Below are 71184 nucleotides of genomic sequence, written 5' to 3' on the forward strand. Positions count from 1 at the left end.
AGATATAGCACTAATTCTCTCACCTGCATGACTTTGGGCAGAATGGTCTTATTGAAGTGGTCCTCCAGGGTCGGGGCGCTGAAGTCTCTCTTATAAACGTCTTCCTCTTCATCCTGAAAGACAAGATACAGATGAATGAAGTGCAACAAAACAACAGCAGCACGCGCACACACGCACACACACACACACACACAAAACAACAGCAGCACACACACACACACACGCATACACACACACACACACACAAAACAACAGCAGCACTCACACACACACACACAAAACAACAGCAGCACGCACGCGCACACACACACACACACACACACACACACAAAACAACAGCAGCACACACACACACACACACAAAACAGCAGCAGCACGCACACACACACACACGCACGCGCGCTGTCCGTTTGTCTGACGTGAGCGGTAAAAAACTGACCATGAAGAAGGCTCCTCTGTGGTAGTATTTCTGAAGGAACTTGTATTTGCCCTTAGTCGCTTTGTTTGTGACGACTTTGCCGTTGTTGCGGAGCTCGGCTCTGCGTTCTTCCTCTGTGAGGTTACGGAATCTGTCGATTTCAGATTTCTCTTTCTCCAGCCTACAGACAGGGGGAAAAAAAGCCATTAGGTCAGTCACACACTCTACCTGTACCAGGTACACCTCCCCCTCACCTCTCTTATTCATGTTTTTATACACCACGTAATCCATCAGTGATTACTTCTGTCAAAGCGTTTACAGCGGTCACTAAGACAGGCCTAATGTTATGACTAGTATCCAATGTGTGCTGTAAATTTAAAGTACGGTTTTGACCCAGTTTGGACTGACTGAAGGCACAGGTCGCGTCAGTCCATCTTTAACACATCAGCCATTCGAGTCCAGCAGACTCAAGGCTTACGCTCACACTGCCTCAGAAAAGTCAGGTCAACCACTGCATCTCTTTACACTGTAAGCTGCACACAGCTGTCAAGCCATGGAGGCAGAAAGCTATTAAATTAAATGCCTTTGCAGCAGCATGGCTGCCTGATCGAACACAACTGCCACCTAGTGGTGAGGAGAGAAAGCCTTCCTGTCACACCTAAGGTAAAGTGCTCTCACAGGACTCCAAGTCTAAAACTTCACACACACACACACACCCCTCTCTCTCCCTCCCTCCTTCCTTCCTTCCTTCCCCCGCTCTCTCTCTCTCACACACACACACACACACACACACACACACGTGTATATGTACAACCATAACCATCAGTTCCTTCACACTACTATAAATGTGTATGGTGTAAATCAGAGGTGACCCCTGTCCGCTCCTTCGTGAAAAGCGAAACAGACCAAACAGACACAGAGGAAACTGAAGTACTCACGCTTCCCGAGCCTCACGATCCCGTTTGATCCGCTTTAATTCCCGGACCTTCCAGGCCTCGTACTCCTCTTCCTCGTTTTCCCCGTCCGTGTCCAAGGCCTCGAGCGCGGCCAGGGTACGTCGATTCTCCTCAAACTCCTTCTTCGCCTCCTCCTCCACGATTTTGAGCGTGTAACGCCGTCTTTCCTCGGCCTGTTTTTTGGCCTCCGCCTCCAGCTCTTTCTGTTTCTGCTCCTCTGCCTCCCGCTCAGCCACAGTCACCCTGTCCTTCCTGTCAGAGACACGAGAGGGACAATCAGATGCCCGCGCTTTAATACAGAAAAAGAAAAACTCTTCACCCAAACTAAGTTACCAACAGCAGTTACCAACCCAAAAAACATAAATCTCCCAAGCTGTTTCCGAACCACGACTTCCCAACATTAAACTGTTAACCTATCACAGCCCCCTGCTGAGTGATGACACGGGGGGAGGCGTGGCCCAAATGCCTCATTATGACACCTGATCTGGAGCCTGTGCTGATGCAGCTCTGTGTGACTCACTGACATGCTTCTTTACCCCAGTGCACACAGACGGCCGGTGACAGGGCCGAAGGCCGTCACATCAGACCCTGACAGTAAGTGAGGGTTAGGGTTAGGGTTAGGGTTAGGCATTTAGGCGAAAGCCGGTCAGAAAGCGGAGGCCGTACTTGCGGATGAAGACGGGTTTGAGGCGCGGTTCCGTCTCGTCCTCGCTGTCCGTGTATTCCTCGTACTCCGACTCCGACTCCGACTCATCTCCTGACTTCCCCTCCTCCTCCACCGCCATCATCTCCATCTCCTCGTTCTTTCTCTCCTGCGCTCTCTGACGCATCAGCGCGCGACGCCTCTCGATTTCCTGCAAACAGTGTGTGTGTGTGTGAGTTTTTACCTCTGATATTCTCTGGAAAAAAAATATTCAACCAAAAATATCCACTTTTTGGTTAAATAATTTTTCAGATATGCCACATTTAGATCTCAACTTGTCACAGCATATGACATTTTTTCTAATCAACCTGTCCTAAACAAAAAACCCAAATAAATGAATACGTTCAGCAACAACAACTGAGACAGCTGCCGCCCCCTGCTGGTCACAGTATATTTCAACAAGACAGGCCCACAGCTAGCAATTTGATACACAAAACATATCTGTAACTATGATGACTGAACAAATCATCTCAGAGGGAAACGTCCTGTATGTGACCTGAACATGAAAGGGTCCTTGGCATTAACTGACCTGCTCCTGACTGGGTGTGGTTCTACTGTACACTCAAAATATAACCATCAACATTAAGAGGGCAACAGCGATTCATAATTAGGTTTGAATGACAGCAGCAATGTGAAGAGCACTGTCATGTGGTTTTCTGAAAAATGCACATGCAATAGTTTCCCTGACTGTAGAAATCACCATTTTAACAGTGTGCTCCGCTGTGGCCTGTAGAAAACGAATGTTGGCTGGCACTGACAGCAGAAATCTGGCATGTGTGTGAGTCAGACGTCAAACACACACACTGACAGCCGCACACAACTTCTATCTTTCTTTACAACTACAACCTTTAGTTCACAAAATCCCGACTCGCAAAAATGCACCGACAACTTTACTGGCCACTCGTAATGCTTCCAGACCAAAAATCTATTTTGCCAAAATAATGAAGGGGATAAACAGAGGTGTGAAAAGAAGAAGAGCTTTGAAGCCCACGTGCTCACGGCGCTTTCCCGCTCTCTAACAGGCCTGTGCCTGTGTTCTCATATATGTTTACAGCCTTGATCATTCTGACACTACAGAGGACGAGAAGTATGAATCCATTTATTTTCCAGTGGTCTGCACTGTGGCAATCGACACGGACCCTTCACCGTGTCATGCTCATTATTTTTTCTCCCGCTAAATAACTTGCTTTCTGTTTTCTATCGCGCTTTCCTTTCCTGTCACTTTACATCACCAAACTTTTTCTACTTTTTTTTCTTCTGTCTTTGATTGCCGTTACGTCATTGGCTTTTTGCCGTGACTGAAAGGGGCTGCCGTGGAATATAGGAAAGGGCGTGATTCCTGCTACGGTGAGGGAAAACTGGAAACGGCATTCTCGCGGTTTGTTTTTCTCTCCCAGTCCCCAAGGCGCTTCCTGTCCGTTTATTATTCATTGTCGACAGTTCAGTACGCGCAACTTTGTTTTCGTACGGCGTGGGAATTCTTTCTCTCCACTAAACGGAATTACAATCACGGATTTGTAGTGGATGGACTCCACCTTGGATTGCTGCTCTGCCCCTCACTCTTCCTGCCGGCTTTTCCCCTACTTTCCCAGGTGACTACCCTCGGTTTCACACTCACTATCTGCTGTTTTCGAAACACCGTTCGCATTGTTGGCAAACTTACCCTACTAACCGGACTCTCCGTGGGGAGGGACGAACTTTGCGGAGGTCGTTTTTTTGTTTGTTTGTTTGTTTTTTTGTTTGTTTGTGGTTGATTCTCCTCTCAGTTATCCCTAATGAGAAACGACCCTCAGTCGGTCGTCTGTATATATGTAAATATTTGTGACAAATTGTAAATTATGTATTGTATTCTGTGCTGGACGTGCGGCGTTTTGTGTTGAGTGTTGCCATTGAGTTTTTTTTTTTTTTTTATGTTGGTTATTATACACTTTACATTGTTTCTCTGGATGTTTAACACTGTAAATATATTCATGGTCCCTACTCTGTTTTCATCCTACTCTGAAATATCGATGGGAATTCTTTTTGTATGACTGCCCTGAGACAGAGCTAGCTGTGCCAGGCCGCAGGTGAATCTAGGCCCTACTAGACACCTATGCGGTCTGATAGGGGTAAAAAGGCTGTGAGTAGACTATACTATTCTTCTTTAATTTTTTTTACTTTCTTCTTCTTCTTCCCTCTCTGTGACGCTCTTAGCGGGCGTCTGGCGCCCAACTAAAAGTAACCCTCTTTCAGTCTGCTGTTTACCGCTATAGCACGTATGCACTTTCATGTTTAAAAATGCTGTATGTTTTAACAGTTCTTTTATTAACATATTTATTTTTTTTTATATATATATATATTTTGATTCCGATTGTTCAAAGGTGAGTGTCCAGTGTAAACTCTCTGGACTGCTTTTATTTACTTATGGGTAGCTATTACTCTAGCTATTCTTCTTTTTTTTTTTTAATCTATTTAAATTTTCCAAACTTCAGTGCCTCCTAAGACATCCATGCACTTCTTTTAGGTATAGTTCAAAATTTCTGTTTTTCTCCGTATGTTAACAAACATATGCTCCTTTAAAGGGCGCTTTGTGTTGGAGGTTGTGTTAATGTAAATTTTGACACTAGTATTGTTGTATTAGCTGCAAAAGAACATTTGGCCCCAAATATCAGTAATTGGCCCCACTGATTGATATCTACCTTGACAAAATAAAACCCTATTTGTTGACCCTATTCAGGTAGTATCAGTATTAGTCTTTTTTCTTTGCTTTAAGGAAAAGAAATCCTGACCTCAGCGTTTTTCAGAGGACACAGAAACACAGCATATGACAAAGTAAACGGATGTGCTTTTAAATGCACTGAAGAGCCGACCTCATCATCCACTTCCTCCTCTTCCTCAGTGCTCTCCTCACGCTCCGGGTGCCACGCCCCCTCATCGGAATCTTCACTGCTCTCCGCCACCAACTCAGGTTCAGCGATCTGTCTGTGTCGAGCCAGCCTGCAGGACGCACACACACGCACACACGGGTCACACTCAGGACCACCCCAGAGAAACAACGTGACATAGACCACAAAACGAAACAAACAAACGGTCAGACCTTTCTTCTGCGTCTTCAGACACGCGGTTTAACAGACGTCTGAGACGGGGATCTGACATCTCCTCCTCCTCCATCTCCACCTCGGGTTCCACCTCCTTTCCTTTCTTAACGAACTGGAAGTCTTCCTCCTCTTCATCAGACGACTCCATCGGAGCGTAGTCCGGACGCTTGCCCGAGACATATCGCTTCACCTTCACCTTCTCCATCGAAATTTCACCTTTAAGAGACAGAGAGAGAGAGAAAGATCAAAGTCCCATAAATTACCGTAGTAACCAAAACATTCTGTCACGGCAATACAAACATGTAAACCTCTCCTCAACACTTTCTCCACTGAAATTTCACCTTTAAGAGACAGAGAGAGAAAGACTAAAGTCCCCGAAAAAAACTTTAGTAAACTAAACATCTACACATGTAAACATGCAAATTTCTCCTAAACAGTGTGGGTCACGATAATACAAGAATTATAATTCTTTTTGGTTGTTGGAGTGTAAGTGTTCTGCCATGTTTCTGAGCTTTCTGATACAGTGTAAAGACAAAACAAGAGCAGTTTGGAATTGTATACGTATGCCTAAGCGTTTAGAATAATATGGTTACATACCATTCCATTATCATTTAAAGCAAATTACAAGTGACATATGCCATAAAGATACACATTATTAACGTTGAGGCTTTATTTATAAATGGTAAACATACCTTCACACACAGAGAACACAAGACATATACAATGGAAATAAGTTGCAACAGCTATGTTACATCCATGATTTTCACATGACAATGGCCGTATATGTAGGTTCCATATCGTAGATTGTAATATATGGGCTACTAGCTACAAGCGCTAACGGCTAGCAAAATGTTTAGCTAGCTAACAAGCGATGCAGCTGAATAACCAGCAGTCAGCATCATATCTACTGCAATACACACTAACTAATCCTGGAATTAATGGCTACTATGTGAAGTGTAATTAACTTGGATGTCCACGTGGATAAGTTCGAACTGCTAAAGTTATAAACATTGGTACGTTGCTGAAATAGCCTTTTATCTGCCGTACAGGCGGTACTTCTCACCTTTTTCATTTCGAACGGGCACGGCGCCAGCCGTCGACTGGATCGGCGGCTGCTTCGCGTTTAGGGCGTTTTGACCCGACATAATGAACCGTTGAACGGAATCGGAGCTTTTAAGAGAAATCTTTCTGTCAGTCCCCCAAGTTGGCTGCAAACTACTATCGTTTCTGTCCTCCGAGGAAAGGAAATACTAAACAGAAGGAAACGGATGCTGTTGTCTTCCTCCGGGGGGGAACAAGTAAAAAGTATTTTGGTTCCACATTTTCTTTATGTGCACATCAGTTTCCTGTCCGGGCAGGCAAGGAATCAAGGCTAACGAAATGGCAACACAGCTGGGTTGTCTAACTTTAATTTTGTATTACATAAATGATTATATGGCCTAAATAATTTAAGAGACCTGTAACAGCACTTCAGTCAAAAACTGACTTAAACTGGACGTTTGAAGGAGTCACAATCAGAATCAGCAATGTTTTAAATTTTACGTCATGAGAGCATAAAAACAGCAAAAGTATAATCAGTTTTTTCTTTTACTTAAAAAAACCCAAACAAATAAACACACTTGCAAACAGAACGTTTTTAATATTTTGCACCATAATTACATTCCCTTTTCACAATGATTCCAACACACACACACAAAAAACACAATTTAATTTTTCAATCATTTGCAGAATTCCACAGTCCAGAGTTAACATTAGAATGCAAAGGCGTGTAGAAGGAGATAGAAAAGCTCAGATTCAAAGGCCTGTCTGTGAAATCACTGACTGTCATTTCACCCCAGATTCACAGCGTTTCATAATAAACCCTCAGTGAAGGTCCAGACCAGCACTGGACGATGTCTGTCAGACTCCACAGCAACAAGACTAAAAACCACAGACTGAACTTGTGAGAGGGGAAAAATCAGTGGCTCTGACTTTCCGACTTTCAAAACTGAAATATTGATTAACATTACCAGCCCCTCTTAAATAAATAATATATCTATATATGTTTAAATCCCAAAATACAACACGGTCCATGTACACCTAAAACAAAATCATATTTCTATGCCCCTTTCACGGAAGAGTTCCTGCAGTTTTTCTTCAAGTGCCGGGTTGGTTCCGCGGAGTCCTTTAACCACTTGGGCTGCCCATGTAAAGTATTCCTGAACCCGATCTGCTGTCCAGCCTAATGATACAATAGAAAGAAGGCATTTTAAAAATAATAATAATAATAATGAGCTTCATTAGCGGATGAGTTTCATTCAACAACATGATCAGCTCAGGGCTCATCACGCTGTAGAGAAATACAACAGATAAAGCTAAATGATAACATCCCTAAAAGAAAGTTTAAAAAATGACAAACATCCCTCTTCAAACTGAAACTACGAACTGTGTCATGGAAACATAATCCAACAGGGAAACAGTCGTTGGTTTTCACCTGTTGGCGTGCAGCGGTTCAGGTCGCGGAGGTTGTACAGTTTATCTGCCAGTTTGACCAGTTTGGCCTGTTGGCTACAGTGTGGAGCATGCTCCACCTGCAGCCGTTTCCTCTCTTGTTTCGGCAGTGTCTTATCATCAGTCACCTCCTGAACTATTCTGGTCACTGTTGGTCCAAAGACAGATTCAAGTTCAGCAAAGGTTGTGTCTGTATCTTCCACAGTGTCATGAAGCAATGCAGCCTGTATTAAAGGGGCAAAAAGTAATCTTTGAGCACGCTCTGTAGACCAACCTAATTACTTAGCAGAAAGAACATATTTAAAAGCAATAACGTACTAGAAATAATGTACTAATGTACTAGTGAATTGCTTGAGATCACTTTTGACATTTTGTAAAGAACTGTCTTTTCTTTTTTCTGTCGACCAAAATTCACTGTAGTACATTTTTGTTGTGGTTTAAGACAGTTCTAACCCTCTGTCTAAACATTCGTCTATTGCCTCTGGTGTCATTAAAACAAATCTTTTATGACTCACTTGCAAAACTTCCGGATCTGTAATTCCACCTTCATGGCTTAGAATTCTCGCTACCCCTGTCAAAACAAAAATGATGTGCAAGTTTAATAATTTAAATATAAACCATACTTTGACGCATTGACACTGTAGTGTTGTCTGAGAACCGCCACATTTCACCCATCAAATTAACCGTTTTAAGATTAGCACCTATGGGGTGGTTGATGTACGGGGTTCCCTCTGGATCTCTGCGGCGTTGATTACGATGTTTCTCGGCAGCAAAGTTAACAGTTTCCAATAGGACTGACGATATTGAATTCATGATTACAGTGAGTCAAAAACGTCAAAACGCTCCGCTGTCGTCACTAGATGTCAATCAGATTCCTCGATAAACTAGAGAGATTATATTGGCAGTGTTGTTTATCCCAGATACTTTTAAACGAAATCAGTGTTTTCAATAATTAGTCTTTAAAAATGAATTAAGAACGTGGTGACTTTCAGAGATAATTTCTGAACAGTGTGACAAAACTTAACACAGAAAGTCTCACAGCAAAAGGCTCTTATACTCCGTGCACTTTGCTCGGAACGAAATATGGCAGACATAGTGTGCGTGCACGTTATCTGTCCGTACTGAAACAAGTATCATTTCTACCGTCTGTCATCGTTACTTCCGCAAACAAGAGCTTGAGGTATGTTGCTAACGATCTGTGATTATTGAATCTGTTACTGTATTTCTCTGCGGTTTTAATTGTATGTCTCTGACTTGGTCTGTGGTCTTCTTAAGTGACAGTTTGCAAAACGGTGTACCCCAGTCGTTGGCTACACGCTACAGCTAATTTTGTCATCGTTTGGATAGTCCTACGTGTCTTTCACCGACTACTATAGTAGAATCAAATCTATAATGATATATTAGTATCCTAACGTTTTCCCTCAAGGAAAAAATGGTAATGATGCTGGAGTGAAGATACGTGACATGGATATCTTAATTACTGTGGTCGTCATGGTTTACAAGCTTGCGATGTAGCAAACTGGCAGGAGATGAGTTGAATGAATGAATCTATGCAAAAGTCTTCTGTTTTCATGAGACGGATGGTTATCTTTAAAATCTTAAAATTTCAGTAATAGGGTTTGATATTAGCCGAAATACAATTATGCGTGGCAAACCCACAAGATAATCCCAACAGCTGTTTACATGACATCTGAAATGCTCTGTGCTTTTTAGGGTCAGTGTGTAGCAGTTCTGCTGTGCATTCAGCAGGAACATGGCAAATAGCGGGAGGAGAGATGCGCCTGAACTTCCCGACTTCTCTGTGCTTAAGAGAGTTGCCAGAGACCAATTGATCTACCTTTTGGAACAGGTATAATAGAACAGGCATCATTTGTGTGATCTTCGTAATTATATATCGTATGGTATTAAGACACAGTTATATGTTTTACTAGCTGCCAGGGAGGAAGGACCTGTTTATTGATGGAGATTTAATGAGCCCGCTGGATCGCATTGCCAATGTCACAACGCTTAAGGTAGGTGTGCCTCCGCGATCGCCACGTACTGTAACCAGGTTATCTTTAAGCACGAGCCTTTTCTGTGAATGTTCTCTGGGGGGGAAAAAAACGTTAAACAACCATTTGTTTTCAACTGTACTCTGTAGCAACATGAAGTGGACAAACTCTACAAAGTTGAATTCAAATCAATCTTCAGCACATCCGATCAGTAAGTAAATAACCGTGTCTCCGTCATATGATATTATTCAAATCAGAAAATTGTACAAGTTTCGTAACCGTTACTTTGTTCTTTGTCTCAAAGGTTGTGCTTCCTGGTTCGTCCCCGAATACAAACGGTCAAGTGGATCTCCGGTATGACGCTGATATCACCTTATCTCTAGCCTAAATATGTTATTTAACATTTGAAATAATGCAGACATTCTGTCTCATCTATTCACGTCTTTCTTTTTTTTTAGACGTTATTAATGCAGATAAGATAGCAGGAAGAGTTCGAAGATACAAGATTATATTTTGCCCTCAGAAGGTGAATATGCTTTTAAATATGAACCTGTGACCAATGAATTGAAACGATGAGAAACGCTGGGACATCTTATATCATCACTCTGAATCTTGTCTCATTCAATATCATCGCTTACAGTTTTATGCCTGTGAGACTGTGCTTGAAGAGCAGGGTGTTTATGGAGGTGAGTGCCCAGTGTCATTGTTTGTTTGTTTGTTTGTTTTTTAATTGTTGAGCTATACTGTTGTGAGAATACATAATGTTAAATCTTAGTGTTCTGATTTGTAGATGTGACCATTGATGAGTGGGCCTTCTATCTCCTCCCACTTGATAATGACATCATAAGTCTAGAGCTCCCAGAATTCTTCAGAGACAACTTTCTGGTAATGTTTTTGTGCTGGATTTTCTAGGGTTGAAATAACCACAAAAAAGCGCGAAAGGCCGGCTGTACAATTATATCGCAGTTTCACAAAAATGCACCTTACGGTTTGTTTAAATGATGTTAAAGTAGTGTTTCTCTCGGATTTGCGCTCATTATTTTTGGCCATACCCTCAGAGAAAGAGAATGGAAATGTTGTTTTTCCTTTTCCCTGTGTCCAAAGGAAGGGGACCAGCGCTGGGTGACTACTGCAGGGAGCGCTTTACACCTCCTGCACTCTCTCTACGGCCCCTTCACGAAGGTTTACGGGATCGGACGCTGTGCCAAAGTAAGACACGGACAGGCGGTGCATGAGCTTCGCCCACGTGGATGCGTCTGTGCTTCATCTGCTCTCGTGTTGTGTTGTAGATGGTGTACGAATCGTGGAGGGAGCAGGTGGAGGACGGGGAACAGAAAGCGCAGCAGCACCAGACTGAGATTGGCAATGTCTTTCTCATAGACAGAGGTTCTCATGCATTTCCCATGTCTTTCTCATAGACAGAGGTTCTCATGCATTTCCCATGTCTTTCTCATAGACAGAGGTTGTCATGCATTTCCCATGTCTTTCTCATAGACAGAGGTTGTCATGCATTTCCCATGTCTTTCTCATAGACAGAGGTTGTCATGCATTTCCCATGTCTTTCTCATAGACAGAGGTTCTCATGCATTTCCCATGTCTTTCTCATAGACAGAGGTTCTCATGCATTTCCCATGTCTTTCTCATAGACAGAGGTTCTCATGCATTTCCCATGTCTTTCTCATAGACAGAGGTTCTCATGCATTTCCCATGTCTTTCTCATAGACAGAGGTTCTCATGCATTTCCCATGTCTTTCTCATAGACAGAGGTTCTCATGCATTTCCCATGACAACCTCTGTCTATGAGAAAGTTTTTTTTTACAGTCTGTCTGATTGTGTTTAACATTTACAGTCAGTAGATCGTAGAGTCCTGTCTGATTGTGTTTGACATTTACAGTCAGTAGATTACAGAGTCCTGTCTGATTGTGTTTGACCTCAGAGTGAGGGTGTGAAATAACCTCTGCCTGTCAGAACTGATATGAATGTGGTATGGTTGGAGTGGTTTGGTGTAGTCAGGACCAGAGGCAGTCAGACGTCTTCACAGAGCTGTCTACACTGTAGGGCTCACTATGTCTGACCCCTGTGTGAATTAGCTCTCTGTGTCTGACTCCTGCTCCCTCTGCCTTCTGTAGATGTGGACTTTGTGACTCCTCTGTGCTCACAGGTGGTCTATGAGGGTCTAGTGGACGACATTTTCAGGATTAAATGTGGCAAGTGTTTTCACCTTTTCTTACGATGTTATTTTCAGTTAACAATTAGAAAAAAAGAATCATTTCATTTAATATCAGATGCAAACGTTATCTGCATTGTGATGTCACCAGCAACAAGAGTAGCTTTGTTGTAACTAATTCTTTTTAGTGATAAGCTGCCAGCATTGTGTGCCGACCTTAGCTTACTGTTTGCTACTCTGTGAAACCAAAGTTCTGAATGGAGAATTGCTATGTGCTATTCTGTAAATAATAGTTGACCTACACATTGACCTCCACACTTCCTGTTGTGATTGACAGGAAGTGTTGAGTTTGGCCCTGATGTCACTTCCTCAGACAAGAGCATTAAAGTCATGCTCAATTCTCAAGATAAGGTATGTTTAAGACACACACACACACACACACAAAATCAACTCCAGTTTGCTTTTATACCCATGACTGTCTCAGATGGTTTGACTGGTTTCCCTCTCTTTAGGTGTTTGACTGGTTTCCCTCTCTTTAGGTGTTTGACTGGTTTCCCTCTCTTTAGGTGTTTGACTGGTTTCTCTCTCTTTAGGTGTTTGACTGGTTTCTCTCTCTTTAGGTGTTTGATGAAATTAGAAATGAGCATTTTTCCAACGTCTTTGGCTTTCTGAGCCAAAAGGCCCGGAACCTGCAGACGGCGTATGATGTGAGTGTACCCGCATTTCTACACACACGCCCACGAGACGCAGTTCATTTACATTCACGTCTGCGCAGAGCAGTGAGGGTAGACGCCGCGTTTGACTTTTTTTCGCTGTCTGTTGTCGCCACAGAAACGGCGCGGGATGGACATCAGACAGATGAAAGCGTTTGTCTCAGAGGAGCTGAAGGGCCTGAAGCAGGAGCACCGTCTGCTCAGTCTGCGTGAGTTTTATACAGAGGATTATAGATGATGTGCAGGTGCAGGTGCACCGTCTGCGCAGTCTGTGTGAGTTTTATAGTCATGATTATAGATGATGCGCAGGCTGATTTTCTGCCCGTTCAGAGGTTGAACAGGCAGTGGCTTTGATGCACGATCAGGAGAGTTTGTCATCTATTCATTCCACTGTCTTCACCAGTTTGGTCTGTACTGGTTGATTGAAAAATACATTTTTTCCACCAGATATTGGTGCGAGTGAATCGATGATGAAGAAGAAAACCAAGCAGGACTTCCAGGAGCTGCTCAAGACTGAACACTGTAAGATTTGAATGAAATATGGGTCCAGCTCTGAGCCGCACTGCACACTAATGTTAAACGTAGTTTTATGTGTAGTTTTTGGTCTTTGATTTGCCGCTGGAATTGATCCCGGTGCTGATGGGCAAAGTGTTTCCAGAGCGATTTCCGTCCGCTACCTACAAGATCAGATTATACTGAATTTCATGGAGTTCAGTTTGAATTCTTAGAATTCCAGTCTTCATCTGAATGCATGGGTTAAACTCCATCTAAACCCTCCTCTGTTTCCCTTTAGCCTTACTGGAAGGCTTTGAAATTCGGGAATGTATCACCTTTATTGAGGAGCACATAAGTAGACAGGTAGGTTTATAAGAGACGTCATCCGCTGTGTTATTTAAAATGTTCGGACATTTCCTGCCAGTGGATTTATCTTTAATATTCTGTCCTCCAGGTGTCTATGGTGGAGAGTCTCAGACTGCTCTGTCTCCTGTCTCTGACAGAAAACGGTACAGCTTTTCAACTCCTACTGGAAAAATCAATCAAAATACAAACATTAGCTTTGATTAGGCTTGAGGGGTTTTTTGGTCTTGAGAAATTAAAAAATTCGCTTGATATTTTACAACAGGGCTTCTTCCCAAAGACTACCGGTCTCTGAAAGCTCAGTATCTGCAGGTGAGTTCTGCCCAGTGCGACACATCGCTCTCTCACCTGTTTGTGTGTTTTTTGCAGTAGTAGTAAAAGTGTTTGTACTGTTTTGTGCTGTGTGTGTTGTGCACTGATGGAATGAGTGACTATCCATTGTCTTACACTGTGTTTACAGTGACAATAAAGATGAAACTTAAGACTCAGCATAGCCCTCAGAGCAAAGGTGACAGATCAAACAAAGCTGAAGACATCATAACCATAAACCTGTCTTTGCTCCAGGGCAGCACAGTCATGCTGTCAGCTGTTTCTCAGAGCGATGGTAAAGTTAACTGTTTCTCCGTCCTCAGAGCTACGGTATCGAACACCTGTTGACATTTTCAAATCTGCGGCAGTTGGGTTTTCTTGTGGAGCAGCAGCCCGGCGAGACTCTCACAGTGATGGAGAGCAAAGTCGGGAAACTGGTCAACGACAAGACTGCAGGTGAGACATGTGTGTGTCAGGAAACTCGTCAACGACAAGACTGCAGGTGAGACATGTGTGTGTCAGGAAACTCGTCAACGATAAGACTGCAGGTCAGATGTGTGTGTCGGGGAAACTCGTCAACGATAAGACTGCAGGTCAGATGTGTGTGGCGGGGAAACTCGTCAGTGACAAGACTGCAGGTCAGATGGGTGTGGCAGTCAGGGGCAGCAGCGGAGTCAGTCAGATAAAGGAGCGCCGTAGTCTGAGGGTCTCTGCTCTTCACTCAGTGTTTCCCAGCCCTGCTCCTGCTCCTCTCTGTGTTAGTGTAAGTGTAAGTGTTAGGGCAGGGAGAGAGCCGAGGGCTGTGTTAGTGTTAGTGTTAGTGTAAGTGTTAGTGTTAAGGCAGGGAGAGAGCCGAGGGCTGTGTTAGTGTAAGTGTAAGTGTTAGTGTTAGTGTTAAGGCAGGGAGAGAGCCGAGGGCTGTGTTAGTGTTAGTGTTAGTGTTAAGGCAGGGAGAGAGCCAAGGGCTGTGTTAGTGTTAGTGTAAGTGTTAATGTTAGTGTTAAGGCAGGGAGAGAGCCAAGGGCTGTGTTAGTGTTAGTGTAAGTGTTAGTGTAAGTGTTAGTGTTAGTGTTAGTGTTAGGGAGAGAGCCGAGGGCTGTGTTAGTGTTAGTGTAAGTGTTAGTGTTAGTGTTAGTGTTAGGGAGAGAGCCGAGGGCTGTGCAGGGTGAGGAGAGAGTGACCTGCAGCTGATGAACCCTGTGGTTGATCCAGAGGAGTCCAAGCTTATTGAATAAAAAAAAAAATATCAAAGTCATTTTGTTTGTCATGTTTTATTTATTTTTTTCAGGCAAACTGACTGATGCTTTCTCTTCTCTGGCCAAGAAGAATAATTTCCGAGCGCTGAGTAAGAGGCTCACTCTGGTATGAACCCGAGAGACTTCTTTTTCAATGCCTCAGTTTGCATGTGTTGGCTAAAATAACTCCAGAATCAGCTTTAAAGCTGGACCTTCAGCAGACTTTAAAGATAACCAATGTAAACATCACAGTGTGATTGTTGAGCTTGTTGTTGTCGTGGGAACATACAGGTGCCCAAGTCAGGGGAGGAATATGACCTGCGTGTGCCCCGGGATATGGCCTACGTGTTCAGCGGCGCTTACACCCCCTTAAGCTGCAAACTGATCGAGCAGGTCACTGATCTTCTTAAAGTTTACAGTCCGTTTGAAATCCCACTTTGACCCGTCTCTACGACAGGAAATCCGTCACACTGTTTCCTGTCTGTGTGTTGCAGGTGCTGGAGCGTGACGGCTGGACGGGACTCGATGATGTCACGCGGATGCTTAACGGCCATGAGTTTGCAGTCACAGGTGAGAGAGTGACTTATCGTATCAGACTGAGGTGGTAGACATACTCACCTTCCTCACAGACATGCATGTCCATCTCCCTCCTTCTCTGTTTCCAAAACCTTTCCCCTCCGTCAGCTGGGAGTAACGGGACAGAGCCCAGATCAAGAGCGGACAATCAACGCATCGTCCTCGTCATGTTTCTGGGCGGCTGCACTTTCTCCGAAATTTCGGCCCTGCGTTTTCTAGGCAGAGAAAAGGGTGAGGAGTTCATTTATTTTTCTACAGACTCCACGAAACATGAGAGATTTTTTTTTTAATGAAATTTAGTCTTCACATGAAGTATAACACTAAGCTTTATGATTTTCTCTCAGGTTATAAATTTATCGTGGTGACCACCGCCATCACAAACAGCGCACGACTGTTGGAGGCTCTGCTGGACTCACATGTCTGAAAACTGGATTCTGTCCAGGAAACTCTCATGAGATACAGACCAAAAACACCGGATGGGAAAGAGGAGAGGACACTCTGCCGTCTCCCTCTCCGTTCGCGGAGTTATTGACAAACACTCAATATCAGCTGCATAACAGTTTATCGGCACATTGCTAATGCTAAAAACACACAAAATCTGAAGTATGAAACACAGGCATAGAAGAACCGGAACAACAAGTCATAAGGACAGTTTAAGATGAGTTTGAGGTACTTTGATCTTTTTTGTGTGTCATGTGCAGTAGGTTCACGCCAGAGCATAAAAAATACTGTTATTTGATTTTAAGTCGCCTGGTCTTTGTTATCTAGGTTTGGGAGTCATCCTGCTCCCATCCTTAGATAACACACCGACAGGCCCTGGTACAGTTCTCTGCACACACCGACAGGCCCTGGTGCAGTTCTCTGCACACACCGACAGGCCCTGGTGCAGTTCTCTGCACACACCGACAGGCCCTGGTACAGTTCTCTGCACACACCGACAGGCCCTGGTGCAGTTCTCTGCCTGGTTTGTGTTTCAGTGAGGAGAGCGAATCCCTCACAAAGTGCCCTCTGTTGCTGGAAGCTCAACGTAACGTTAAATATGCCTGCGACAATGACCTGTGAAAAAGACACTAACATAGTTCAGTAAAGTGCCTCCCTGTGCTTAGCGTGCTAGTATCTACTGTACTGCAGATGTAAACGGAGCTGTTTTGAGATGGAGGTGAGGTTACTGTCATACTGGCATTTCAGGTCTGTCTGATCTGTGTATGCAGGCAGCGATAAGATGAGAGGAATGACTTCTGAACTGAGAATGAATCTTATAAGTTCCTAAGATGTATGATTAAAAATGTTTTCAGTTTGTCTGTCTGTTGTCTGTCTGTCTGTCTATGACGGCTTAAGCCCACTTACTGAAGACAGCCAACACCCTCCCCAACAGGGACAGATTACGGGCCATTTCTCCGGCTGAGGCCGCGCTCTCTAAAAGCCCAACGTCTGCCCATTTCTGTTGATAGACAAAAGAGGTTTTATATCAGTAAACACAGCAATGGGGCCATTTCAGTGGAGCAGCTGTAGATTACCACAGTTTGGCAATTACAGATTAGGAGCATAGGGGGAAAAAAGAGAAATTACGACTCAAACAGTTACATAGAGTCAGAGTCAGGAGATGTGCTGTGTTAGACAGTCTCTCTGTGTAATATCTACAGATAAAGAATATACACTCAGCTGAAGAGAAGAGCTGGTTCTTACCGTCGAGCTGATCTCTGGTTTGGGGAAGCAGAGCGTGAACATGTTCCACCTGCTCCTCTTCTCCTCCTCCTCAGTTTGAGGAGCGTGAGGTGTGTTGTCATTATGCTACATCTGTGCTACAGTTCCATTTGCCCTGTTATTTATAATTCATAACACTCCAGTTTTGATTTAGGGATGCTGGTAGTAACACCAAAGTTACTTCAAAGTGAGTTACATTTAATGTTTGGAGTCTGTGTGTGTGTGTGTGTGTGTGTGTGTGTGTGTGTGTGTGTGTGTGTGTGTGTGTGTGTGTGTGTGTGTGTGTGCGTGTGTGTGTGTGTGTTTTGTGGCGGGTTGCCCAACCGTCTGTGTTTGTCTTGTTTCTTCCCAGAAGGCCACCACTGTATTTTCTTTTGTATTTAACTTCACAGGCAGTAGTTAGAATAAAGACCCTAAACCATATGACATTTGCTGACTTGGTTTGTCTACCGGGCCACATGATGTTCATTAATATTACATTAACAAACTATTTCAATTAACCACTGTTTTGTTTTGTTTGTTTGTTCGTCTGTTGTATTTTTACAGGTTTGTAATACAAGGTTGCTGCTCTTTACTACTGGAACTCGTTTTCTTGTTTACTACTGCCGTTCTGCTGATCAAACATAGTCACTCAGGAAAGTCACTCAGAGCTGAGTCAATTACAGACTACTGCCACCTAGTGGGTCTGCTGTGGTACTGCATAACGGCATAACTACTGTAAATACACCTCTCTGGTCCCACTCTAGAACACAGTGGCTATGCAAGAGAGAGAGAGGGTGCTTAAAATATCATATTTTCATAACGATTACATGATTTTTGTACTTGGGACATTGTCTTGCCAGATTATATTAGGAGCTGCAAAGTTTCTAGTGCAGAAGCATAACATGACACAGCATCATGGCTGATTTATGAGCAGTATGTTAAACGTCACAGTAACTCTTTACTCTTGAGTGCTCTTCTGCAGAATATCTACTCTCATGCTCATTTTATAGCAAGGCAAGGAAGGATTTAAAATCTCACAGCAACAGTCAGTTTATCAGGTGGTAACAGAGAATCTGATGTACTGTATGACTGTATGCTTGTTTTTGAGGTGCAGAGGGAACCTGCTTTAATGGGGTTGGTTGGGGGAGGAACCACCTCTGGAGGTGGAGCCTGCTGCCTATCTCATCACCCACCTGCTGGACAGGGCCACGCCCCTGTGTAGTTTTACCAACAATGATTGGCTGCATATATAAACAGCCAATTAAAATCTGCTATATGCTAATCTCCCTTCCACTGCAGTTTATATTTATGGGCCCATTGTAACGCCATAGCCTGGTTTCCCTTCACTACTGCAATCATATACATATATCTATAGATAGACAGATAGATAGATAGATAGATTATATATACACACATACAGTATATTATAATTATTAGTATCTGGCAGGGAATTCAGATGTTGTGAAGCTGCTAATCTCTGCCCCGCCTCCCATCGTGGAGGAAACTTTAGCCCTCGTGGCTGAAGCTCAGGGCTCCAGAGAGTCCTTCTCCTCCCTGTCTCTCTACTCCAATCCATTTATACAACCTAAGCAATTACCAATCAACCAATTACCTGCGGCTAACATGATGATTTAAACATGATGTTAAATCAAGTTTTTCCATTTATTGCCTTATACAATACAAACCATACCCGCAACAAGACTGTGTGTACACACAGGGGCTTTAATCAGCTTTACAAAATAACACACGTTGACAGGATCTTTCAGTGGGATTTCCGTGCTGTGGTCTTAGTGCTGTGATCTTTGTGAATGGAAGAAACAGATGCTGCACAAGTAATTAAAAAACAAAACAAAACAAAAAAGGATACCAAACCCTTTAAGTAAAAATTTCAAGTAAATTAAAATTTAAATATATATGAGTAAGGTACGAATATAGAAACATAAATTATTGCTTTATTTTACATACTGCATGTTCATATGACTGTCTGTCTTAAAATGTGCTGTATGAAAGCACAGAGATGTCATGTTTAAAAAAATGATGCAATTAATTTTAGCGACATTTATAGTCAGTGTAAATTAAAAGCCAATATTCAGTTGACTTAGGAAAAAAAAAATTTAAGACGGCGTCTTTATTTCTTATTTTGGTGATAGTTTTAAATTAGTAAAATATGTTCCTCTTACCTGATTAGCCATTAGTATAAGTGCTACTTTAAGACAACTGATACATGTGTGCTCTGCTTTGATTGCATAGCCATGAGCAGCTGAATGGATTCTGAATGAGAAAACCTGTTCCTGAGATACATTTATGCCGTCGCTGACATGGAGTATCCGCTGATATCAGTCGTCTCATTCAGTAATACGTAAGAATCGGGGCAGAGTGAGGTGAGGGTGTCCTCCGTATACTGGGCACAGGCTGAAAGACATTGCGCTGCCCTTTTTGAAAGTGCTACTGACCCGGTGCACATAACTGTCATAGCTGTCTGGTTTTCCAATCCTTCGGTTCCCTGGAGGGCCTCCAGTCTTTCTGGAGCATTCCTCTCAGCAGACAAATGGCCCTGCCCGTGGCAGATGAAAACAGGGACTGACTGGTGTTCCTCTGTGTACACTGGAAACAGGGTGTTCTCACTGGTGTTCCTCTGTGTACACTGGACAATGTGTTGCATTATCTTTGGCAAACCAAACCATCATTACAGACCGAGGCGTAAATATGGCTTTGGTGATTGGTGTTTGATAGTTCAGATGACTAATGTGATGACTGATGATGCTTCTCTAATGAATAATCTCGTTACAAAATGTAATAAACTTCCTTTAGTAGGACACTGTGTAATTAAGACATAGGACACAATTAGATACAAACAGAATGAGCTCACATTGAGTGTCTCTGGTCTCCAGCTCCATATAAAAAACAAAACAAAACAAAAAAAACCAAACAAAACCAAGCACCATGCCAATGATGTGGCACTGGCCCAGAGTGCCAATGATGTGGCACTGGCCCAGAGTGGCAGGCTGAGCTGCAGTCTCATACAGAGTTCACTGGCCTTTACCGTTAGTCCCCGATGCTTCTCACCGGAGTATCAGTCGACCATCACGTATATGGTGAAGGTACTGGTTGAGACACTGGATTGCTTTTTCCTCTCGTTGCATTAAACTGTCACTCTGATATCTGCGTTTGTCCAAAGTCTCAATGCCCTTTCCCCATCAGTCCACCGCAGTTTTCATGTCCTGTAGTATTTGAGCACACGGTGCTAATAGCTTCTAACTGAAGAGCAGCTGAGTCTTTTTCGGGGGGCAGTGTCTATGTGTGGGTCCTCTTTCCTCCGCTGTCTGGCTGTTGTTCACCGAGCTCCTCAGACTCTGCGTCATCCGGCGGGAGGTGCGGTCCCGGGCAGCGAGCGCTATCTGTGACCCGTTTTGCCCGAGCGCCGCTGGGCTTTCTGAGCGCAGGAAGCACAGCAGGCCATTCTGTAATAGTTGTAGACGCAGAGACGGGCCTGAACCACCACGTTGCAGTTGAAGTATTTGTCACGGCAGTTCTCATCTGAAAAAACCCAAGTTCCACAGAATAAATCATCAGAAACTACTGCTGCATTGCACTACACTTTCCAGTGAGATGAGTGTTAGAAATGACACCCGAGCTTCAATAGAATGTGAGACCAAAGACACACACACACAAGCTTGGGCTTGCTCACAAAGACAAGAGGAAAGCACTGAAGAGTCTGGAAACTTAGTTTCTCTTATCTTCCCAGAACTGATGAGCTTTTAAAAAACCGGGACAGAGTTGAGTGGTAAGATCATCTGAGGAGAGTTCTATAACTCTGTACCTGTTCTAACTTATTCTACGCCCCCCCCCCCCCCCCTCCGGTCCTAAGCTGTTTTCTGCCTGTGTTCTGGCTGTTCAGCAGCAGCCAATGGTTCCCCTCAGATACTGAAAAGCTCTGAGATGACTCACGTCACTCCCTGCAGCGACAAACCCTAACTCCAGGAAAGTAGGGCAAATGTTCACACTCAGCTGCGCTTAAAAACAGCTTCCATTATCAGCAGCTTGTCTTAAGGGCACAGCGCACGCCGGTTTAGATGGAGGACTGGTGTGCGGACTGACCTATCTGCGGGACGCAGGGCTCAGGGTTGCACTCCTCTCGTTCTGCTGGCTTCAGTCTCTCCTCACACCCCTCACTGGACGTCAGGTCATCAGAGAGGCAGCGTACCTCCCTCACACGGAACCCGCCTTCACATGACTTTGAGCACTATATCAGGACACACACGCACACACACACACACACACACGTATATATCAGATATGATCAGATATGATTGGATATTTTAAAACTGCTGAGATTTGAGGTAGACTGGATGTCTTTGTTGTACACACTTTGACAAAGATAAACACCACACCCAGGTAAAATGAGGATCTGGGGGGTATTCCAGAAAGCGGGTTTAGTGAAAACTCAGAGTTAACTAAGAGCAAGTAGTAAACACTCTAATAGAAGAGCCCTATGGCTTTGTTTTGCTAGGAGACTGAAGCCATAGTAGACTTCTACTACTTACTCTGAGTTAACTAACTCTGACTTTTCACTAAACCCGCTTTCTGGAATACCCCCGACATGACTAATCCAAATACTTAAATATCTGATGCACACATATAGGCCCAAAATCATTCACAGAAACTCTCAGGTTTATCTGAGGTTTCAGGTTTATCTGAGGCTCAGGTTTATCTGAGGTTCAGGTTTATCTGAGGCTCAGGTTTATCTGAAGTTCAGGTTTATCTGAGGTTTCAGGTTTATCTAAGGCTCAGGTTTATCTGAAGTTCAGGTTTATCTGAGGTTCAGGTTTATCTGAAGTTCAGGTTTATCTGAGGTTTCAGGTTTATCTAAGGCTCAGGTTTATCTGAGGTCCAGGTTTATCTGAGGCTGAGGTTTATCTGAGGTTTCAGGTTTATCTGAGGTTTCAGGTTTATCTGAGGTCCAGGTTTATCTGAGGCTGAGGTTTATCTGAGGTTTCAGGTTTATCTGAGGCTCAGGTGTGGTTGGGTTGAGTGTGTTGGTGCCAGAGGACACGGAAACAACTGGATGAATAAGAGGCAGTATATTTTTATTCTTGGATGACTCACTGAGCTCCAGTCTGTGTGGTACCACTTGGCTCCGCAGGCTTCGATATGGCAGCTCTGTTGGCTCAGCGGACGCTCCAGGGATGAGCACTCATATGGTGGCATCACCGTAAAGCCGTCCTCGGACTTCATCAGACACGCTACTGCCCTCTGCTGGGTCCCTGCTCCGCACTCTGCCGAGCACTGAGGAAACACCGTTAACACCCGGGTACATCCACCGTCAAAACATTCACACATTTACAGCATTTACACCGTTAACCCCCCGGGTACATCCACCGTCAAAACATTCACACATTTACAGCATTTACACCATTAACCCCCCGGGTACATCCACCGTCAAAACCATACCAAACATCACACACCACAGCACTCAATATTTACGAGCTTCTCTTCTTTCATCTGTACAGTACAATTTTTTTTTCCGCCCCCTCCCACCCCCCACCCCCCATATTTCTGTGCCGGGCAATGGTATGTGAACCGCTGACGGTGTGTAGAGCACTTACTTGACTCCAGGGCCCAGTGAACCATTCGATGCGACTTTCACAAGGTCCGTTGTTACAAGCCTCGGCCTCTTGGGGGCGCTCTGGTCCACAGCCCTCCAATGGCAGGCTGCTGATGTGATTGTTCAGGCACAGCACACTGCGAGTGCGAACGCCCATTCCACACTCTGCAGAACACTGCCATAAAACAGAGAGATGCACGTCACATCGACGGATCAATCAGTACAGCGGTGAAAGTTCACATGACAGAATAACCAGTAACACCTAGGCTACTGCTCGATCACTGCTATGATTAAAACCCTGAACACGGATGCTTCTGGAGACCTAAAGACAACTGTCATTTTAAAACCAGTAGAGGGAGCCAGTGAGCATCAAGAGGGAGTTGCATGGTTCGGTTATCCATCTGTTTTACTTTTTGCTTCAAAAGGAAAAGGCTGGTGGTGCAGGAACCCTCATTTAAAGACATTTATAAGAGTTCTCATAACATCCAACCAAATTAAACACTTATCAATCATCTCAATCCATCTGAAAAAAGGAACAGGCCATTTTTTTAAGGAGGTAGAGCTTTGGTAGGTAGTAGCATTACAGAAAGTTCAGGCCCCGTGCTGCTGGAGCAACAGGTACGAGTTTGGAGGACGGTGTTTTCACAGGTCGTACCCGACTGCCCCATTCAGTGAAGAACCAGCTCTTTGCACAGGCGCCCATGTCGCAGTTCTCCACATCACTGGGGCGGAGCTTCATGTTACACTCTTCATCCGGCACGATATCGCCCACGTTACTCACACAGTGCACCTCCCGAGTCCTCTGTCCCACTCCGCAAGGCACTGAGCACTAATACACACACACACACACACCACACACCACACAGATAAACACATGTACCTGTAAAGCCTCAAAAATTGCAGGAGTGTGTGTATACATTTGCACAGAAGTCAAACACCGATGACGCATTATAATCCACACAAAGACTCCAACGACCTGTGAGGACCCTCTGGAAAAATCATTATGTGAAACAAACAAACGATGTCTACAAAACAACTGTTAAGCAAATGCCAGAGGTGGTCATGACATCCTAACAGTGTGATCCTGTCAGGAAACCACAGCATCTCCTGGCCCTCCTCTATCAAAAACAGCTGTTCGGTTTCATCCGGCGAAAAACGTCCATCCTTCCTCTACGTCACAACGTTCTGCTGATTGACACACGTCTGTGACTGTCAGCCGTCACTCACGGGAGTCCACTCGGAGCGGATCTGCCATTCGCTGCAGATCTTCATCTGACAGGTGCTGGTGGCCTCAGGGCGCTCCAGGTGCTGGCATCGGCTGGTGTGGACGTTGAGCGTCCGGTTGGCGTAAACCTGTCTGCAGAGGACCTGTCGGTGCTGCATGCCAAGCCCACAGGTTTTGCTGCATTCAGACCACTCGCCAATGTCCCAGCTGCCAAAACAATCAAAAACGCATTCACCAAAAAGCCGACAAACTAACAAAACGCTACATGTAAAACAGTAGTATACACATTTCAAATTTGTTTTGAATGACTGAGAGCCAGTTATGTTCATGATTCCAATAAAAAGCCTCAAACAGTCTTGTTTTCTTAAATAATTTTTTATCGTTGTGTTCTACTCTTAAAACAGCTGTGCAGGCTGAGAATTAATATATTCCACTGAATGTATGAAGCCACAGTTTAAATTCAAATCCTGGCGTCATCACTCCCTTTGTTTCCAGCTATAGGGATCATCATCGTTTTATAGGACTTGTTGCTTTTATTACTCCTTGCAATTTAATGTTGTATTGTATGGAGCACCATCATACCAAGAATAATTCCTTGTAGGGGTAAACCTACTTGGCAATAAACTAAATTCTGATTCTGAGAACACATCAAATCTCCATCACTGTTTTATGGTAAGAATACTTCAGTGAAAAAAAACAAATGTGTGAACTATTCCATTCACTAAAAACCTGTGAGAGTTACACTGGGGTTTATTCTCGTCCTATGGTGTGACATTAGCTAACTCATAGGGTGAATGCAGGTAGCGAGAGGGTCCTCACAAGGCAGGGCAGGGCTGAACGTTACATGGCTCTTCCTGAGAGTTGGGCTTGGAGTTATGGTCACACAGGCTGTCTGACACCTCCATGTGGCTGGCTCGCTGCACACACTTGAATATAGTGTACCTGCTGCCTACAGGAGACACAGGACATGAGCGTTAGTACAATCGCATTCATCTAGTGTCCCCTGGCTGTTAGTCTACGGTGTTACAGTCCCAAAACTCTCAGTGACGTCTTTACCCAAATGAAACAGAAACGGCTGAAAATTTCCTAGAGGTCCAAAGACCAGAGCTGAACGAGCCAAGTTTCCTAGAGCTCCACAGTCCAGCCCTGAAAGATGCTCCATAGACCAGCCAAGTTTCCAGGAGACCCGTGAAACAAACATATTTCTAGAGGCTTCTGTTTTTGTAACCAATCCCTTAAAGTTAGAGTCGCAAAAGTTATCTTTTGCGAAACGCTCATCGGCAGTACCAACCTTTTCCACAAGAGGCAGAGCACTCGGTGCTTCCCGTCAGTTTCCAGTTGTATTCCCGCTGTCGTTGAGGAGGCTGAGCCACTGGCACCTGGTTGTCGGGAACACGCGGAGAATACCTGCCCCTTCCGGCCTGATTACGCTCCTGTTGGTTTGTCCCCGCAGGATACGCCGGCTCAACCCTGTCATTCACGGTATTCCCTGCAGAATCAAAATGTTAGCTTTTGTTAAGACGTCCCTTTTTTTTTCCTGCTCTATGTAAACTAAAACAGCTTATCCACTCGTTAAATGAGATTTGGTCTGGCTGCGTTAGACGGAGTTTGAGCTGGAGAGAGCGGTTGCCTCACCCTCCGGCCTGTGGTCAGTTGGGAACGGAGAACCGACCGCCCTCTCTGCAGGCAGGATGAACTCATAGTGCACCGCAGGGTTGGGCTGCTGGTAGATCATCTGAGGAGAAAGAGCGGCGAAAGAAGAAGAGTTATACAGACATAGTCATTCTTCCAACTACAACCCCCCCCCCCCCCCCCCCCCCCCCAAAAAAAAACCCAGCATGGGAGGAATTTTTTGGCTGTTATGCAGCCGGAGGAAGAATAAATAATGTTCCTAGTGAAGAAATAGAGGTCGAGTTATGCGAAATCCCAAAAGAAAGACATAGGCTCTTATAGGGTTCCGCTGCCTGTTCATAGGCCGCTTACGTAAACATCCAGGATCTCATTGGTGGGGCCCTCAGCAAGGAAGGATTCCCCAGCCGTGCTGCTTATCTCATTGGGTCTGCGGTATGTGAACATGGTCCCCACTCCCTCGTACTTTCCAGGACGGTCAATGGCCCAGTTTCCATTGATGATTGAGCGTCCAGACCGACTCCGCAGCGCTGATGGAAAGAACAACAATCTGTTTTGAACAACTGCGTCCGTGGATCTACAGTCATAATACTGCACATAAACCCAGTATCTCTGCCCTGTGCCAGAGCCCACCTCCACCCCAGCCTGGCCACAGGGTTTACGGTTTGTCACCATACCAGCCAGCCCAATATGTTTTCGTTTTATAAAAAGAGGTCTTGTCGTTACCACACATATTAAACGGCTCAAGCCTTTCTTCCATTGGTGGGGGCGTAACTAGGCAAAAATGTTGGAAATTTTGCTCAAACAGTTGCAGCTTTTGTAATAAATCCTTGATGTTATATATAAAAGGTAAGATCAAAGTCTCTCTGGTAGATGTGGTTAGCAGAGAAATTTCCATCTACTGTGTGTGTGTATGTGTGTGTGTGTGTGTGTGTGTTGTGTTTTTAACACATTGACCCTGATCCAATGAAAGCTGAATTTACAGTGACCCTTCCCCAGTCTGCATCCCATCTCCCCCAACAACATTCATTCATTCATTCATTCATTCATTCATTCATTTATTTTCCAAGCCACTTTTCCTAATTTGAGCCACAAGGCGCTGGAGCCTATCCCAGCGCTCATAGGGTGAAAGGTGGGGGAAACACCCTGGACAAGTCGCCAGGCCATCGGAGCCCCCAACATCAGTGCTAACAAACTGTACACAGAGCCACTGATTCAGGGCACTGTTCATGCCTGCTGGGGGTGTGTGTGGCCCAGTTGAATGATTTGAAAGATGTCCTTAGAAGGGTTTCCACCATCAGTACTCATCATGGATTCATCCTGCAGTGAAATTCCTCACCTTAATTAAAAAGAATGGGAGGGCATTAGGGAAATGTCCTCTAATTAAAGTTTGTTTGTACTCATACCCCCGTGGACAGTGCTTGGGGGGGGGGGGGGGTTCTTGTGTGTCTCTGCAGCAGTATCAGTATCACTCGTTAAAGTATCATTATCATTAAAACTACATCTCCCACAGTCCCACAGTTAACCCTCCCATTCCTGCAGCCAGCCCTCACACAGCCTCTCTCTCTCCTTCACACACTCACCATGCTCACGCTGAACACAAAAGATTATTTACCCCGCTGTTTCAAGATTAGACCTGTGGCTTCTGAGAATGGTCATGTTTGACTATGTCAAACAAAAGAAGACTTCTTTTCTTGCATTTTAATATTCTTGCATTTGCTTGATATGGTTTATAAAGAAAACATAGTTTACATTAAGAAACTGAAATCAAAATTCTATAAAAGTTTTTTTGACATCTAGCGACTGAGTCTGAAAGAATGAACTGTTATGACTGAAGTAAGTGCTGTGTACAACATCACGACAAACACAGATCGTAAACTCTTCCCGTCTGTAAGTTAGAGCTCGACGTTCGGCCTAGCATCCTGACACTCCTCACCAAGGTAATTCCGGCTCTTCACCACCTCAGTGACGTTGATCTTGGTGGCTCCCTCTGGGATTTCGACGATCTTGTGGTAGCCCATTTTGGACAGGCTGTGCTGAAACAGGCCAGACACCAGCTTACACGTGCTGTTGTCTCCTCCACACACTCCACATTTATCAACCACTTTCTCTGAGCCCAAGAGTTCATCACAGCCTGGAGTCTGTCAGAGAGAGAGAGAGAGAGAGAGACAGAGAGAAGGAGAGAGAGACAGAGAGAGAGAGAGAGAGAGAGAGGGAGAGAACAGAACACACTGCAAAATAATCTGCATACTTATTTAGAGAATAAATCTTTGTCTGGAGCCATGGGGTAAAAGCCAAAACCAAACCATGGAGAAGTTTGAAAGACAAATGGTTGTTCTCTGACATGTCCTGCATTTAAGTGTCTGTGCTTCAGTCGCTGCTGTAGAGCAGTGGTTATTTTGCCACGAAAGTGCTGAAACAACACTACCGCATGATTTATGCTCGCGTTAAAATATCCACTCGACACCCGTGAGATCAATGTAGTACAAAAACTTAGAGCAGCGCCTGTCTCTTTTTGATAAATTAGAGCAACGTCTCTCTCATTTTAAAGGGATTAGGTTGGGGCAGCTACCCAGAGCGTAAAGCATCCAGCCCAAGGCCTCCAGGGTGAACATTCTCAGCGTCACACCGACACAGAATGGAAACCATCATAAAGTTTCGGCTCAAAGCCGGAGACGCTTAAGTACAGAACCCTCAAATCAGCAGTCCATAAATTCGAGTGGTCCAGCCGTAAAAAAGCGCCGGGCTGGACAAACAGGTGCTGCATGAGCTCAGGGGGACCAAGGCGAAGCTTCGACACTCCCAGATCCACTGGGACGAGGAGACACCGCATGCCAGTGCCCGCAGCCAAAGGGCAGAGGGCAGCGCTAAGGTCGGTCTCGCCAGCGGATACAGAACGTCTCAAATTAAGGACAGAAATCCGCTCTGCCGCTGCACAGCGCCCAGTCGGCTCACCGCTGGGGGAGAATCATAGTTTTACCTTACACACGATCACACCAGACCATCGTAAATTATTTCCTTCCATTCTCAACTGGGGACCTACGATAGTCTTGCCTCACAAAACACACATACTTTCTCTGCCTCAGCGAGTCGATTTAGTCCCACTATACAGTGGAACACATTAAGACAAACAGACATTCCTTTCACGGAGGGACCGCCATATGACTACTAAACATACAGCACACTACACATGGTCCCTAAGCCCCGGAAGCCACTGGGAGAATAAATGCGAGCAGATGTATAGGCAGAGAGAAAAATAACAGGCAGACATCCATCCATCTCTCCCTCTGACTTTGTCACAGAGGCGTACGTAAGCTCCAGGCAGGGGCACACCAACAGATGCAAGCCAGGGGTGGAGTGAGGAAACCGGGGTAGGCTAAGGAGACTCGCCCTCTGGAGTGCAGGGCACAGCGCGCCAAACCAAACACGTAGCTCGTCACTCTCTCCAGGAAACAGGGTATGAGAGAGGAAACAGCTCCACTAAGAGCCTTGAAAAACGACAGAATAAGCACAAGTACAACAGCCAGTCGCTCCCAGCCAACGGCAAACACAGGGAGATGGAATGAGGACGGAAGGGGAAAAAAAGAAACTCACATATGACTGACAGTAATATACTGAAAATAAACACATGGAATAAAGACCTGGTATAAAACAATAACTAAAACTAATTAAAAACAAAATATCCTGGAGAAGCTTTCATACCCTGACTACTGTATAATAGTGCTTTACAGACCACTGAAAAACAGGAACAAGCTAGTCAAATAAGTGAAATATTAAAATTGCTAGACTTTTAAAACTTCAAAACTCTCCCAGCTCTAAAGACACCCCCCCCCCCCCAAAACAACAACAATAACAACAAAAACAGCTTTACATGCCCAGTGGACAGAGCCTGTAAGGAGAGACACTCCAGATTCCTAAATGAAAATGAGAGGCTAGGTATGGACGATCCAGAGATGAAGTGTTCGCTGTAGTCCAAGAACACTTCATTTCTCTTTTTTTTCCCAGACTGCTCCTGGTGGGTGGTTTGGCACACCACATTACCTCAAAGGAAAACCAAATGGCAATTTCAAATGTCACCGCAATCCACCTTCATCTGGGAATGGTTTGGAGTTGTCTGGATCCTAAAAGAACTTTATTCCATGTTAATTTCCCAGATAACTTACTGTTCTATAATTCAGTCAATGAAGAGCTTGGAGTGCTCCTTCCTCTCATTCCTGTTTGATCCTGGAGTGATCCTGACCCCTGTCATATTGTCTACGTGTCACTGTATTATAAACAAGTCAGTCATATGCTGTCATGACATCCCATGAGTCATTAACAACGGCGAGCAGAGACTGTCCAAACCAACCACACAGAAAGGCTGGAACTGCACACAACGCTATTTTACGACCGCTTTTACACTAACCGTTAAACTAAGCAACGCGGCCGAAACTCTTCTTTCTTTTGCTAATGCATTCACAGCCTTGTCAAAAGCCAAAGCCAAACCGCCAAAGTGCTGAAGACCTGAAATAATAGCATTATTTAACATAAATATGAAGGAATAAAATGAACAGAGCAGATGTGTTTCTCCTTGTTTAACACACAACACGCAGGCTCTGGGAAAAGCAGCGACTGTGTGTTGAGGCATTGCTGTGAGACACTTCATCCCCTCTCCACAGCTCTGGAGACAGAGAGAGAGAGAGAGAGAGAGAGAGAGAGAGAGAGAGAGAGACAGGCTCTCCCTGCGGTATCAGCACTTTGAACTGCGAGGGGGGGCATATTTTGTGGTTCACCAGAAGGAATGCAACTGTTCGCGTAAAAAAAAAAAGAGAGAGTGGTCACGGTGACTCCACGGTTAAATGAATAAGAATGCGGGGGACTCTTTAGCCGTCACCGAGTGGGTCAAGATCACTCTCGCTCTGTGAACCACTGAGGAGGAAGAGTTTGAGAGAGAGAGCGGACAACATGCGTGAGTTCCTGCCAAAGCCTCTGACACAGAACAGCCGTCCACACACCCCTTAGATTAGACAGGAGCATAATTAATGACCGTCTTAAGAAAACAATATTGGAAAACCCAATCATTTAAAGTGCTGGCATTTGGGTGAGAGCTCCACAGTACCCATCTGGGCCTCATGTGCCATTATAAACTTAATAACATGCATCTCGGCAAACCACAGCCGTGTGCCGTGCGCTGATTCAGCACGGGACCACATGCCTTCGTTAACAGTACAGTTTCCACCCTCCTGTGATCACGCCTGTGAAGCCACATCTATGATGGATCTAAGACAGGAGCTCCTCGGTCAGGCGGAGCCATGAAGTTTCCTAAATACGTTGTGCTGTGTGTGTCAGAAGGAGAGAACATTCTGGAAACTTCATGGCCAGGCATGTCGAGTTACTCCAACGTATAGCGTATAACGTTTCGTGCAGAACGTAGAAAGAAAAGTGAAAATCAAACCCAGAAGCTGATATATAAAAACTCAGATCACACTGAAGTGGAATACCACTTTCTGCCATCGCACAAAAAACCAGCTGTTTCATACTATGCTCCTGTTTGCATGTTGCATACATATACAGTTCTCAATGATTCTAAAAACATGAAACTTCAGGATGAATGAAAAGCACCCCAAACAGTAAATTCTCAGAAAGCTGGGGGGGGGTCTGTTGTTTTTTTTTTTTGTCTTTTTTGGAGCAGAGACTGTTTAGGGAACATTATACACACAGAACATTATAAAAACTCTTGACCATAGAGCAGTAAAAAATCAATCTGAAAATGTAATGTTTACATCACCTGACCTTCACAATGAACAATACAGTGGCAAAATAATGCCAGTCAGTAATTAATGGAAATCGTAGAGCGGTTCAGGATGGGATGGAAATAATATTACACAAACGAGGAAAACCAGGGAGATGAGGTCACAATTAACACTAAACCTTAATGACTGTAATTAGTCAGACTGTCCAAATAAAGCGAATGTTTCTGTCCCATTCTAACGGTGACCAGATAACAGTGGAGTGGGTGCGGATTCCTGACAATGTGAACAACTTGAGAACTTACCTACACTGAAAACTTCCTTCATTTCGAGCACTGCACATTTACATCATCAAAGACCAGGGTCAGTCAGTCTGACAGTGATCTCACCTCACTAACATGTCTCAAACACGACTTCATCTAAAGCAGGACGATCAAATCACATAGCACTGTAACACCAACTCTCCGGCCCTCCAGCCCTGGCACACAACTTCAGCACTCAAACATCCAGTGCCTCGTCGACATGTAAAACTATCTATTCAGTTTGTATTAATCATATGATAAAACAGAAACAGCTCTACTTCATTCACAGTAAGAATCTGTGTGTGTGTGTGTGTGTGTGTGTCTGTCCCAGATTCACCATGGCTGTAAGTCACGTCAGCCCATGGCAGTTTGTCCCCTCTGGTTCACGTGCGGTTTATGTGTCATAAAAGTACAGGGGCATCTGTGGCCCATATGGTTTCATAAAGAACATAGAGAAGACTGATCAGGGCTGAACCTGAAAATGAAGCATACAGACTGATCAGGACTGAACCCAAAAATGAAGCATACAGACTGATCAGGGCTGAACCTGAAAATGAAGCATACAGACTGATCAGGACTGAACCCAAAAATGAAGCATACAGACTGATCAGGGCTGAACCTGAAAATGAAGCATACAGACTGATCAGGGCTGAAACTGAAAATGAAGCATACAGACTGATCAGAGCTGAACCTGAAAATGAAACATACAGACTGATCAGGACTGAACCCAAAAATGAAGCATACAGACTGATCAGGGCTGAAACTGAAAATGAAGCATACAGACTGATCAGAGCTGAACCTGAAAATGAAGCATACAGACTGATCAGGGCTGAAACTGAAAATGAAGCATACAGATGACTGATCAAGGCAGAACCTGAAAATGAAGCATACAGATGACTGATCAGGACTGAACCTGAAAATGAAGCATACAGACTGATCAGGGCTGAACCAGAAAATGACGCATTCAGCCTGATCAGGACTGAACCTGAGAATGAAGCATACAGATGACTGATCAGGACTGAACCTGAAAATGAAGCATACAGATGACTGATCAGGACTGAACCTGAAAATGAAGCATACAGACTGATCAGGGCTGAAACTGAAAATGAAGCATACAGATGACTGATCAGGACTGAACCCGATAATGAAGCATACAGACTGATCAGGGCTGAACCAGAAAATGACGCATTCAGCCTGATCAGGACTGAACCTGAAAATGAAGCATACAGATGACTGATCAGGGCTGAACCTGAAAATGAAGCATACAGATGACTGATCAGGGCTGAACCTGAAAATGAAGCAACACTGACCACTCTCCCTGCCCTGCATCAACATCTCATACCACTGCATTTACTACAGGAGTGAGTTCACCCCGGGTTTCACGGAGCAGCACTGGAGAACAGCACATTCTCGTGCTTGCTTTCTTACAAACAGTACACTTGAAAAAAAAAGAAAAGTTTATTTAGTGTCAAAGTTGATCGGAAACTTCAGAAAGATACGAGTCCCTTGACACCCCACCATGTCATTTCCAGCCATGGAATATTCTGGAACCAGACTGATTGGGCAACTGTATTTACAACATCAGCACCAATTTTCAAAACAAACAATCAGAGCGCAGGAGGCAGTGCGCATAAGTGTTTTTCCGTTAAAAAGGGCTCACACTGTGTATCCAAAGTGCCACTTCAAAGAGCCTGAGGTTCTCTGACTTTGATCTGCGTTTGGGAGGCTGTTAGATATCTGGAAACGAGCAGGCAAGTTTGGAAATGTCAGATCCCGACGAGCAGTAGACTTGCTCAAAGAGAGTAAATGAAGAAACAACAACATCTGAAGTTCTGACATCCAGATGTGATTGGCTGATCCAATGAGAACAACTCCCCATGTGTCTCAGCAGTTTAACTTTAAAAAAAATATAAACTAATCTAAAAAAAAAAAAAAAAAAAAGGTTGGGAACGCCTCCAGAACAGTAGACAGAGCAACCACGGACTGAAACACAAGCTCCCAGCACTTCAAAAATAAAGATAACTCAATCCTTCTCTGCAAATATATGACGTTTCCTAAAATTAATCATGACCCGTCGGGTTGAATTAGAGTGTGCATGTACGGTGGTGTGGAAGGATTTAGGGGTTGGGGGAAGTGTTTCCAGACAAAAGAAAAAAAAAAATCACTTCAGAGCCCTTACCTCAGCAGAGAGGAAACGGTGGGCAGTCTCCCTTCCACTAGAATATGTTCCTGAGGCCGCTGGTAGTGACGAAGGACACAGATGTGACCGGGGACTGTTAGTTCAGCAGTAAAGAGGCTGTCTGCACACCACACCGCCCAGCTTACTGCGCAGGGTCAGGGCCTGGAGCGCTCCATAAACACACACTGCTAGTAAACCACTCTCAAATAGAAACGCACACTGTCCACTCTGCTGTCATCACAACATCAGGACTCCTCTCTCAGTGACAACACACAGCCTCCTCTCTCAGTGACAACACATGATCTCCTCTCTCAGTGACAACACACAGTCTCCTCTCTCAGTGACAACACACTGTCTCCTCTCTCAGTGACAACACACAGCCTCCTCTCTCAGTGACAACACACAGTCTCCTCTCTCAGTGACAACACACAGTCTCCTCTCTCAGTGACAACACACAGCCTCCTCTCTCAGTGACAACACACAGTCTCCTCTCTCAGTGACAACACACAGCCTCCTCTCTCAGTGACAACACACAGTCTCCTCTCTCCACTACAGCACGAGCTGCTCCTCTCACTCACACACCAGCTCAGTGAGAAGTGTGTGTGCATCATTGGCTTTCAGAAAAACAAAACAAAACACCACAAGTGATAAAAACTTTCAGTACCTCACTTCTGTGAGGCAATACAGTGACAAGCCACTCAGGGCAGTGTTTACAAGCAGAACAGAAGCAAACGTCTGTTAATCCTGTACGGACATAGGCATAAAGAAGCAAAGCTGCAATCTTGGAACACCAAATATGCGTTGTTTACCGGCAGGTGGATCGACTGGATAGACTGAGACAATGAACCGAATGAAACTTGGTGTTTAAGGACATTCCAATTCCATTAACAAAAGCAACCAAAACAGAACAGGTAAAGAGTCCACTGAAAAAAAGGAGGAATAGAAAGATGCAATGCAGTGTAGAGATAAAGTTTCATCTATTCATCTATTATCTAGAAAAGCATGTAAATGTTTAATCATCTAGATGACTGATACAGTTCCACGATGCTGTCTTACAGATTCAGTTTGAGGACAGACAGAAGTTTCTCACCTAGGTAAGCTTTTGTTAAAACATTAGTTAATATTTCATAGGAGAGAGTGTGCGATGATTCTCTGCAGAGGCTTTCCTAACCGTCCAGACACGCAGAGCCTACCTGCAACCACGGCTTCCCCAGCACTCGCATCTGCAGACAGAGCAGCAGGAGAAGAGCTAGTGTGGACAGCATTCTCACACACAGCCAAGAGCTATGTACCAACAGCCGGTCACGCATTCAGACAGGTCCGGTAGCTGCTCCCCTGGCTGCCTCTCCCAGCTCCGTGCACCACAGTGAACGCCAAAACCGCTACGCTGCTGAGCTGTGTGCCGGGGCTTGTAAACTGAGCTGGAGGAGGTACAGTTGGGGGGTGGGGGTGGGGGGTGGGGAGCTTTCATGGGAAGGAGAGGAGGTGGAAGGTCAACGGAGAGAGAAGGAAAAGAAAGACAGAGAGAGAAGGAAATGAAAGACAGACAGAAGGAGAGAGAGAGAGAGGAAGAGAGAGAGAGAGAGAGAAAGAGAGAGAGACAGAGAGACAGAGAGACAGAGAGAGAGAGGAAGAGAGATGTTCTGAGAGAGAAGGGGACAGAGCTGAAAACTTCAGAAACGTTGAGAGGGGAGAGACAGTCAACACTGGAGAGGTTTGAGAGCTAACACTTTAAGAGCAACAGACCAACTACCCAAAAAACCACAGCCATGCAGGCCCCTGTTCAGATACCAGATGCTGGGAGAGTGGAGAGATAAGTGGAAGAGAATGAGGTTAAGTCCCACTAATGGGACAGTCCCATGGACAGCACTAACATACACACACATTACAGCCACTGCGTTTCAGACTGCAGCTGCGTTTCAGACTGTGACTGCGCTTCAGACTGCGGCTGCGTTTGAGACTGCGACTGCGTTTAAGACTGCGACTGCGACTGCGTTTAATACTGCAGCTGCATTTAAGACTGCGACTGCGTTTAAGACTGCGGCTGCGTTTAAGACTGCGGCTGCATTTAAGACTGCGGCATGGAAAGAGCCACCTGCAGCCAGAAAACTTGGTTTTCATATGGTTTTCCTATCGTAACACTTTCATTCCCACAACATTAAATCTGGATTTGTCAAGATTATGTGCACACATATACATATATATACATAAACACACACACACACACACATATATATATGCATATACATACACACACATACACACACACACACACACACACACACACACACACATATCTATCTATCTATCTGTCTATCTATCTATCTATCTATCTATCTATCTATCTATCTATCTATCTATCTATCTATCTATCTATCTATCTATCTATCTATCTATCTATCTATATATGTATGTATTTTTGTGTCCAGGTGTGTGTTTCAGCAAGCAAGTCCTCAATAGGTGCCCAATTACCAGTGAAAACCAGTGATATGGTCCAAAACAGAGGTCTCAGACTACACCTGGGGAGGCATTCACTGACATCTCTCACATTATGCCACGTTACCAAAGGAATGCAGCCAACTAAAAAAAAAAAGAAAAGAAAAAAAAAGAAAACAAAAAAGCTAAAAGATCATGAAGTGAATTTAAGAAATGGCAGTTGGTGCACTGCCTCTAACTATGCAGTCACACTCTGCATTCCAAAATGTGAGCAACCTCTCGAAATGATCAACCAACGAGATATAATTCACACACACAGACACATGTATCCAGAAGACATACATACTAGGGTTATGCTAGGGTTCATCGGACGGGACTGTATTTCATTTCACCGTTAGGCTTTTGAAAGGGAAAGGAAAAGCTTGAAATGGAGTAGTGGAGCTGTTTTATGCTCTGTGTGTACAGCAAAACTTATTCTGAAAGCTCAAACAGAACTGAATCCAACTCCCCGGGCAAGTTTAGTTGTGAAAAGACCAGGTAAAGGACTGACAGGCCATTTACAGAGACAGACCAGGTAAAGGACTGACAGGCCATTTACAGAGACAGACCAGGTAAAGGACTGACAGACTGTTTACAGAGACAGACCAGGTAAAGGACTGACAGGCCATTTATAGAGACAGACCAGGTAAAGGACTGACAGGCTGTTTACAGAGACAGCCCAGGTAAAGGACTGACAGGCTGTTTACAGAGACAGACCAGGTAAAGGACTGACAGACTGTTTACAGAGACAGACCAGGTAAAGGACTGACAGGCTGTTTACAGAGACAGACCAGGTAAAGGACTGTGTGACTCAGGTGACTGAAATCACCTGTCCAGAGAGGAAGGGGCGTGTTTTAGTCTCAATTACCTTATCATGGTTATTGGGTAACATTCATCATCATGATTCATACCAAAAAAAAAAGAGAAAAAAAGCACTTTTCTCTGATCAGATCTGTAGTTCACTGTACTCCGATCAGATCCATAATTCCGCATAACAGGGGAGGGAGTTGGCCCTTACACAGGACCGAAGGTTTGTAACAGACTCTTGGGCAGTTTGAGACCATCAGTGTTTGGTATTAAGGTTTATAACATGGTAAATGACTGTTTCATTATATCAGCAGCAGCGTGTGCTCAGACCACAGGATCAACAGGCTGGATCATGAGGCGTTTAATGACAGACAGAGGAAAACACAAGACCATGGAAAAACAAAAGCACTTTTTACATACATGACATTTCAACTCAGCTCTCGAACCAACAGCCCCCCCTCCCCCCCCAAAAAAAGACAAACACATGTATACACACACCCCAGTAGTTAGCAGCTGCAAACGTCTGGGCGTGACAGAGGCCCTTTATAATCGGCACATTCATCTCCATAAACACAGAGCTGTCTACTAATCTGCCCCTCTTAAAAGACTGCAATCGTGACAGATTTCCTCGTTAAAGGTTGGGCAGGGTGTGACTGGGATCCGCCGAACAGAAACCAAATGTCATCCTCAAACTGCAGTTACAGCCACTCTTTCGCAGGTCCAAAACCGCCTCCTCTCACAGTGGGGCGTTTATCTCCAGCAATCGAACAGGTGGTCTCCTCATTCAAACACAGCACCATCACGGATCAGAACCGCTGGGCCAACAAACACAGCACCATCACGCAACAGAACCGCTGGGCCAACAAACACAGTACCATCACGCATCAGAACCGCTGGGCCAACAAACACAGCACCATCACGGATCAGAACCGCTGGGCCAACAAACACAGCACCATCACGGATCAGAACCACTGGGCCAACAAACACAGTACCATCACGCAACAGAACCGCTGGGCCAACAAACACAGTATCAGCTTTTAACCCAATTTTTTTCTGTTTTAATTTAAAAAGATTTGGACAAGTCAGTTTTATTTCGTTTCCTCTCTCGTAAGCCGATGCAAACGCTGTCTCATTGAATGCGAGTTACTCCCTTGATGCAATATCTATTTTGGACGAGATTGACTCTCTTTAGCCTACTTGAGCTGCACACATGGTCTTTTAAGGGCTTTCTTTCAGCTGTCCATCTGAGAACGCCCCTGTTCCGAAACATGTCAGTGTCTGGAGCAGGGACAGTACAGTAGAAGAATGGGGGGTGGGGGGGTGGGGGGGGTAGATTTGTGTGCATCTGGGAGAGGTATTAACAGTAGGAAGGCCGGGCATGTCTGTCCCCTGATTGTTTCTCTTGACTAATGTATTGGAGTGAGGAAGGCAAAGACGACGCCTAATGAATATAACAGCTGCTCAAGTGACTACAGGAAAGGGCCAGCTGTCACTATTTTTCTTTTTCTCTTTTTTTGGGCTATAAACTCAGTTTTCTGTAAATGGAACCATAATCCGGCATGGCCGGGACATGGCACCGACGTCTGATTGTCTCCGACGGTTCATTCTGGGGGATTAATTCCAGTTTAGTTCTTGGAATTCGTATCGGAGTCGGAATTCAGCGTCGGTCTCGAGGATGCAGAGCTGGAACTGAATTACGGTTATGGGAAACAGAATTCAGATCTGCGAAATTCCTCAACCGAGAGAAGTGTTATCACTGCAATGACTAAACATATAAATCACATTCAGTAATGGAGCATTCAAACTAAATACATTTATCACAGTCTTCAATCAACATCACCCCGAAAGCAGTCGCATTTTAATAACGTACTGTCAGGAAATTCTCCTCATATGCACCTCAACATCCTCTCCACTCGGTTTGGCCATTAAAAGCATCAGAACCGCGTCTACTGCGTGGGATATGTGTTTACTCCCAGAAGAGTGCAGTTCCTCTGAAGTTCATGGAATTAAATTCAGCCTCTTCTGTAATTCCAATTCAGGCTCAAGTCTGTTTTCTCAATGGCTTTTCCAATTCAAATTCCATGTCATCACCCAGTTGACCTAAACCCCGCACATACATACACACACACACACACACACACACACACAAGCCATAAACACCTGACAAGACTCTGGAATCTCTATAGCGAAAACACATCAGAGGCTACGAAGACATCTAAAGTTGCCGTTTCACACTCTGGGCCAGAGAGATAGCTGATCTAAACATCCCTGCGCTACTAAAACCATCACAGCCCACGTTCATACAAAGGTCTTTCACACCGGTTTGACTGCGCTGTGTTTGGAGCGCTGGAGAACGCTGGTTTAGGAGGCTGAGCTGATGGCTCCTGTTGAATAAAGCAGCTGTATGTCAGACTGCACACCAGTAAGAGGAAATGAGTAGGGGGGTTCTGGAGCCGTGGGGTCTCCCGAGATGAGTCTTACAGTGGAGCGGATTAGATGGTGGTCCTCCAGGCCGCCGTCAAAGACCATCAGGGCCCTGTCAGATCAGTCCGGGATCCAAATATGTGACGTGGATGTGGCTGGCCGCTTAAGCGCTGTGACAGCGGTGAGCAGTAACAGCAGTGTTAATCAGTTACCCAGAAATATAGCTTTCATTACACGACTTCAAAGTCTCCTGTCTCTACATCCCACAGCCATTTTACGTCAGGCAGAGGAAAACAGTCATTCATGGTATTGCAGATAATATTAACCATGCAACATGTGGACTAATAATAAAAGGCTTCTAAACTTCTTCTCTTCTGTGTGTTTTAAATTTGACCTAAAGGTTTTTTTTTCTCCCTTTTTTCTAACAGGATTAACTATCGGAAGTTCGCTTTATTTGTGGGAATCACTTCCGTCTGGGAAAATGAAAAATGTGGGGATTTTCCAACATGTCATTTTCCCAGACGGAAGTTCCGGTTTTTAGACATCATTTATAGATCAGCATAAAAAATACACATGCATGACACACAAGGGAGGGTTTCAGTATGTGGAGTGACACACCTAAATGAGGGGTTTCTGCTTGGAGAACAGAGTAAATCACCAATATATCACCAGTTCTGTCAGCCTCCACAAGGGCTTCATGGTTATCACTGTTGCCTCACAGCGAGAAGGTCCTTGGTCCAAATCCTGGCCATGCCAAGACCTTTCTGTGTGGATGTTGCATGTTCTCCCTGTGTTTGCATGGGTGCTCTGGTTTCCTCCCACCATCAAAGACATGTATGTTAGGGTCGGTGCCCCTGAGCAAGGCACTGGCAAAAGAACCTGAGTTGGTTTCTGGGTTGGGGTGTGTGTATATATGGGATGAACCTGGGTTGGTGTCTGGGTTGGTGTGTGTGTATATATAGGATGAACCTGGGTTGGTGTCTGGGTTGGTGGGTGTGTGTGTGTATATATGGGATGAACCTGAGTTGGTGTCTGGGTGGGTGTGTGTGGGTGTATATATGAGATGAACCTGGGTTGGTGTCTGGGTTGGTGTGTGTATATATAGGATGAACCTGAGTTGGTTTCTGGGTTGGTGTGTGTGTGTGTATATATGGGATGAACCTGGGTTGGTGTCTGGGTTGGTGTGTGTGTATATATAGGATGAACCTGGGTTGGTGTCTGGGTTGGTGGGTGTGTGTGTGTATATATGGGATGAACCTGAGTTGGTGTCTGGGTTGGTGTGTGTGTGTATATGGGATGAACCTGGGTTGGTGTCTGGGTTGGTGGGTGTGTGTGTGTATATATGGGATGAACCTGGGTTGGTGTCTGGGTTGGTGGGTGTGTGTGTGTATATATGGGATGAACCTGAGTTGGTGTCTGGGTTGGTGTGTGTGTGTATATGGGATGAACCTGGGTTGGTGTCTGGGTTGGTGGGTGTGTGTGTGTATATATGGGATGAACCTGAGTTGGTGTCTGGGTTGGTGTGTGTGTGTATATGGGATGAACCTGGGTTGGTGTCTGGTTTGGTGGGTGTGTGTGTGTATATATGGGATGAACCTGAGTTGGTGTCTGGGTGGGTGTGTGTGGGTGTATATATGAGATGAACCTGGGTTGGTGTCTGGGTTGGTGTGTGTATATATGGGATGAACCTGAGTTGGTTTCTGGGTTGGTGTGTGTGTGTGTATATATGGGATGAACCTGGGTTGGTGTCTGGGTTGGTGGGTGTGTGTGTGTATATATGGGATGAACCTGAGTTGGTTTCTGGGTTGGTGTGTGTGTGTGTATATATGGGATGAACCTGGGTTGGTGTCTGGGTTGGTGGGTGTGTATATGGGATGAACCTGGATTGGTGTCTGGGTGGGTGTGTGTATATATGGGATGAACCTGGGTTGGTGTCTGGGTTGGTGTGTGTGTGTATATATGGGATGAACCTGGGTTGGTGTCTGGGTTGGTGTGTGTGTGTATATATGGGATGAACCTGGGTTGGTATCTGAGTTCGGGTGTGTGTGTGTGTGTATATGGGATGAACCTGGGTTGGTGTGTGTGTGTGTGTATATATGAGATGAACCTGGGTTGGTGTCTGGGTTGGTGTGTGTATATATAGGATGAACCTGAGTTGGTTTCTGGGTTGGTGTGTGTGTGTGTATATATGGGATGAACCTGGGTTGGTGTCTGGGTTGGTGGGTGTATATATGGGATGAACCTGGATTGGTGTCTGGGTGGGTGTGTGTATATATGGGATGAACCTGGGTTGGTGTCTGGGTGGGTGTGTGTGTGTGTGTGTATATATGGGATGAACCTGAGTTGGTTTCTGGGTTGGTGTGTGTGTATATATATGGGATGAACCTGGGTTGGTGTCTGGGTGGGTGTGTGTGTGTATATGGGATGAACCTGGGTTGGTGTCTGGGTGTGTGGGTGTATATATGGGATGAACCTGGGTTGGTGTCTGGGTGTGTGGGTGTATATATGGGATGAACCTGGGTTGGTGTCTGGGTTGGGGTGTGTATATATATGGGATGAACCTGGGTTGGTGTCTGGGTTGGTGGGTGTGTGTGTGTGTGTGTATATATGGGATGAACCTGGGTTGGTGTCTGGGTGGGTGTGTGTGTGTGTGTGTGTGTATATATGGGATGAACCTGAGTTGGTGTCTGGGTGGGTGTGTGTATATATATGGGATGAACCTGGGTTGGTGTCTGGGTTGGTGGGTGTATATATGGGATGAACCTGGGTTGGTGTCTGTGTGTGTGTGCATATATATGGGATGAACCTGGGTTGGTGTCTGTGTGGGTTGGTGTGTGTATATGGGATGAACCTGGGTTGATGTCTGGGTGGGTTGGTGTGTGTATATGGGATGAACCTGGGTTGGTGTCTGGGTTGATGGGTGTATATATGGGATGAACCTGGGTTGGTGTCTGGGTTGGTGGGTGTATATATGGGATGAACCTGGGTTGGTGTCTGTGTGGGTGGGTGTATATATGGGATGAACCTGGGTTGGTGTCTGGGTTGGTGGGTGTGTGTGTGTGTGTGTATATATGGGATGAACCTGGGTTGGTGTCTGGGTGGGTGTGTGTGTGTGTGTGTGTGTATATATGGGATGAACCTGAGTTGGTGTCTGGGTGGGTGTGTGTATATATATGGGATGAACCTGGGTTGGTGTCTGGGTTGGTGGGTGTATATATGGGATGAACCTGGGTTGGTGTCTGTGTGTGTGTGCATATATATGGGATGAACCTGGGTTGGTGTCTGGCTGGGTGTGTGTATATGGGATGAACCTGGGTTGGTGTCTGGGTTGGGGTGTGTATATATATGGGATGAACCTGGGTTGGTGTCTGGGTGGGTTGGTGTGTGTATATATGGGCTGAACCTGGGTTGGTGTGTGTGTGTGTATATATATGGGATGAACCTGGGTTGGTGTCTGGGTGGGTGTGTGTATATGGGATGAACCTGGGTTGGTGTCTGGGTTGGGGTGTGTATATATATGGGATGAACCTGGGTTGGTGTCTGGGTGGGTGTGTGTATATGGGATGAACCTGGGTTGGTGTCTGGGTGGGTTGGTGTGTATATATGGGATGAACCTGGGTTGGTGTCTGGGTTGGTGGGTGTATATATGGGATGAACCTGGGTTGGTGTCTGGGTTGGGGTGTGTGTATATGGGATGAACCTGGGTTGGTGTCTGTGTGGGTGGGTGTATATATGGGATGAACCTGGGTTGGTGTCTGGGTTGGTGTGTGTGTATATGGGATGAACCTGGGTTGGTGTCTGGGTTGGGGTGTGTATATATATGGGATGAACCTGGGTTGGTGTCTGTGTGGGTGGGTGTATATATGGGATGAACCTGGGTTGGTGTCTGGGTTGGGGTGTGTATATATATGGGATGAACCTGGGTTGGTGTCTGGGTTGGGGTGTGTATATATATGGGATGAACCTGGGTTGGTGTCTGGGTTGGGGTGTGTATATATATGGGCTGAACCTGGGTTGGTGTCTGGGTTGGGGTGTGTATATATATGGGATGAGCCTGGGTTGGTGTCTGGGTGGGTGTGTGTGTGTGTATATATATGGGATGAACCTGGGTTGGTGTCTGGGTGGGTGTATATATATGGGATGAGCCTGGGTTGGTGTCTGGGTGGGTGTATATATATGGGATGAACCTGGGTTGGTGTCTGTGTGGGTGGGTGTATATATGGGATGAACCTGGGTTGGTGGGTGGGTGTGTATATATATGGGATGAACCTGGATTGGTGTCTGGGTTGGGGTGTGTATATATGGGATGAACCTGGGTTGGTGTCTGGGTTGGTGTGTGTGTGTATATGGGATGGGTAAAATGCAGAGGACGAAATTTTCCCAAGGGGAGCCTCTTCACCTTTTTTTTTTTTTTTTCCAATTTGATCCTAAATTATTATTGTGTAAGTATATATGTTCATCGTTAAGTAAATTAAAAAACCTGACAGTAAATGTTAGTCTTTTTAATTGCCGGTTTGGTGAAGGTGTGGTGTGTCACGAGACCTTTGTTTTTCCAGGGTCTTAATGTAACATGATGTGATGAAAGCTGAAGCCAATAGCTGTTGAAATAAAGATGGAAGCCGCTGCTTTGCTTTTCACAGTGAGAGCAGGTTAATAAGTCTCAAAGCAGGAAGGGTTAAAGACTCCCCTGTCGTTTGACATAGAGTTTATGAGCTCTAAGCCTATACTTTGAGGACAATCCTTATGACCCAACCGCGGGCCGCGCGGGACGGAGGCAGAGCAGGCCTCGTAATCCTCTTCGTCTTGCCCATCATTCATTAGACAAGCATGGCATTTCCCGGCGGGAACAAGGGCAGACACCGTATATAAGACCCTCGAGGGACTCCGGCCGCCGCGGTGGTTATTCAAAGCGCTCGAGAATACTCGCTCAATCACCGTCGGCCGACCGCCGTCGACAAAACTCCACCCCCGCCCCCCCCCCCCCCCCCCCCCCCCCACCTGCGTGGACGTCGTGCAGATGGAGATTGGCGTGAGAGAGAACTGTTGTTGCAGTTCTGGTCTCTCGGGATTGTGTGCCAGTCATTTTTCATAGCTCTCATCTCCCAGTTTAACAAGTGTCACAGACCCTTCACACACAGGGAATGCTTATAACAGACGCAGCTGTTAACCACGAAGTGGATGAAAGAGAGTGATGCAGCGAGGGGCCCTGAGCATGCCAGCCCAGCAGAGGGCGGTAGTGTGCCAGTCCGGGTGAGGTCAGGTCAAGACACTCTCTGCTCTGGCACAGACATGCCCTTGATGCACCCCCTGCAGGGGAGAATATGGGTTAGTCCGGGGTCAATGGGTCGTCGGTTCAGTCCTCAGTCCGGTTTAACGTGAAACGTAGATTCCTCAGCACCGCAGCCGGCGTTCGCTCCCTCGTCGTGTATTATTTTCAAGCCAGAATTTAAACTCTAAGAAATCCAGTTTCAGACATCCGTTGTCATTTGGTATTACTGGTGGCAGAAATTAAGGATACACTGGTTTTCCGGGTCAGCGGGCGTCAACCAATCTCAGCGTGACAGACCCGGCGGGGGCGCGTCGGATGCACACCTATGCCAGAGCAGCCGTGGGAAAAAAAACGAAAAAGAGCGAAGCGATGCAGGGCGGCGGCCTTGAGTAAAACATCCAAACTACTCACCGTGGCAACCGTCCATTACCACGTGTCAGCATCCAGAGAGCTGGAGGAGGAGGCAGCGGTGCAGTGTGTGGGGAATAGGAGGTGAAGGAGAGCAGCATTGGAGGAGAAGGGTGGACCACTCCTGCTGCCAGCAAAAGTCATCCAGTGAGAACAAACAGAAACCTTCTCTCTCCATCCATCATCTGTACTTCAGGCTTCATCCACAGACCTCCTCTGCAGCTTCAACTGCCAGAAAAGAGGGTTGTTTTTTTTTTTGTATCAGTTCCACCGGGGACAAAAAACAACTAAAAATGCCAAGCCTGGGTAATCATATGTGTAAATCTTAACTATGCCTCCGAGTTTAAATTAAAAAAAAACCTCCATAAAACACAGTGAGAAGCAGCATGTGTTTGGAGAGAAACAGCTGGTTGTAGATTTTGAGGTCTGGGGTTTTGTGTCTGGTCAGAGTGATGTTGTGGAAGCAAAACCTCCTTTCCCACATTGTCCTCAGAACACTCAACACACACACCCACACACACACACACACACACACACCACGCCATGTTCGACCCGGTCCGCAGGGATCTCAGAGCCACCCCTGAGTTGGGTTTCACCTTCTCAAAGCCCTGCCGTTTCGGGAAGAAGTGTGGCCAGAGATCGCCCTTTGAAAACACACACACACCCTTCTCAAGTGCACTCTCCTGGCATAAAACAGAGGCTTACAGCTCGTGTGGAATTCCCTTCATAATGGGAGCTTTCTTTTCAGCTCTATCTGAAATGTAGGGTTTTTTAAGGGTAAAATCTGGGTTTTACCTTTTTAGTGGACCTAAGATACACATTGGATTCTCACTACATGAGTCAGAGTCAGTCCTCTGAAACTAACCGCACCACAGTATATGATTCATATGTGGAGATCCATCTTTAAACAAAACAAGTCCACTTCAAACTGGGATAAAACAACTCCACTTCAAACTGGGATAAAACAAGTCCATCTTTAAACTGGAATAAAACACGTCCATCTTTACACGGAGGCAAAACAAGTCCACTTCAAACTGGGATAAAACAAGTCCACTTCAAACTGGGATAAAACACATCCATCTTTAAACTGGGATAAAACAGGTCCATCTTTAAACTGGGATAAAACACGTCGATCTTTAAACTGGGATAAAACACATCCATCATTAAACTGGGATAAAATACATCCATCTTTAAACTGGGATAAAACACGTCCACTTCAAACTGGGATAAAACACATCCATCTTTAAACTGGGATAAAATAAGTCCATCTTTAAACTGGGATAAAATAGGTCCATCTTTAAACTGGGATAAAACACGTCCATCTTTAAAGTGCTGGCCTAGAAAGAAAGAAAGAAAGAAAGAAAGAAAGAAAGAAAGAAAGAAAGAAAGAAAGAAAGAAAGGAAAAAGAAAGAAAATGATTCTTGGCTTGGGACTAAGAAGGGTGTTGTCCTAAATGGGTGCTAACTTGTGAGATTCATCATTTTGAAGAAAGAAACGTGATAATGGTACAAACAAACCCTGAATTACATCCCTTGTGCTTTCAATATGTTTGCCTGAGATGCACAATAGAGTTATCATATGGTTAAGCAAATACTTTCAGCCCTTTTGGGGAAACACAGGAAAAAGACCATAAACTCGTCCATCAACCAAAACAAGATGATTAAAAGAACAGCTCCCAGCACAGGTTCCTCTCCTCTCTGACACTGTGTGCAGTTAAAGACTCACAGTTACTTCCATGACCTTGAGCTGAACACACACCGCTCAGCTTCGTGCCTGGCCGAGTACCTTAGCTGAGCGCTTCCTCTGTTGTTAGCACTGTAACGGCTGACGCGATAAAAGCATTTCTGATTCAGAGACGTAGCGGCTGCTGTAGGAAAAGGGATTCACTTTTAACAGAATGACCAGGAACAGAGCTGAGAAGGACTCCAAACCCATGCGCCACACGTAAAAGCCTTGGATCTGGCTATGACAGTAGGAAGAGACCCCCAAACCCGGGGATTTGTCTGACTGATCTCTCAGGGATTTCAGTGAGTCCTAAGGAATTCCAAACATCTGAACAAAATCACTGTTCAAGCGAAACAGCCCAGAGTGGGACGCGGGAGGATCCGCCACCAGCGTCCCGTCCCGGGCTTCACTCTCTATTCATCACACACAGAGCATCCCGTCATTCAAATGCCATATTTCTTTATTTCCCTGAATGGAGACCATTGCAGTCATTCAGTCATCCATCAAACGCCAGTCATTCATGGTATGTGCGGGGTTTTATTGCAGCGCCCGTCCAGCAGTTTATGGCTGAACTAAACTGACTTGTCTGAGTTGTGGCAGCACAGCTGGTAGGAGAGAACTCTCCCTGAGTGGCAGGGCTAACGACAGGGCTAACGGCGGGGCTAACTACAGGGCTAACGGCAGGGCAAACGACAGGGCTAACGGTGGGGCTACGGACGAGGCTAACAGCAGGGCTAACGGCAGGGCTAACGGCAGGGCTAATGCACAAAGAGACCTGAGCGGTCAGAACCATGCAGAACTGTGGTGGGAGACGTCGTACGGTCCAGACGCAGCCTGACCTACTCTCCGCTGAAGCTCTTAGATTTATTTGAATGAGAGAAAGTTCATTCCTCATCGGGCCAAGCAGGCGTAAATTCCCAGTTTCTGCCACCAGCCCCACATGTACTCCAAGGCTTGAGCCACAGCTGCAGCTCAAAGCTCTGTCAGACTGTGACAAAAACGTCATGACAGAGGCGGATTTGTTCTGTGTGAAACATTTAAAGTTGTATATTCATGCATATTATACAGGGATCGTATCACAGAACAACGTGTGTTGACATAGTTTACCTACTTAGCGAACATCTGCGCATCACCCAGACACTGCCAAACTACCACACTGCGCATAAAATAGGGAAAGAATTCTCAGACCTGGAGGAAAGCTGAAGTGAAGCCTTACGGCTGCAGTAGAGTGTATGAAAAAGTGCTTGAATGAATGAGCCCTTGTCTCTAAATCTCCTGCTTTTGTTTCTTCACCTATCTCTCTCTCTCTTTTTCTTTCTTTCAGTCTCTGTCTCTCTCTCTCTGTCTCTTTCCTGAGCAGGGGTCTGGTTCATTGTCAAAATATGACACTTTGATGAATGTAAAACCCCTCTGCCCGCGCTGTCACACATGCTGTTCATTTAGCCCTGCGAACATAACAGAAAGAAAGAAAAAAAAACACACCAAATACAGAGGAGCCATTCAAGACCATTAGAACAGCAATGATTTAAACACATGAAATGCACATTTGATCCCAGTCTGGAAGGCACTGTGGGAAGACACGCTGCATCGTTTTTTACTCTGTGTGTGTGTGTGTGTGTGTGTGTGTGTCTGTGTGTGTGTGTGTGTGTGTGTGTGTGTCTGTGTCTGTGTGTGTGTGTCTGTGTGTGTGTGTGTGTGTGTGTGTCTGTGTGTCTGTGTGTGTCTGTGTGTGTGTGTTTGTGTGTGTGTGTGTGTGTGTGTGTCTGTGTGTGTTTGTGTGTGTGTGTGTGTGTGTGTCTGTGTGTGTGTGTGTGTCTGTGTGTGCCTGTGTGTCTGTGTGTGTGTCTGTGTGTGTGTGTGTCTGTGTGTGTCTGTGTGTCTGTGTGTCTGTGTGTGTGTGTCTGTGTGTGTGTGTGTCTGTGTGTGTGTGTGTGTGTGTGTGTGTGTGTGTCTGTGTGTGTGTGTGGCGTGTGACACTCCTGCATAAACACACCGTGTTCCGTTGCATTATGTATCGTGTTGATTTGGAGGTTCTCTGATTGTTTCCAGGACGGTCGCTATGCTCTCACGTTTCTCAGCCCTCTGCGGTCCCAGCCACTCTGGAGCTTATAAACATCACGCCAGAGCCCTGATCCAGAGCCAACACGTCAAACGAAACAAAACCTGGCTTAAAAAAAGACCCTGGCCTCGAGGCATCATGTCTTTCGTTTAGAATCGCTCGTTTTCTCCTGAAGCACCCCGTGCTACTGGAGCAGTCATGTGTGGAGCAGAGGCCAAACCAGTGACCAGTGAAAGGAGTCCAGCATATGTGTGCTCCTTCATTAAGCCAGAGCACAAACACATGAGGAGAAAACGGGTGACTCCACACATTGAAAAGCAACTAAAAACGCTGAGACATTCAGACAGCACATGTTTCTGCTGGTGTGTTAGGAGTGCACTTCAGTCTAACACTAATTTATAACAGAATCTACTATGGGACAGGCCCTGACCCGTCAGTGAGCCTCGGCACACGCCTGATTCTGACTTCAGAGGTGTAGAATACACTCTGACCCACACTAATGAAGCTCTAGACTAGGTGACAAGGGACCCTTGGTCCCAGGGCCACATCTGCCTGGATCAGCTCTCATGGTTTCCTTCAGACACCAACAACAGAACACATTTCATTAGCGCAGAACAGCTGCATATGTCCAGTCCAGCCACCAAACGTCCAGAACCATCAGCGCCGGCCAGGCCACACCCACCACGGGCCAGCCAATGAGTCGGCTGCCTGATTATTCACGGAGCATAACGATGGGAACTTGCCCTCACCGTGCATCCGCATACTACTGGTATTACAAGTGGAAATTACATCAAGCTAATGCCAGATCAGCCGCCTCCTATCTTGATTAAATCTAAATACAGAGAATGTTTATTGTGGATTATACATCTTTGGAAAGACATACCACAGAGGAAAGAGGGAGGTCAGAAAGCTGGCAAAACCTCTCAGAATGCGTCTAAGCACGGTTTAACAGAGAGCTCGGGGATCCAAAAACATTTGTCGTTTTCGGTGAGAAGGATGTACGGTCTGAGAGCTAAAATGAAAAGTAAAAACGTCTTTGCAGAAAAGCCACGGACACAATATTCAGGGTTTACATGGAACCTGCGCCAGCAAAATGAATGAATTACTGAAATGATGCGTCAAAAGGACTTAAAATAATCATTTAAAACTAACAACCTGAATCACTCTTTTTGCAGCCAGGCTCTGCGTTGTACTCTACTGCCCCCTGCTGGCATTTGGCATATCTACATTTTTATCTTAGACTCCAATAAGAAAAACAAAGACAGTTCCTTACTCACTTCAAATAATGCACATATATTAGCGGAAAACCACAACACTTTCAAACCATACGAGAGACGTAAGTGGTATCTCATTTCTGTAGCACATTTCAGCGCTAACACAAGAGTCAGTGAAAGTTATGCATTCATCACAAAACGGTAATCAGCATTCGACCAAATCTGGGGCCCATTCTGGTATCAAGTGCAGGGTTATTATAGTTTTCATTCATTTTCATTCGTTTTTATTTTGATATAGTCTTTCAGTTTGGTTTTGGATTTCAGTTTAGTTTTAATTAGTTTTATGAGTGCATTTTTATGAGTTTTATTTGTATTTTTATTTTGAGGAGTTGACTAGGTTTAGTTTAGTTTTGAATTCGTTTTAGTGTTATGTGAGGAAAGCCTTAAAGGAATAAAGAAAATGAAATGAAAAGGAAGCTGATTTTACCTACAGTTCTATTTCGTTTCAGTTCGTGTTGTTCATTGTCGTTTTGATTTAGTTTTTGTGTTTTTGAAAACGGTTGTTTTTATTTTTATTTCATGTAAACAAAATTCTTTTTCACTGCTAGTTTCAGTCTTAGTCTTAGTGTTTGTGAACTCTAATAACCCTGTTCAGGTGTCAGAATGAGGCTACAAAAGGGCCAGTGAGAGATAACTACGTTAGCAAAAAACGAGTTTTAAAAAGTGAAAACCTGCAACTTCTATACAGCATAAGCCAAAGATCCACTGAAATGAATCAAGTCAAAGACACAACACACGGAGTGCTAAAGCTTTGGTCTTTCTCTCTGTCGGTGTTGTCCAGTAAGGTCCTTATCAGACGGGACCTACCTGGCACCTTCCAGCCACGCAGACGGCCGAGTCGTTCTGTCCGCAGGGCGTCCCGTCCATCACCCTGTCCGCCTGTCGAACGTAGAAACGGTAACCAACGGCTCGGCAGTTCAGCTGACAATGTTGGTCCCCTGGGACTGTACAGAACCATAACACACACACACACACACACACACACACACACACGGTTATCTCCCATGTTTAAAACCAAAGCCAGTAAAGACTTCTAGAGGACGTCTGACTGCCTAAAAGCACTAAACACTTTATCACACCACATTGGTGTGGCATAGAAAGAAGCATAGAAAATGCCATTAATTATTGATCAATACGAATTTATAAGAGTAATGCCATGAAAATACTTGTCAAAAATAATGTCATAAATACCTGTGTGACACTGTAACTGTCAATCACTGTGTGACGCTGTAACTGGCTAAGGGTCGTGGACCCCCCAGGGGTCCAGGGACCTCACATTGAGAACCACTGACATAGACAATAACCACAGTTCTCATATACATGTTTATCCATTTTAGCCCACAAGAGGGCAGCAGAGCGAGATCTTAAGGACCGAAAACAGCCCAGAGTGAGAGCTGTTATCAACGGTATCTAAAAACATATAAAGTAGCCACATGCCCCTAACAACAACAAACTGAGGACTGAGAAATGCAGGTAAGAATAAGAGCCTTAACTGATCTGGGAAAACAACCCCTTAATCAGGAAAAACAACTCCTTCATCTTTCCCCTCAGTTTGATACATGTATCTGAGTGTTTAATGTGTATCTGTGTATCTCTCTCTCTCTATCTGTGTGTGTGTGTGTGTGCGTGCGTGTGTGTTATTATATTTGACAGTCAGAGCCCAAGGCTGAGTGAAGTGACAGTGACAGACACAAAACAGCAGCGAAAAAACCAACAGCAACAAAGCGGCGAAAAATGTTAGCATACTGTGTCATGAAGCGGAAAGGCTAAAATAAATATTTCACACACTAAAAAAGCCTGCTTGAGAGATGAGCTTCACACTTATATTTGCAGTACAGGAATTGTTTACCATGCCTGGCCAAGCTATTTTATGTAGGAGTATTGTTAATTACTGAAAAAGGACAAATGTCTTTCAGTCGGAAGTTAACGCCTCAGATTTATGCTCAAACCTTCTGTCCTCATCGTTCAGGAGCACCAAACTGCTGTTTAGTGGTGCATTACTGCAAATTACATGAGTTCTTTCACAAACAAGATATGTAAAAGACAGGCTTAGTGTTGCACACAAAGCTCCATTGATCTACAATACATTTGTGGTTACAGCAAAACCATCAGTTATGCTTGAGGACAGTGCTGCAGGACTTGGAACCTCAGCAGGTAGGTTGGCAGGTATGTTGGCAGGTATGTTGGCAGGTATGTTGGCAGGTATGTCGGACTGGCTTTGCCAACATCACATCTCACAAACTCTGCTCAGGGAGTATCAGCACTCACTGCACCCAGCAACAAATTACCGCCCAATTACAGTCACTGATCCTGACACAGGAGGTCTCCACCCCGCCCAGGGGGAAGGGGAGAAGACAACCAGAGACAGGCAAGAAGATTTTCTATCCCTTAGGTAACAAAAGCATCAGTAAAAACCACAGCAAACTTTAACATTCATTAAGTTTTCTACTGATAAGAACGCTGGGATGGATGAAAAGTCGTGACAGAAGTCTGTCAGCTGCTGTGCCAGGCCTGTAAGGACTGACACTGTCGTTAGGAGTGGACACAGGGGACTCTCCAGGGGGGAGCAGTTGCAATGACTGTGTGAGAGCTGCACGAGTCCTTAGACATTCAGTTTAAATTCAGTTTGACTGACGGCACAGTGAGATCTCTACTCTATACCACACATGCCCACTCTGGAGCAGACGTGTTCACATTGGCTCCTGCCCAGATGTCAGGCCAAACAGGTCTCATCCAAACCTATAGACGCCATAAATCTACAGACGCCATAAATCTTCCCGCTTTAAATGAAATGACATCAGCGTTTCCACGGACACGGTTCCTCACAGGGTCTTTCATCCTTTGACAATGTGACATTTTGGCAGGTGGGAGGTGGCCATCTTTATTACCGTCCAAAAATAACTGTTCTGCCACGCGGTGTTATGACGGTTGCCTGGATACGTGTTGTCAGGTTGTAAGGTGTTTTAATGAGGTATGAAATCTATCAAAGTTCCAAGAGGAAATGCATCAGCGTTGGATCAGTGCGTTCTCACGTTCACCGTGCTCAGGTCTGATGACTGTGACACACAGATAATGAAAGAAACACACATGACAGGTTTTCTCACCTTCATTAAACGGCTCCCACTCATACAGTCTTCCCATGAATGGACGGCTGTTATAGGAAGAACACTGGATCTCTCGAATGTGTCTGCTGGCAGCAGGACAGGGCTGTGGGCAGACAGACACACAGACAGACACACACACACACACGTGCACGCAAACACACACACACACACACACACACGCACACACACACACACACATACACACATTCACAGAGACAACACAAGTGAGCTGTTATTATCTGTGCTTGAAAACAAATGTTACAAAAGAGGACTGGTTTATGAAAACTGCACACAGAAATAACATATATTTAAGACTCAAAGAACGAACAATGGAGAGTCACACAGCACTTACGGTTTAATTACAGCTGAGACCATTTAGAAGTAAATTCACGACTCTGGCATATCATTATGTCCCATGACTAACACAAACATCCAACGTTTCTGTCAAACTCCACAGATCTTTACAGTACATTGGTAACCCTCAGACACCATGTGCAGTGTTTCACACTGTTACATAGACTATACCACTGTTACATAGACTAAACCACTGTTACATAGACTATACCACTGTTACATAGGCTAAACCACTGTTACATAGACTATACCACTGTTACACAGACTAAACCACTGTTACATAGACTATACCACTGTTACATAGGCTAAACCACTGTTACATAGACTATACCACTGTTACATAGACTATACCACTGTTACACAGACTAAACCACTGTTACATAGACTATACCACTGTTACACAGACTAAACCACTGTTACATAGACTATACCACTGTTACATAGACTATACCACTGTTACATAGGCTAAACCACTGTTACATAGACTATACCACTGTTACACAGACTAAACCACTGTTACACAGACTATACCACTGTTACATAGACTATACCACTGTTACATAGGCTAAACCACTGTTACATAGACTATACCACTGTTACACAGACTAAACCACTGTTACATAGACTATACCACTGTTACACAGACTAAACCACTGTTATATAGACTAAACCACTGTTATATAGACTATACCACTGTTACATAGGCTAAACCACTGTTACATAGACTATACCACTGTTACATAGACTAAACCACTGTTACATAGACTATACCACTGTTACATAGACTATACCACTGTTACATAGACTAAACCACTGTTACATAGACTATACCACTGTTACATAGGCTAAACCACTGTTACATAGACTATACCACTGTTACACAGACTAAACCACTGTTACACAGACTAAACCACTGTTACATAGACTATACCACTGTTACATAGGCTAAACCACTGTTACATAGACTATACCACTGTTACATAGACTATACCACTGTTACATAGACTATACCACTGTTACACAGACTAAACCACTGTTACATAGACTATACCACTGTTACACAGACTATACCACTGTTACATAGACTATACCACTGTTACACAGACTAAACCACTGTTACATAGACTATACCACTGTTACATAGACTATACCACTGTTACATAGACTATACCACTGTTACATAGACTATACCACTGTTACATAGACTATACCACTGTTACACAGACTAAACCACTGTTACATAGACTATACCACTGTTACACAGACTATACCACTGTTACATAGACTATACCACTGTTACACAGACTAAACCACTGTTACATAGACTATACCACTGTTACATAGACTATACCACTGTTACATAGACTATACCACTGTTACATAGACTATACCACTGTTACACAGACTAAACCACTGTTACATAGACTATACCACTGTTACATAGGCTAAACCACTGTTACACAGACTAAACCACTGTTACACAGACTATACCACTGTTACACAGACTATACCACTGTTACATAGACTATACCACTGTTACACAGACTAAACCACTGTTACATAGACTATACCACTGTTACATAGGCTAAACCACTGTTACATAGACTATACCACTGTTACATAGACTATACCACTGTTACATAGACTATACCACTGTTACATAGACTATACCACTGTTACATAGGCTAAACCACTGTTACATAGACTATACCACTGTTACATAGACTATACCACTGTTACATAGACTATACCACTGTTACACAGACTATACCACTGTTACATAGACTATACCACTGTTACATAGACTATACCACTGTTACACAGACTAAACCACTGTTATATAGACTATACCACTGTTACATAGACTATACCACTGTTACATAGACTATACCACTGTTACATAGGCTAAACCACTGTTACATAGACTATACCACTGTTACATAGACTATACCACTGTTACATAGACTATACCACTGTTACATAGACTATACCACTGTTACACAGACTAAACCACTGTTATATAGACTATACCACTGTTACATAGACTATACCACTGTTACATAGACTATACCACTGTTACATACACTATACCCCGGTTACATAGACTATACCACTGTTACACAGACTATACCACTGTTACATAGACTATACTATGGTTACATAGACTATACCACTGTTACACAGACTAAACCACTGTTACATAGACTATACCACTGTTACACAGACTAAACCACTGTTACATAGACTATACCACTGTCACATACACTATAGCCCGGTTACATAGACTATACCCCGGTTACATAATGCTTTAATAATGTTTAAACCACATGCATCTGTTCTGAAAAGAAGTGCCATAAATTATGAGATAGGAGGTGAGTGCGCCATCATGGAACTTAAGAGTATGACCTTTAACTCTTGACCTGCTGGGTAGCTGTAGGTGATGGAGTGGGCCTACATTCACCCTCCCAACCAGATCCTGATTCCAGTTCTTTACAAACAGTAGAAAGCACCTAGTAACTCAATCCTCCTCACCGCATCACAAAAATGCTCTCAGGCTTAATGGACCCTGTGATTCTCCCCACGCTACACAAATTCTCTTTCTCTCTCTCACTCACTCACCACAAACCTGTCTCTCTCTCACTCACCACAAACTGTCTCTCTCTCACACATACACACTCACCACAAACCTGTCTCTCTCTCTCTCTCACCACAAACCTTTTTCTTTCTCTCATCCAAAACCTGTCTCCCTCTCTCTCTCTCACTCACCACAAATCTGTCTCTCTCTCTCACACACTTACCATAAACCTGTCTCTCTCTCTCTTGCTCTCTTGCTCTCTCTCTCTCTGACCACAATGAAAAGCAATGATCAAATCACACATGTTAAAAAATAACTCCAGAAAGAAAAACTGTTGGCTCCAAAACAATGCAATGAAATCAGGTCAGGAAGTAACTCCGGCGGTTTCACCTTGTTGTTGCACATCCTGTATTGGTTTGGAAGTCCGAGGCAGGAGGTGTCTGGCAGGGGGCTGTAGGGTCTGTCCCGATTTGGCCTCGGCGCCTGGTTGCGGTTGTGGTGGCCCTCCTCCTGCTGATGGTGGTGGCGGGTGGAGCCGGGCTGGTGGAGGGAGACCCAGGCTGCGTGTGTGTGAGGTGTTTTTCTCTGGCTGTAAAGCTGGCTGAGCGGTCTGCGACTCTGCTCTCTGGGGTTTGAGCGGCGGAAGCGTTGCTGACGGACGGGTCGCTGGTCCTGAGCCGTGTCTCTCTGCAGCGGAAGGACATACGGCATCTTCCCATATCCATACGTGCCTGGGCCAATCGGACTGCCGGGATTATGGATCCTCCTATGGAAAAAAAAAAAAAAAAAAAGCAATACACATATACTATGATCGCACCCACCAAAAAAACCAGCAAAAAAAACAGGTAAAGCACGTGAGGGTGGAGACACGATCGGCATAGAGCGGAGCTGTAACGGACCTCCTGCCAGGGCGGAGCTCTGCCAGGTCTCCACGCCCACCCTGGGCATCGGGCAGCTGGTCAGCGTTGCGGTGCAGTGGGACGGATGGTCGCAGGGCAGAAATCACATGACCCTGGGCCAGGCGGCCCTTATGAGCGTCCAGAACGTGAGGGTAGGAGGCGGCTGGGTGGGTGTAGGATGGTAAGCAAGGCCGGGTCCGCTGCTGGACCCCCCCACCACAGGACCGAGAACACTCCCCCCACACAGCCCAAGACCCCCAGGAACCCTGAACTCCTGCATCCACGGCAGGCTGATGTGACTCTTGCCTCAGAGGCGCCTGCAAACATGAGCATACACACACACACATGAGCATACACACACACACATGAGCATACACACATACACATGAGCATACACACACACACGAGCATACACACACACACGAGCATACACACATACACATGAGCATACACACACACACGAGCATACACACACACACATGAGCATACACACACACATGAGCATACACACACACACATGAGCATACACACACACACATGAGCATACACACACACACACGAGCATACACACATACACATGAGCCACACACACATACACGAGCATACACACACAGGGACACACACACACACACACACACACACACACTCATACATGAGAATACACACACAGGGACATACACACACACACACACACACACACACGTGAGAATACACACACAGGGACATACACACACACAAACACACAAACACACAAGCACACATGCATGCACATACGCACACAAACAGGCATAGATGTGCACTAAGACAGACACATACACACACACACACACACACACACACACACACAGGCAAATATAAACCTCAGTACAAATGCACTGATAGACAAACATGTGATGACACACTTTCCCTCATAACCGTCAATTCATTTGGTGACACCACCTGACAGAATGTGTCTGAGCAGATCCAGTATCTGTGTTTTCACTGTTAGGATATTTAAACCTCAGGGCCAAATTCATGCTCTCATCGACATCTGACAACCTCCACAGACGTCAGTGCACACACGCAAATGCAAAAAACAAGACACTGGACCGCGACGGGAAAAGTGACGCTAAAACCTCCACCGCTAACAGAACCACTCAAAGTTACAACGTTATGACATGTTGCAACACTGTCATATAACACGTTGTATCAACGCATGTAACAACTGTCTTTCATATACAGAAAAACTAAAACCTGATGAACACATAATTGACCTACTCATCAGAGTGACTGATCGCGTTTTGTTTTTTTTTCATATCAGTACATAGTCTGAGGATGGATCCGTGCCAGAGCGTGAAAAGAACCATTCCTTAAGCAATCTGGGCATCTCTAGCTACTTTATCCTCACAAGGACATTGCCAGAGGTCGACTCTGAGCCAATGAGATCTCACCCCATAGCCATCCAGCTCCCCTCTGAGCCAATGAGATCTCACCCCATAGCCATCCAGCTCCCCTCTGAGCCAATGAGATCTCACCCCATAGCCATCCAGCTCCCCTCTGTGTCAGTCTGTCCACACTCATCCTCATTTCTCTGCAGACTGATATTCAATGCGCTGAAGGCACAGTGAGGGACGGGCTGAAGGAGAATACGCCAACGCCGGGGAGAGCTGGCGATCTCTGCCCCTGCTGTCCATCACTGCCACCCGGCTATTCACAGACCCCGCGGAGGCTTCTCCAGGCGGGACTGGGAAACTCATCTCCGCTGTCATCGCCCGGGTCAGCCACGGGTCAAACGGCCGGACACCGAGGAACATACTGCGCTCTGTCTCATTACGAGCAGAACCTCCAGGAAAAAAAGCTCTTCTGTTGGTTGGCTGGTTTCCCTGTCTGTCATCTCCTCGCTCACTCTACAGGGATGAAAAACTGACAACCATCATTACAATCTCTCCCCTCTCTCTTTTCATTGCATGTCTGTTTTTTCTGCTCAATTTTAAGGGACTTTTTTTTTTTTTTCTGAGACCTGGCTACGCTTGCTCTGTTTCACTCACTCAAGCAGTCAGTGATGCAGGCTGATCCAGGACCAGCTGCATCTCTCCCTCTCCAAACCTAAAGCACTGCCCGATAAAAGGCTATGCTGATCACAGATTAACGGTTCAGAGGAACTATCAGCAGCACCTCTCTCCTCTCTCCCCTGCTCCTCAGTGCCAGCCTGCTCTGTGTAAACACATTAACGCCGAGCTCACATCAGCCCGGGGCTCCTGCATCTGCTGATTACATGTTCACACAAAGAACAGGCCGTGGCGTGGGCCATGACTTTGTAGTTGCATCCAAATGCAGTAAAGCAGCTGCTGGGATGCTGCTTCCCATGTAAGATTCTGGTAATGTTGACTCAAGTCCTTGCTGATTGACTTTTCGCCAAAAACAGAGCTGGCACTGTTTTCATTCCAAACGCTCAAGAGTATGACTCTAGCATACGACTCACCGTCCTGCGGTCTGCAGCAACTTGACAATCCATCGACTTCAGGCAGAACAGAACCAGAACCAGAACCACAGCAACCCTGAAAGCAACACATCACCTCACATCGTCAGTGAGTGGGTCACTAGATTATTATAGTGTAACATAGATGAAAGATAACAGTAAAAAACTGAAAAATAAATAAATAAATAAATAAATAAATAAGCAAGCAAGCAAGTAATAAATGAATACTTTGCACCATGTAGTGTAAGTATTTCAAATTTAAAAAATGTAATACTATGATAATGTCAGGCTTTATGAAGATATGTAGATAAGAGACAGGCAGATGGACAGTGTTTGCTATGAATATGATTGGGGAAGTGTCCTTACCTCATGTTTAAGACACAGGTATTTCTCATAAGGGATTCTGACAGGACAGCAGCACCTACAGATAAAGATGTTTCAGGGATGCAGATACTGGTCAAGTTCAGAGAGCAGCGAAAACACCCAAACCGCATGGTGAAACCTCTTCACTCCAGAAAATGACCAGAGATCTCCTTTCACATGGCCTGTCCTGAACTTCCTTTGTTTTCACTATCTCTCCTAATGTCGTAATATCGCAAAAGTAATACTGTTTGGTCCACGTCAGCCTATTGGGAGACATCGTGAGATCTGTCTTGCCCTTAAAATTAATTTTCTGGTAGACTACGTATGGTATATGGATCAATGGAGATATTTTGATTGTGTGTGTCTGTTAATTCAGTGACTAGCCTAAAACTGAGGGTCCGTAACTTAACAGTTAAAAGTTAAGTGTAAGCCACTTCAATGACACGCGTGAAAGTTATGAACGCACATGTGGCCATAAAATACGGAAATTCTTAAATTACTCTTCACCCGAAATCGAACAAAATTCAGGCTATACATAGAAACACGGCACTCTATCCAGTAGTCAAAACCGAGTCATTGTCATGAAGTCAATATGAAAAGGCATTTATTCCAGATCCATTCATCCTACCCTTTAATCAGCGAATGTCTAACAGTCAGGATGTCAGCATGAGCTACTGAGAAGTCACTCGCGGGATAGGATTTGGATAGTCCGAAATTTGAGTTTAAAATAGTCGGAATAAAAACTAACCGCCGGTGTTCTTCATTTTCACAACATGATTCGACCAGAGCTGAACAGATTTAAAAGAGAAAGCGCGCGGTGTTGATTTGAATATGACTAAAAATGAGAGTAGGCACGAGAAGGACAGTTCATTCTAATTACACAAGAAATGTTTCAGCTCAGCTTCTGATGAGTATACTGATTAAAAACTTTGCAAAACTGCTTAAAACTCAGATTTGAAACCGAGAAAATGCTTCAAACGTTTTTAACAATTGCATTTGGCTACAATCCACAATGAATATTAGTTCAGATAAACATTATTGGCTATTGGCAATGTATGCTGTTGGTATATACTATCTGTGAACTTTCAACTGTTGTTACAGTTATCATTTGCAGTACTGCTGCACAAATAAAGTCATTGCAAGCAACCATCACACTGCATAGAATGTATGAAAAATATTCGCCTGTTAGCAGTAGCGTTACCAACTTGGGCAGGTCTGGGGTCCAATACGTTGTGCTCCAGTGGTCCTACTGGTGATAGTGTTCATATGGACCTATTGGCGGCATGAGGGCGAGAAATCACTGCGCATTCCAAAAGCGAGGGGTCCATGAGTTTAAACAGCCGCATCCCTCTGGACGGAAGTGGATTACAAGGCTTTTATCCATGTTCACAACTTGCCTGACTGTTCAAATGAACTAATTTGTAACTTCTTGTCATTCCATATCGTCCTCATCACTGTGCGCAGAGAAAAAAAAAAACACTCACTTAAAAACAACAGATCGCGCCACCTGCCGCTGAAGGGAGTTAGAGAGAGAGAGTGGAGCCCTACTCGAGCAGAGGTTTCCTGTTAAATTACGGTGTGGTAAAGATGTGTCCCTGGGACGGAGCAGTAGATGCAGCTGCTGTCCTCTGAGGATTAAATCTTAGTGTGAGTCGAATCCTGACCTTTAGGGCGCGTGAAAAGGCGACCCGCACTGTTCACACCTTGTGGTAAAAGTATCCCGAGGGCTATGTCATTTAGAGTTTACAGCGGTGAATCCTTAAGGAAGTCTGCCGTTTCGCCTGAAGTGAAACGTGAAGCCAAACAATGAACGCTCTAAAACTCTTGTAAGGGATATTGTGAGAGTGATGCGATGCCAGGCACCGTTGACAAATATAGAGAAAAATCTTGTTCTGTCTTGTTAATAAAACTTTTGGCAAAGGACGGTGCCATTGTCCCGACTTGTCTTGCATAACTTGCCTGCATAAACGGAGTTCATGCTCGGGAGAGTTGGAGACTGTGGGTCACTCCGTGACTGGCACAGGCGGCGCATTAATGACTGTCCTGGGGAACACGAGAACCTAAAATTGCACAGGTGGTATAGTGTTTCTGTTGTAATGTTAAAGGACGATCAGTAGAGTATTTAGTGTTTACTTCTGACCTGTCAGGAGTCAGGAGTTACTAAACCCAATTAAAATTTCTTGAATACCTCTATGAATTACCTATTCAAACCGAACAACAGACGTTGCTGCAGTTGTAGTTCACTGCTGCAATATGACGCACTGGCGCAAATGCCTGCTAAGTTACGCACAATACACGTTTTATTTCTTTTTACATGAGTTGGTATAAAAAAAACTTCTCCCTGAATAAATGACTCACCGATCCCCAACAGCTCACAAAGTAATTACCATTACCTCACAATCACGTTAAGAACAATGGTGCTTTAATTTTCGGAGGAGTATCAAGTTCTCACTTTGAACTTAAAATTACACTGTCAGATTTTCACCGTGGGTCTCGTGTTTCACTTGTTTATAAAATGTAGCTTTGTCCGGGGACTGTACTCCGTTATACTGGCGCTGCTCTGTCAGCCTTGGCCATATATCAGTAGGCTGGGTGGAAAGTAGATGCAGTAGGAAATGTAAACATTTATATAATCAGTGGTTAAAAGGGCGATGTTACGTTAAATGCTGGCGGCCCGAAACAGCTGGTCGATATCTCTCCAAACCAAGTCTTTGAATATAAATCAAGTTTGGGGTTACTTAGGCTCCCCGTGTGCTAAATTTAGACAATCCTGGTAAGGCAACGGACACTTTCTGGAATGAGCCTTAGTTTGTGCTAGAGATGCTACCGGCTGCTTCACAGAAGTTTCATCCAAAACCTGGAAGATTTAAGGAGAAAGTTGCAGTCCCGTGAAGGAAAGCAATACTCATTTAAGCATGAGAAGAAGGCAGGACGGGATTTACGCCCAAACTCAACAGAGCTGCAGTTTCAGACCTGTCCGATTTAATGAAATGGTTTCAAGAGCATTGAGGCACAGTTCAGTTACACATGACTGTAACACTCATCTGAAAAGACTTTTATTCATCTGCATGGTTTTCATTCTTGAGCTATTGTCAGCTCTAGCCAAAGGCCTTTCTTCCCTCATCGCTATCAGAGGATTTGGTGGATTAGGAGAGGAGATTCTTTGCTGACAGGAGCACTTAACTTAGCGTGGCAAAGCAGGGTCAAGCAATATTAATTAAAGACAGTCCATGACAGTTACAAAGCGTGACTCTGGTTGTACAAACATACATGGCTATGTTTTCCTTCTCGATGGCGGAGTCCTCTTTGGCCTGTTTCCACGGTGATGTCAGATTCTATTGTATGAGTGAGCACAGCCACACGCGAAAGGTACACTACATACCACACTGTACCGGGGAAGTGGAAAACCCAGCCTCTTTGATCAAGAGTCTCATCGGTTCATGAGTAAACACTTACTGATGATGGATCATAAACGATCAAAACAAAGCGGAGAGCCAAAAAGCGTAGATTCACCGCAGGGGTTTAATGAACCCAATCTCATCTGCACCGTACCCAGGGCGACCCACATTTTACAAAGCTAAACACTTAAATTAAAAAAGTTAGTCAAGTAAGGGGGAAGTCATTTGACACCTCGGTGATTAAAACAACTGAAGCCAGACTTGCTGTAAGTAATACTTGTGTAAATATTTTTCAGTGGCTCTTTTAATGATATCCGTTCTTTCTTAGCCACAAACTTTAATTTAACTGGAGAAGTGAGGTCGTGATAGTGCTAGCCTGTGGGGCCAGGTTATCCGCGTTTCACGGTCTCAATCCTGGCACATCAAACGTTCAACATCAAACAAACAAACAAACAAAAAAATCTCCCACACATCCTATCTCCCGTCTACAAAATCCTGTAAACATATGAACCAAATATATTTAAGTTTATTTTTTGAGTGGACATGGTGTGCTGCGGTGTCGGAAAACTAAAGATGTAATTAACTGCTGGAAACTCCCGCTGCATTCGTAAATGATTAGCATGCTCTATGACAGGCTGTGGTTTTGTCTTTGATTGAAGGTTATCGCGGCGATAATAATACACAAACATGTTTATGCCATAATGTTTTTCGTTGCAATGTGTCAGCATGGTTTTTTTTAAGAGTTATGGAAGTTTTGGTGGTCGTTTGCACTGGTTTGCGGAAAAACAAAAATGCACACATTGGATGTCTGAATTTGTGAAGAATTTTGTCTCTCTAGAAAGCATGCACGCGCTGGCCGTTTGGTACTGATTCGGCACGTTCAGCTCTGTTACAGATGGAGTCTGTTCAGTTGAAAGGCAGTCGCACTGTGTAGCACCGGACAGGGCCAGTCACTAGAACAGCTGAATGTATTTTTCATTAAGGCCTGAGTCGAGATCAAGGAGAGGAATTCCGCATATGAAAATAAAAATCCACATACAAACGGTCCAAACGCAAAACTGCAACTATGTTTTCCGCTAAAGAAACAAGTGGAGGAGGCCAAGGAAAAGAAATTAAATAACATTTATTTATGAGAGAGAATATCTTCATCATAACACCGAGTTTGCGGTCGCGCGCTCGAGCAGGAGGACGGTGTTTATTGCTGGGAGGTTTCCCCGCTGTCTGTGGCCTGATTTCCGACCGGGAGTGATTAATTCCATTGCATGTCATGCTTCTCTCTGGATGACATGCCCTTGCTTGCCTCGCAGGATCATGGAACTATATTTGTTTTCATGACTAAAGCTATGTTTTCATCAGTGGGAACTACCTGAAGTAGAGCAAGGTCACAGGCTCCCATCAGAACAGAACTCTAATTCTCTTTTCATTTCAGACTGGGGGGGGGGGGGGGGGGTGTTTTTGTTTGTCTGTTCAGACATTATGAATATGCTATTTCCTAGACGTTCAGTGTTCGTGGAGCAGAAGGCATTTGGGATGAAACCATGTGTACACAGAGGTGAAAACTCAAGCTCATTCTTAATCGTTCTCTCTGTATGTAAGTGGCACATAATTACAGACCCGGTGATCCTGTTTTTCAGTGTAATTCACACCTTCTGCCTTAGAGAGTCAGTCATACTATTCAGGATCCACATTCAGGAATTCCAGACACATTGTAGGAATTACAAAAAAAAAAACAAGAAAACAATCTGCCTCTGCATGTTTGTGTAACATTATACACATATTTCCAGCTATATGCATATCTTCAGGATCAAACTGTCTCCCACCTTTCCTCAGCCCTTGCTCCATTCACACACACTCTGTTAGACTCACTATTGTCCATCTATAGAGAGTCTGACTTTGATCATTTTCTTTTAATGCTGAGTAAAATACAGGAGGCCCTTTGTTAGTAAAAATAAAACCAGCTTTTGATGTCTAATTGCTGCGACAAGCAAAGAGAGAGGAGAAGCGCACCATCAGAGGAGAGGCGACCGCGTGATAAGAGCGAACCGGGTTTGAGTCTCGCTCTGGGCTAATGAAGAGGGTCACAGAGAGACACAGATGACAGTCAGCACTGCTCAGGGAGAGTGGACATCAAGAGAGGAAGACATAACAAACTCATCAAGTCAAATTAAAATGAATTAAAAAACAACACAAATACAGTGTTTGGATGGGTTCTGACGGACATGTACGTTCAGTCTTATTGAATCCATCCTCTTCTGTCCTTTAAAAGTGTCTCGGTAAAAGGCCCATCCTGCCCCAGGTTCCGTAAACTGGGTTTTGGGTGAAGACTGTTTCCTCAGGTCTGTGTGTGTGTGTGTGTGTGTCTGTGGGACGGAGAGACCAGGGAAAGAGATTAAAAATGTGCTCATGCAGAGCTGCTGTTTGTCCTGGGCAGTGCCAGTCCCACGACATTTTCTCCTTTTCCTTTCTCTCTCCCTCTCTCTCTTTCTCTCTCTCTCTCTCTCTCTCCATCCGTCTCTCATTTGCCCTGTGAAAGCCTGTCCAGGCAGATCTGTGGAAAGGCAGAGCGGTCTCTCATCTCCAGCACACAGTCCCTCACCATCTCCACGAACAGGGAGGGCCAGAGTTTGTGCAGGGCTTCACCCTTCAGGTTGGTGCCCGACGCCCGCTGCACCAGGTCACAGAGATACTGCTGAACTGTCTCCGCGCGCTCCGCTGCCTCTACAGCGCCATCCTGAGGAACAGAGCAAAAGACAGGCTCATCTTTTGTCTGTATCATTTCTGCTGTTATAAAGATAGTGTGTCGTGACCAGGATTAAACACTCATGCACGTTTTGGATTCACTGTTCCAGTGAAGGGAAAGTTGTCTGTAACTAGAATAAAGCAGAGAATGACCTGACCTCGTCACACGGTGCTGATACAGCCGAAATCGCCCAAATGAGCGAACCCAGCGTGGGCATGGTTAGAATGAGCGCTAATGCACTTGGACAAAACAATTCCACAGAGGACATGACACGCTGCATCTCAGCTCAACTCAGCTACAGGCCCCAGAGAGCACATTTTTTTCCTTTAGAATTTATGAAGCTGAGAGCTCTTAAAAAACAAAAAACAACAGGAGAAAACCTGAGCCCCGTTAGATGTAGTTTGAATGTGTAGGGTCTCTTGAGGCTGATGCGGGGAGATCTGACCTCTGACCCCTCGCAGCTGGAGTCTCGGCTGGGGTAGTTGAAGAGGGCGCGGCTCAACCCTTCTCCCAGCAGTTTGCCGTTCTCCCTCAGCTCCTCTGGGCTCTGCCCCGGCCGACGCCCACGGCCCTCCAACAGAAACTGCAGCTGCCGCTTTCTGCACCCACAGGAGGGCAGAGAGATAGACCAATGAGTCTGTGCTTACAAATGATGAGAATAAAAACAACAACAACAACAGCAACAACACAATGATTCAGAGGGAGTCTGTGAAAACCATGATACAGACAAGGTTTTACATTCCGGAGGTTTCTGCACAAATGGCTTTAGACTTTGGCAAATGACACAAATACTCTGGAAGGTGTTTCCTGAATACTTTCTTTTGCTGTTTAGGAACTTTTTGATCTAAACATCTGGCAAATTCATTTCACTGGGTCAGACATTAGAATTTTAAGATCTTACAGGGTGTTGTACAGTGTTCATGTCTGTCTGTGTTGAGATTTAGGCTAGGTCCACACCACGCCGGGTAAATCTGAGAAGGCATAATTATTTCTCCGATCAGCCCCTCCGTCCAGACTAAAACTGTCACACAGCCAATCACAGTCAGACTTTTACCCCCCAAGAAAGTGTAATGCTTTGAAACATGGTTCCTGTGTCTTATCAGCTGAGTTTGAGAATCGGTACAAATGTAAACGGGCTGCGTACATTAGTGAGGGATGTAACATCAAACGCTCCCGCTGTGTCGATCCTGACGAATCCCATGACACAGCGAACTGTACCAACACGTTCCACACACCACTGCCAAACCTCACAGAGAGACAATTTGGCTGAGTCTGCAGGCTAAAATACCTGGGATAAGTCAGTATGAAGGAGTATGACTGTGCGTGAATGAATGTGTGTGTGTGTGTGTGTCTTAAATATGAAAAGGGCACATAAAAGACCCTGGTGCCAGACAGAGAGTGTTGACCCACTGAACTGTTACGGGACCTGACAGGAACAGGTAAGCTCACATAATTACTATGTTCAGCACTGTACAAATCTGGAGTTAAAGACTTTATTTACCTTCATTAAGGCACTTTAATGTAATGTGAACTTGGCTATGAGAAGTTACAGATGTTTTTTTTTTCCCCTGTACTGTTTGTTGCCTTTGCTGAATAAAAATGACTTTCTCTGTCAGAATGTAATTTATCAAGACTCAGAACCTTAGTGGTGCTGCTGAGAAGTCACCGTGTGCAGAGGACAGGACCGACAGGACACGGGAGAGCTCAACATATATGAGTATGAAACACACAGAAGCACTCAGCAGTTGTGTGGAGTTTGCAAAGGGAAGAGAGGAGAGTAAAGTGTGGAGTTACGTAGGGTGGAACTGTCATTTCATTATTTCTCCTGCGCTCTCTGTTCACTGACCTGAGGGGGCTGTGTTAAAGCTCACAGGACTGAGTAGGGGCGACTGAGAGATTTAGCAAGGTCTCCATGACCTCCACCCAAACTACGCCACGCAGTTTCAGCCTGCCGCTGCACAGGACATGCACTGACCTGCCAAAACAGGGGCCCCCCCACACTGTCACATACGTACCTACCAGCTAGGTTCTCACACAGACACAGACACACACACACACACACACTCGCACATACCACACACCCTTCAACCATCACCTAAACATCTATCTCTCTCTCTATAGGCGTAAATGAACAGCATATTTCATCTGTGTGTGTGTGTGTGTGTGTGCGCGCGTGCGCACGGGCGTGTGTGCATGTGTGTGTAAGAAAGCATGACGTCAAAAGATTTATCAAAACGTTTCAGAGCGCTATGCCTGACAAAACACTGATTCAGCATCTCCAACCCAATCTCTTATCGCTAACATCGCCAACAGCTCATTTCTCACTTTTTCAGCTTCCTGTGAACATGTAAGAAAAATCTGCACGGCCGAAATGCTCTGGCGTGAAGAGACAGTTCTGTTTTCCTACTCAACCGGTGCCATGTTTTTTTTTTATGTAACTCGGGGCGGGAGCATCTGCCAAACGAACAGGTCCGTGAACTGTAAATGCTGTTGCCTTGAGCGGCTGTGATGAACAGTGTCGGGCTCTGAATGTATCGTGAAAAGCGTAAAAATGTATAACCGAGGGTGTAAAAAAACGTATTCCCGAGGCACTGTGGCAGGACGGTCGAGCGTTACCTGCTTTTCCTCTGGCGTTCCTGTCTGACGCACGTGTTTTATCTGACGTACGAAACCTTGGAGACATTCGCTGTTTGGCAATGTCAGCCAAAGGTTGAGAGTTCCAAGAAAAACATTTGGCTTATGACAGCCCTGCCATCACCACCGAACTGCAGACGGTAGGAGGCGGAGGAGTGGGCGTGGATTACCAGAGCGTCACTTACACCTTTGTACCTTTAAAGGACATTTATTTCTGACACATGTAGAAGCAAAGGGAGGAACACAGGGTGAGGCCTGTCCCTTCCGTGCCACACTGTGCTTTACCTTTTTTTTTTCACCCGCATGGTCCTGCCTCATTGGTGAGACTGACACTGAAGTGCTTTTGGCAGAAGCGGAGGATTCCTTGCTGGTGCCAGGAGCCCACCCTGCCCTGGAGACAGCCCATCACTTCTCTCCCTGTCTCCGAGTGTCAGAGCCCAGACAGGGGCCGCACAAGACACAGGTACGGCAGGGCCTTGGGCCTCGGCGGGGCGTCCTGAACTCACCTGGACTCCTCCAGCAGTAACAGCAATCGACAGCGCGGCGTTTCCGTGGCAGCCACGTGCCCCAGCGTGCCGAAGAGCCGTTCAGAGGTGATCACGTCGTTCATGGTCACCTGGTGCCGAAACAAACAGACGTGCCTATTAAGACATGACCTCAGTGACCTCTGAACCCTGAGGAAAGCCCTATCATTTGCCAAATGGAAACCACCTACACTGGCTTATACTGTTCTATGTGTGATCTGACTCCGCTGGCTCTAAAACAGTCGAAATGTACGTGCAGACATAGAAACACGGGAACAAAAGGTTTCATGTTTGGTGTGTTGTTTGGAGCGCAGAGAAGATTCGTGCTGAAACTGCAACTTTTTCCTGAAATAAAGTAAGACACTGGCCCATAAGAGCCTGCAGCGTTAGCGTAACGAGACAGACAGGAGAGATGACCCGGCTGGTCAGACCCATACCTCCACACCGTTGACTCTCTGTAGATTAAAATGGTGAAGACGGTAGATGAGGAAGGAGCGCCAGAGAGCCAGGCCGACCACCGGGTTCCCCTCGGGGTGGATGGTGATCTGGTCCAGACGTCTCACCTGGGCCAGGGCGGCCAGCTGCGGCAGGCGACTGATGTTGGTCTCCATAAAGATCAGGTGCTGCATGGACGAGAGAACAGTGAAAACTCGCGGCAAACGGTTAGATTACCGACCCTTACGCGGGCCTTACAGAAGACTCGTCTGGATACCGTGAACCAACGCAGGGACATTAACCTCGTAGTGAGACTCACATTCTGTGATGGGGATGAGGCGAGTGACCTATGAGATCATATGCTTTCTCACAGTGTCACGGCGACGGATATGATTACACTTCTATAAGGAGGCCGACAGAAATATTTATGTAGATTCATGTCCCTGGACATGTTGCCTTTCAGTTTTACAGCACTCTCTCATTCATCACAGGGTGAAGGAACGCTGGCAGATGATTAACCCACTCACGGCTAAGTTGGGAAACTTTATCCTGATCCGCGGCAGTGTTGGGATGATGCTGTCGAAGTGGATGTAGCGGAAGGCGATGGTGGTGACCGCGCTGGCCGTCTGCACGCCCCACCCTCTCTCCAGAGCCTCCAGGGCCCCGGAGCCGAACAGACGCAGCGTGTCCGCGTCCAGCTCGGCCAGGTGACTGGCCGACAGCGAGAGGCTCTGCACACTAGCGCCCCCTGTCTCTAGGAGCCTGGAACAACACACAAAACAATACCATCACTCGGCTGTGCATTACAGCTTTCACATCTCAGCCCTGTAATAAAGACACGAACAATGCACAGAGACCCCGAGTTATGAATTTTATTATTCAGTTTGTAATTGAAAAATTGAAAAAATGAAATTTGAAGACAAGTGTAGTAAACATGGCATTAAAAATAAAACCAGTGTTGTAAGGTAACGGTATCCTGGCAACTCGCTTCCCCACCTCAGCGACTGCAGAGCTACAGACTCTGAATGACTCTCACTGTCGACTGTATGGGATTCAGTGAAGAGGCACGTCTGGGCCAAACTACCTTAAAAAAAAACCAAAAAAAAAAAACCCCCACATTCATCTTGTAGCGTGGCCTGATTGCCTCCCATTCTCCTGGCGGCGGCGGGGGTGGCCTCCTCCGCTAAAGGAGCCGTGAGAGTGGAGGAGCAGAGGGAGTCCCAGGGAGAGATGATCTGAGGCCAGAGCTCCGCAGCTCGGCCCCCGAGTGCACCGTCACACACATACCAGAGGATCAGACGCCCCATACTCCACCCTCAACGTCAATACTCCAAACACGTGAATCAGTGTGTCCCTATGGCAAACCGACACTGAGGGTCGCACTGTTGGCAAGAGGAGAAAACTCCAGGG

At 45.2% G+C, this 71184-nt stretch overlaps 5 protein-coding genes across 6 annotated transcripts in view; 1 reads left to right on the plus strand and 4 right to left on the minus strand.

Annotated features, from left to right (window-relative positions):
* Positions 1–6386, minus strand: part of mfap1 (microfibril associated protein 1) — a 7010-nt gene extending 624 nt beyond the window's left edge. Inside the window, exons 1-7 of the mRNA XM_030765775.1 lie at positions 6218–6386; positions 5154–5370; positions 4927–5053; positions 2041–2228; positions 1357–1626; positions 440–599; positions 24–113 (exon numbers count right to left, since the gene is read on the minus strand). Coding sequence (XP_030621635.1) covers positions 24–113; positions 440–599; positions 1357–1626; positions 2041–2228; positions 4927–5053; positions 5154–5370; positions 6218–6299 — 1134 coding nt within the window. The 5' untranslated portion in view covers positions 6300–6386. The remainder of the gene's footprint in view (positions 1–23; positions 114–439; positions 600–1356; positions 1627–2040; positions 2229–4926; positions 5054–5153; positions 5371–6217) is intronic.
* An 817-nt stretch (positions 6387–7203) lies between these two features.
* On the minus strand, positions 7204–8661 carry hddc3 (HD domain containing 3). The gene is made up of 4 exons (XM_030766327.1): positions 8346–8661; positions 8160–8215; positions 7628–7868; positions 7204–7375 (listed from the first exon to the last, which is right to left on the minus strand). The coding sequence occupies exons 1-4, from the start codon at positions 8455–8457 to the stop codon at positions 7245–7247; spliced, it is 540 nt and encodes a 179-aa protein (XP_030622187.1). The 5' UTR covers positions 8458–8661; the 3' UTR covers positions 7204–7244.
* Positions 8662–9397: 736 nt separating this feature from the next.
* Positions 9398–16120, plus strand: vps33b (VPS33B late endosome and lysosome associated). Of its 2 annotated transcripts, XM_030766138.1 has the most exons (23): positions 9398–9493; positions 9576–9656; positions 9785–9846; positions 9940–9989; positions 10094–10161; positions 10276–10321; positions 10426–10520; positions 10740–10844; positions 10925–11021; positions 11765–11846; positions 12144–12213; positions 12423–12509; positions 12634–12724; positions 12963–13037; positions 13309–13373; positions 13465–13519; positions 13639–13685; positions 14006–14138; positions 14971–15044; positions 15209–15310; positions 15412–15505; positions 15620–15724; positions 15838–16120. In XM_030766138.1, the coding sequence occupies exons 1-23, from the start codon at positions 9398–9400 to the stop codon at positions 15915–15917; spliced, it is 1860 nt and encodes a 619-aa protein (XP_030621998.1). In that variant the 3' UTR covers positions 15918–16120. The 2 variants fall into 2 exon arrangements, with proteins under 2 accessions (XP_030621998.1, XP_030621999.1); XM_030766139.1 differs by lacking the exon at positions 9576–9656.
* Positions 16121–20573: 4453 nt separating this feature from the next.
* On the minus strand, positions 20574–60051 carry thsd4 (thrombospondin type 1 domain containing 4). Its single transcript, XM_030793452.1, has 18 exons — positions 60047–60051; positions 59684–59759; positions 58839–59108; positions 57223–57539; positions 56714–57089; positions 53395–53497; positions 51098–51234; positions 27575–27779; positions 25993–26168; positions 25645–25744; positions 25301–25498; positions 24829–24958; positions 24012–24216; positions 23440–23613; positions 22786–22959; positions 22286–22465; positions 21278–21422; positions 20574–20716 (listed from the first exon to the last, which is right to left on the minus strand). Exons 1-18 carry the CDS (start codon positions 60049–60051, stop codon positions 20574–20576), a joined length of 3114 nt encoding a protein of 1037 aa, XP_030649312.1.
* Positions 60052–65778: 5727 nt separating this feature from the next.
* Positions 65779–71184, minus strand: part of lrrc49 (leucine rich repeat containing 49) — a 32532-nt gene continuing 27126 nt past the window's right edge. The window contains exons 14-18 of the mRNA XM_030765898.1: positions 70302–70536; positions 69777–69962; positions 69322–69431; positions 66627–66780; positions 65779–66172 (exon numbers count right to left, since the gene is read on the minus strand). Of these exons, the coding sequence (XP_030621758.1) occupies positions 65957–66172; positions 66627–66780; positions 69322–69431; positions 69777–69962; positions 70302–70536 (901 nt within the window). The 3' untranslated portion in view covers positions 65779–65956. The remainder of the gene's footprint in view (positions 66173–66626; positions 66781–69321; positions 69432–69776; positions 69963–70301; positions 70537–71184) is intronic.

Source organism: Chanos chanos, chromosome 2 (assembly GCF_902362185.1).
Source record: "Chanos chanos chromosome 2, fChaCha1.1, whole genome shotgun sequence".
NCBI classification, from domain to species: domain Eukaryota; kingdom Metazoa; phylum Chordata; class Actinopteri; order Gonorynchiformes; family Chanidae; genus Chanos; species Chanos chanos.

What these genes read in the sequence shown, in the direction of transcription:
- hddc3 (XM_030766327.1), bottom strand. Translation starts at nt 8,457, where the DNA reads ATGAATTCAATATCGTCAGTCCTATTGGAAACTGTTAACTTTGCTGCC. An exon ending in GTACATCAACCACCCCATAG is followed by an intron (nt 8,216 to 8,345) that starts GTGCTAATCTTA and finishes TTGTTTTGACAG; the next exon opens with GGGTAGCGAGAATTCTAAGC. An exon ending in CAGATCCGGAAGTTTTGCAA is followed by an intron (nt 7,869 to 8,159) that starts GTGAGTCATAAA and finishes CCTTTAATACAG; the next exon opens with GCTGCATTGCTTCATGACAC.
- vps33b (XM_030766138.1), top strand. Translation starts at nt 9,398, where the DNA reads ATGGCAAATAGCGGGAGGAGAGATGCGCCTGAACTTCCCGACTTCTCT. An exon ending in GGTCAACGACAAGACTGCAG is followed by an intron (nt 14,139 to 14,970) that starts GTGAGACATGTG and finishes TATTTTTTTCAG; the next exon opens with GCAAACTGACTGATGCTTTC. An exon ending in TTTTCTAGGCAGAGAAAAGG is followed by an intron (nt 15,725 to 15,837) that starts GTGAGGAGTTCA and finishes ATTTTCTCTCAG; the next exon opens with GTTATAAATTTATCGTGGTG.
- thsd4 (XM_030793452.1), bottom strand. An exon ending in AACTGACCACAGGCCGGAGG is followed by an intron (nt 25,499 to 25,644) that starts GTGAGGCAACCG and finishes TTGATTCTGCAG; the next exon opens with GGAATACCGTGAATGACAGG. An exon ending in TCACTGGGCCCTGGAGTCAA is followed by an intron (nt 22,466 to 22,785) that starts GTAAGTGCTCTA and finishes GTGTTTCCTCAG; the next exon opens with TGCTCGGCAGAGTGCGGAGC.